Here is a 72,089-nt window from a genome sequence, read left to right on the forward strand (position 1 = left end):
AACTCCTGACTTCCTCATACAATACCACACCTCCTCTCTCGGCACTCTGTCATAAGCTTTCTCTAAATCTATAAAGACACAATGCAACTCTTTCTGGCCTTCTCTATACTTCTCAATAAACATTCTCAAAGCAGACATCGCATCTGTGTAGTTCTTTCATGGCATGAAACCATACTGCTGCTCGCTGATCATCACCTCTCCTCTTAACCTAGCTTCTATTACTCTTTCCCAAATCTTCATGCTGTGGCTGATCAACTTTATACCTCTGTAGTTGTTACAGTTCTGCACATCGCCCTTGTTCTTGAAAATTGGTACCAGTATGCTTCTTCTCCACTCCTCAAGCATCCTCTCACTTTCCAGGATTGTGTTAAACAATCTAGTTAAAAACTCCACTGCCATCTCTCCTAAACATCTCCATGCCTCCACAGGTATGTCATCAGGACCAACTGCCTTTCTACTCTTCACCTCTTCATAGCTGCCCTCACTTCCTCCTTGTTAATCCACTGAACTTCCTGATTCACTATCCCTACATCATCCAACCTTCTCTCTCTCTCATTTTCTTCATTCATCAGCCCCTCAAAGTATTCCTTCCACCTTCTTAGCACACTCTCCTCGCTTGTCAGCACATTTCCGTCTCTATCCTTGATCGCCCTAACTTGCTGCACATCCTTTGCAGCTTGGTCCCTCTGTCTAGCCAATCGGTACAAGTCTTTTTCTCCTTCCTTAGTGTCTAACCTGTCATACAACTCACCATACGCCTTTTCCTTTACCTTTGGCACCTCTCTCTTTGCTTTACGCTGCATCTCCTTGTACTCCTGTCTACTTTCTTCATCTCTCTTACTATCCCACTTCTTCTTTGCCAACCTTTTCCTCTGTATAATTTGCTGTACTTCCTCATTCCACCACCAAGTCTCCTTGTCTTCCTTCCTCTGTCCTGATCACACACCAAGTACCTTCCTAGCTGTCTCCCTCACTATTTCTGCAGTGGTTGTCCAGCCATCTGGCAACTCCTCACTACCACCCAGTGCCTGTCTTAACTCCTGCCTGAACTCCACACAACAGTCTTCCTTCTTCAACTTCCACCATTTGATCTTCAGCTGTGTCTTCACTCGCTTCCTCTTCTTGGTCTCCAAAGTCATCCTACAGACCACCATCCGATGCTGCCTAGCTACGTTCTCCCCTGTCACCACCTTGCAGTCTCCAATCCCTTTTAGATGGCGCCTTCTTCATAAGATATAGTCCACCTGTGTGCACTTTCCTCCACTTTCCTCGCAATAGCTTTCTTCGAAGACACTATCAAATTTCTGAAATTGGATATAAAAATTCCGAAAACTTATATCAGATTTCCAAAAACCGATATCAAAAAATATGTGTATACATAATTTTAAAATCTTGACATCAAATTTACGACAGTTGATATCGAAATATGGTATCAGTTTAAAAATCTTGATATCAAATTTCATAAAAATTTATATCAATTTTCAAAAACCTGATATTAAATTTCAACAAAGTTTGATATATAGAAAAGTTATTAAATCATAAAACAGCTTGCAATAGGAAGAAAGCATTTAACTTGGAGCTGAACACATCCCTTCCAGCCAAAGGTCAAACCAATTCCTGCCTGCCACACACCGTGTTTCCTGGATGTAAAAAGTGTTTATTTTCTCATCATTTTCCATTGCTTATTGATAGCTTCACATGGGGTCCAAACATTTTGAAAGGGCCCAACAGTGAAAACAACTGACTCAACATGTCAGTTTAAAATCCAATTTGCAGCAAGTTACATCAGCAAAGTTTTTCACCCTCCTTAACCAGGTATTTCAGCATGAGTCCTCCTTCACGGCCAGAGGACTGAGTGCGTGAGAACGCTCAGACAGGAAGTGGGATGCTGTGTTTATATGTGTTTTACAGCAGAATGGTGCCGAGACTAATTTAAGGAAATGTTGTGTTCTGGTATTAAAACTCCAGAAACGGTATTAAGCTACAAGAGTTTTGGAAATCAGGAGGAGCAAAGGAGGAGTGCTTTTATGAGAAGTCAGTCCACCAAAACCACTGACAGCTCCTAAAGCAAAATGAAAAGACCTTGTAAAAACCTGCATCTTTGTGACTCAACTCTGTATTGGCTCCATGATAAGTAAATTCTCACACTATGGCTACCTGATCATGAATGACAGGTGTTGTTTTCTCCACTTTCTTTGTGCCAAAGAGTGAAACTCGTCCCTGGAACAAAACAACAACAAAAAAAAGAAAAGAAAGAAAAAGAAACAAAGCAACAATGAACAGAACAGAAAGAACAGGTGTATGGATGTAGAGAGCATACACGCATACAGGGCTCCATTTTTCTCAGAAACAGATGTCGCTTAACTCTTGGCAGGACAAATCTGATCTTGTCCTAGCAGTTTGTGCAGTCAGTAGACATTTAAACTTGGTATTTTAACCTTCTCCTAAGACAGCCAAAAGATGATTATGAAGAGTTAAACATAAGATATTCTGCTGCTGAGGAAATGTGCCGTGTATCTGCACTCGGGGGACAGAGGAGGAAGTGGAGGCCTGTGTGTGTGTGGCAGGGGCGGGGTGGGGGTGGCAAAGGGGTTCTTGTAGCGCATTGCGCTGGCTCATGCCGGTTTGGTCTGCTTTTAGCTGGCCTCACGCCACAGCCGCACAGCAAGGTTGCAGGGTTAGTGACGGCGAGGCGGGGGGTTACTCAGCACCTGGGGTGCTTTTTGCGTGTGCCGGATGCAACACAGAGGCTCATAGTACAGGCGTCTACAGACGTGCCTGGCAGATTGATACTGCACGTGCTTGTATTACAGTGTATGCAAAGTCCAGCCGGTACGCACCCCATTCCAACCTTGAAAGAATCATGGGTCAGAAAGTAAAAAAGACACTTAGACACTCAGACCCATTACATATAGATATTGGCTCTTGCATGTACACGCACACGCACACACACACACACACGCACACACACACACACACACACACACACACACACACACACACACACACACACACACACACACACACACACACACACACATACACATACACACACACACACACACACACAGAGTTTCTTCCTTACATGCACACAATCACATACATGCACCAAACAAGCACACACAAAGACATGAGAACACACACACACATACACACACACAATATAGTTGTAATTACAGAATATTAAACATTAGTGGAGGTCCCCTCTTGTCACAGAGGTGAAAAATAAACTTACACAACAGAAAAGAGAACTGAAAGTTAAAAAAAAAAGGACTGGGACTTTTCACAGTCAATTTCATTGGTTGAGTAAGTTTACACAAAACGAGAAATTGAGAAACAAGAAATGTCTTTTGCTTTCAGATTAAAAGTAAAACAATGAAAGTTCTAGAACAAATTGAAAAGTAAAAGTAAAAGTATTAAACTCAATGACAGCAAAACATCATGGGACTCGACAAAAAACAAAAAAAAAAAAAACAAAAAAAAATCACACCAATGCATTCACCATTTTCCTTCAACCAAGACACGATCAGAAAAAAACACTGTCTGAATGGGATCTTCAAGCCGCACTCTAAAGGCAAAATGCCAGCCTGTATTCCTCGTATGAATTCATCATCAGAGGATAATAACACTTGTAAAATCTTTAAACAGGCAGAGGCCACAGGCAGGAAACAGCAATTGTTTGCAGAAGCAGCCTAATGAGGCTCTGCAACAGGACAAAACAGGACAAATACATTGCCTTGTATTCACAGTAGATACAGTGAAAGCATGTGTGTGTGTGTGTGTGTGTGTGTGTGTGTGTGTGTGTGTGTGTGTGTGTGTGTGTGTGTGTGTGTGTGTGTGTGTGTGTGCGTGTGTGTGTGTGTGTTTGAGTATTGGACTTCGCAGAGCATGAGCTTGGTTTTCTGCTAAGCTCTATGAAAACAGTGTAAAGGACCCTCAGTGAGAATTCACCCTCCGGTCACTGGACACACAGCCATGTTGTTTTTGTGCGTGTGTGCGTGCATGTGTGCACGTGTGCTTGCCTGATGCTGTGAATAGGGCTGCTGGGAGAAGAGGAGCAGGGGGCTGCTGAGGGGATCACTTGCACAGCTGTTCAACCCAAATACCAGCAGCAACAATAACAGTCTTGAGACTTCCAGAATTTTCAGGGGAAACAGAAGAGAACTGAGCTTTGTCAGTTTGCACCTTTGTGCAAAGTAACTAGCTAACAACCTAACTAGCAAACTAGTCTGCACCATTGTGCAAACAGACACAAATACAAGCACAAAACTTCTGACCGCCAACCCTTGATCTGGTCATCACTGTCTGCCTCATCAGAGGGAAATTAGATCATTGTATCCCCCCCCCTTTAATATGGCACTTTTATTGAGCACCATCAAGGAATTCTCTCTCTTGCTTTCCTCCTCCACCGTGAGGTCAGAGGTCAGGGTCAGCTACAGAACAGGACCCCTGGAGCTGGTAGAAAACGAATGTCCTGCATAAATGTAGGGCAGGTGCTGTTTTAAGTCTGTTAGAGTGATGGCAGTTTAACCTCCTCACCACCCAGCAGCTAAGAAAGGATTTGATCTCTGACGCAGCACTTTTTACACTTTAAATGCATCCCAGACCTTCCTCACTGGTACCTGGCAGAGGACATAAACCTAACAACAGAAAACATCATTCAGTTGGTTTGTTTTTCCTACTAACTGTTACCAAACAAGTTCAGAAAGAAAATCAGCCTGGGTGATTGTTTACCTGAAAAATATTTTCTCACACCTTTTACAGTATTTATTTGATGAGCTTTAGTTGCTAGTGAAAAGGTCAGTCTGTAATAGTTTGTTATCCTGGCAGAGTAAAACATAGCATCATATTGCAACAGTCACAACCAGTTGGATCCAAGCAGACCTATGGTGGTAACCATTGTAGAAGTCCCCCTCAGCACATTCATCCTATGTCTATCTTGCATTATTACTGCAAGCCATGCTATATTGAATAATTGGCAGCAGAACTGCATTACTTCATTACAAAACAAATCTCTAATGTCTTTCATTAAGCCAGAAGTTGTCCCTATGGCTGGACAGCAGACACCCCCGTAGCCAGCTATGAGGTCGCCGAGGTCTGGACCTCAGTAATTTTTTTCCCTCTCAGGCCGACGTTTTGCATTATATGTGTTTGTGTGTGTGTGTGTGTGTGTGTGTGTGTGTGTGTGTGTGTGTGTGTGTGTGTGTGTGTGTGTGAATGAACATGGTTTTATTTGTGAATGAAAGTGTTTTGACATCGTTATAAAGCCTCCTGCCAACACATCACTCAGGCTAATGTTAGCATAGCCTGGGCAGAACAACTAATCTGAATGAATCCTCTATAGGCCCTATGGTCATATCGAGCCGCCAAATAAGACTCATTTCAGCCAGTTACAACTTATTCCTCAATGATAAGCGATCGTGATAGTCGGAGGGATAAGAACTAGAGCCTACCAGCAGTGAGTGGCATTTTAGTGTCTACTAACTAGAGTCCTCTTTTTGATAACCCAAATGTGGTCACCCTACATTACATATTTACCATGTTCACATTGCACTGGTCCATTCACTACCTGTGGGACAGCAGCTATCCAACTCATTACGTGCTCTTTCACTCATCTGAATGTGCTCATATTTCTCAACCATTCAGTCATAATGCACTACATCTATGTCTACAATTAGGCTAACTATCTAATTAATCAGAACACCTGCCTCAAGCTATGTGTCTGATGAAAATAAAGATAATGATGTAGATGAATAATCACAGACACTCAGATTATGTTGTGGTTACTTATTTTATTTACTTATTTATTTTACAAAATATTTTTTTCAATATTTTCCAGAATATTTTCAACTATTTTTCCTAAGAGTCAGTTTGCGGTCTGTAGGTTACATTGGGATATTCACATGCATTAAAATTTCACCAGAATGCAGGAAATTACATGTCTGAAACTCAAATTTTCCTGGGGAAAAAAAAAGTGAAAAAAAAAAAAAAAAAAAAAGAAGTGCAAATGTACAGCTATAAAATAAACCCACTCTACTGATGCTTCTGGACCTCAGTTAAAAGTTTGCCCTGGCGGCGGCCCTGACGGCAACTGTAGCTATGTGGATATGAAGTAAATGTAGGGGCTTTACAGTGGCTACCTTCCACCTTCTTATTGAAGGGAAAGGCCATATTCTCCATTTACCCTTCTTCTTAAATGAGATGGACAAGTTTGGCAAGGTTTTTGGGGAATTAATTCAATGTAGTCCAGTGGTTATGCAATTGAAAACCCATGTGGTCCTACCAAGCCCCCCAAACGCACACAGGTGGAACTGATTTTCACTGGTGGATGTTATTTTAATGGGCACATGGAGTTGTTTTGCCTTGATATGCTTGTCTTGGATTAGCAGGTAAGGTAAAACACAAGCTGATTTACTTCACGTGGACTTCTGACTTTTTTCAAACCTTCATTTCTCTATTGAAGTGGAGCAGGTGGGCATTGAGGTGCCTTGCTCAGGACACCTTGATATGCTAGGGCACAAGAGACCATCCAGTCCAATCTCAGCCGTTTTGGAGAAACAAATCAGAAAGCATCCGGTCACTTGTCTAAATCTCTCTCCTCTGACCAACAGGAGACCTAAATTGAATTGAATCCATCCCTCCTCCTTCAGATGTCACAAGGGACTAGACTGGATTCCCAGTCTCTTTCCATACACTTCAGAGACTGAGCCATATCCCCCACACTCTACCGAGCCGTCATTGCTCCACCCTCCCTGCCGAGCTGAGGAGGGCTGTAGACTACCACATGCCTCCTCTGATACATGTGGAGTCACCAGCGGCTTCTTTTCACCTGACAGTGAGGCATTTCACCAGGGGGACGTAGCGTGTGGGATGATCACGCTATTCCCCCCAGTTCCCCCTCCCCCCCAAAGAGGCACCCAGACCAACCAGAGGAGGTGCTAGTGCAGCGACCAGGACACATACCCACATCCAGCTTCCCACCCACAGACACAGCCAATTGTGTCTGTAGGGACACCCGACCACGCTGGAGGTAACATGGGGACTCAATGTGGTGAGCCCCGTTTTGGTAGGCTATGGAATAGACTGGCAGCTACCCGGACGCCCCTAATCCATGTTCCTTTGTAAATTTAGTAAAGATGCGGTAAAGATAAACTCTACAAATATATTTAGGGCACCCAGCCATGATGTATTAACTAATAACACATGTTTTGATGAGTTAATATCAAATTGGGTCTATTCAGTTAACAATACATCTGGACCCCTTTTTTGACCACACCATGTAAAATATATATTTTAGTGAGCCTGCAGCAGTTAGTACATCACACTATGGTCACATGCTGATTGTCCCGTGTGCTCAGAAGCTTTAGGTTACATTATAGTGTGAGGTCAATGATCAAGACCCAGGCCCCTAGCACTGCCTGTACACACACACACACACACACACACACACACACACACACACATACACACACACACACATACACACACACACACACACACACACGCACGCACACATGCACACATGCACAGGATCCAAGGAATGTGTTTACCACAGGGTGTATGAGCCCCACAAGTCAGACTCAAAAGTAGGATACTCTGAGACAGCCAACGTGGAAAGATGATCTCAAAATTTCAAGAAAACATCTCACTGTCATACTGTTGTGCTATATTAAGGGTGATCACCTCTATTGGAGCCTAACTCACATGTTACGGAGAGAGGGGGTATGTTATTGGGTTTAAAGCAGCAATCTTTGAGCTTGTCATTCTTATTTCCTGGAAAATGCATTGGTGTTTGTCCACTTTATGTTTCCCATAGATCTATTTGAAACAAAACAGTTACAGTGCTATTGTGTCAGCACTTCCCTCACTGCCAAACTAATAAACATTGTTGAACCTTGGTTTTTGCTGTTGTGTTGTATTGTTGTAGTATTTGTTGGATAACCTGCAAAAACTTCCCCTCTTCTTCAAAACAGAATGTGGTTGTACCACTTGCCTCTGACATGATGTTGTTGTACCACCTGCCTCTGAAACTATGGCTGAAGAACCGCTCTCGCTTGATACCAGCCTCTTTCTTTACAATTAGCTCATTTTGATTTTTATGCTTGCTAGTAATCTTGCTGAAACTAAGGTTTTTTGTTGTCGTTGTTTTTTTGTTTTTTTTTTACTAATATGAGGGTCATAGTACAAGACAAACACAGCCTCCATCATTAAATTTTGCTTGTTTGGTCCCATTGTACATTTCAGTGCATATCACCAACCAGGTGGAACCACTTGCTTAATCTCTTGCTTGAGGGCACCCACATGATCAACACGAACGCGCCTAAGCTCATCCACACTATGCTCTACTTGAGTGCCTTGCCTAAGCAACAGTAGATGTTGATATGTAGAGGAGCATTCCTTGTTCAGTTTCACCATACACATAGTATTTGCAGGTGGTCAGGCTCAGACTTTAGTCCATTGTGCTTCAGTGGCAAACCGTTAAAAAGTACCACTGTAACAAGTTTACATTTCAGTTGTTTAGCTGTCCCTTTTATCTTGAGTGACTTACAATGAGTCCAATAGTAGAACAGGGTTCAATTCACAGATCACCAAAATTATTATACGGATGGTGGGGAGGTCAAGGATCAGAGCCATAGCCCCCAGACAGCAGATGGATCAAATTCTCCTAAAGATGATCATGTATGCTAGGGAGGTGTTGACTCACTCTGTTGCATGAGAACCAAGAATAGCTGACATGAGCTGTTACTAGCACTGTGGCGGTGATGACAAGTTTTGTTTGTGGTCCCAAATTACAGGGGATGGAATTAGATGACTTTTGATCACTGGTGAAGACAGTGGGCACAGATGGTCAGTCCAGGAAAGAGAGCTAAGGACTCAGTAACTCCAAGAATAGAGTGTGGACTCATTGGCTTTCATAAGCTGGCTCGAACTCCCATTCTGCCCTTATCACCGTCTGGAGGGACAGACAAATTATGTAAGTACTGTCTCCGTCCTAAGGACTCATTTTGTTGGCTTCCTAAGCATCTGGCTAGTATGGAATTAGCTGCTAAAACACTTACTGTTATTTGTGTCACTGATCGCAGATGGCATCACACATTGGGTGATTTGTGATTAAAGGACTTTTAATGCTACCTTTGTTTATAGACAGGCAATTTTCTTTTTTTTCTAAATTTATTTCTGATTTTTCCCTTTTTCTCCCAATTGAGTGGCCAATCGCTCCCTATTCTAGTTCAAATACCCACCCTCATACTGCATGCATTCGCCAACAGCATCTCTCCGGCCGGTAGTTCTAAAGGAGATGCCTCGCCGCTTCCGTGACAAGGTGAATCCAGGCCGAACCACTGCTTTTTCCAACACACACACACACACACACACACACACACCAACTCCACCCCCCTCCCAAAGACAGCATTGCCAAAGATTGCTCCTTCATCAAGTCCGGCCATAGTCGGATCTGACAAGACCAAGGCGCGAACCCCAGTCCCCAGTGGGCAACTGCATCGACACAAAGCCGATGCTTAGACCGCTACACCACCGTGGACCCTATAGACAGGCACTTTTCAGGATGAACAACATAGTAAATGCCCAATAATGCTCAAATATAGCTTAAACAAGATTAATCTGCTTGCCCATGCCAGATCATCATCACCACTACCATTTTAATGCTGCATAGATCAGGAATCAGGAATCAGGAACACTTTATTTGTCATTTCATTTCATGTACTTGCAAACATGAAATGTATGCAAATATCATTTCCCCCAGCCCACAGCAGTGCAATACAAAGACAAAAACACATATCCAAAAACTACAATAATACACATCCAAACTAACACATATATCCAAACTAACACATATACCCAAACTAACACATATATCCGAACTAAACAAAAAATCCCTGTCCAAGGGAACGAACGCCAGCCAGGATAATTGTCAGAACTGCCAGTCTGCATGGGCTAGCATTTAGCTTAGCCTGCCCTGCTTCCATGTCCTGTCAGACCACCCTTGGTGTTATCTCTTTGGGCGCAGCTCCGGGCAGGACCGTGGTCCCTGGGCCCACAGGATGCAGCAGACCAGGCTCCCTCAGCCGATCCAGCGCCCGCCCTCCCAGCCATCAAATGAAGACAAAACTTAAACGCAGACATGGCCGAAGACTGCATGGACGATACTGGGTGAGGCCGCTGCAAACATGAAATTCCGCTGCCATCTTCCCACACCGCTTCCGGTGTGGAAAGATCTACAATGTAAAGCAGCCATAAACAGCTCCATAATGAGCTCCACTCCCAAATGCCACCAGCTCATAGTGACCCATGTAAACTACACCTCCTGACCCCAACTTGACCTGAACAGTGCGAACAACCAGTCCCACAAACGGTATGTGTGGATGACTTCTCATGTTAAACATGTCCACCTGATAATCAATACATCCATATGACATACTGTCAACCCGTCTGACAACCTTATGTAACAGTGAGGAAACACCTGCCCACCAGGTCTCTCATGGTCGACCACTGTCTCATCTCACCATCAACTTCTCTCCAAAGGGCTTTTTGCACAGCCTTTTCAAGACGGGAGTGTTGCGCCATTAACCCGCCTCACCATTCTATGTAAAAGGTATAAGGTAGTCACAGAGCCAACTCAACGTCTGTGTAAAAGGGACATCTGGCAAGACGGGACAGCCGACGGCTGTTGTGTTATGTTACACATCGTGATGCCTCTGCTTCCGGAACGCCAGCATGCTATGTAAAATCACACACTGGGGTGCCTTTATGCCGCCGTTGTTTGGTTCAGTGTAAAAAACAAAGCCAGCATAAAGACGAGTCTTCATTACAGCAATATTGCATGATCTCTGTGTAAAAACGCCTTAAGTCTGCCATGCGGCCAAACAGATGGCAGATCCTCTTACATTTCTTGGGAATGTGTACCTGAATTTTTCCTGGTGACAGTGGGCATGTGACAGGGTGTTTAAAAAAAGTTCAGCCGGTCCCAGGCTGAGTCAAAAAAGAGCAGGGGGAGGAGGAGGAGGACAAGGAGGAGTGCTAGAATAGCCCTGATTCAGTGCATGCTGGTTTAGACCGGATCCTGCCTCCCCTTCCTTTCGCTTGTCTCATCTCAGCTGCTTTCCTCTCCACTTCCCTTCCTCTGACTTTATGTCTTCTGCTCTCTTCCTTTCCTTTACTGTCCTCTTATCTCCTCTCCTCTCCCTTCAAAGACATGTAAATAGTGCTGGATTGATGCCAGCATTACTCGCAATTCTGTTCTAACACAGAGAGAGAGAAAGAGAGAGAGAGAGAGAGAGAGAGAGAGAGAGAGAGAGAGAGAGAGAGAGAGAGAGAGAGAGAGAGAGAGAGAGAGAGAGAGAGAGAGAGAGAGAGAGAGAGAGATGAGAAGAGAAATAGAGAGTGCAGGCCAAATAGAAAAGATGAGAGAAAGGGTGCATAACCAAGAAAGAGACAAAAAGAGCTGCAGATAAAAACAAGAAGTGTGATATAGAGATAGAGAGAGAGGGAGAGCGATAGACAACAATATAGGGAGGAAGGTAAAGGGGGCGGGTAACCAAGGCAGGGATATGATGACTGAGCCAGAGAGACATGCTCCAGTCCCAAGAGGCAAAGAGACAAAAGTGAAGCAAAAATTATGACATAAAAACTGCAAGAGAGAGAGGGAGATGAGTAGAGAGATGGGGATTAACAGAGAGAGACACAGACAGACAGACAGATGCTCCCTCTCAGGTTTGTTGCTCCTAGTGTGACTCAGAAGTACTGCAGAGAGCAGACCAGAGGGGGCCAGAGATGGAAACAGTTGAGAGCGGATCTTCCTCTGGCTGTCTGCTGAAAGGATTTATTTTTGTCAGCAATGACATAAAGAAAATTATATCTCAGCCGTATTCAGATGAAGGCTTGATGGAACAGTTCTTTTACATGGGACTTTTGTTTGATAGGCCAAAGGGCAACAGTGCATAAGTTAGAGCTGTTATCTATTCAGTCTCTTAAACAGGTTTTTGAACACGCTGGGTCTTGCTCTAATGCAAGACTTTGTGTGTGTGTGTGTGTGTGTGTGTGTGTGTGTGTGTGTGTGTGTGTGTGTGTGTGTGTGTGTGTGTGTGTGTGTTTTAAATGGATGGATCCTCATTATCTCACTGTTTCATGTTTAGCTCAGTCATATATGTACATAATAACTCAAAATCAGATTAAAACTAAGGGCTGTTTAAAAAGTTGTCTGCAAGGTCTCGTGCTAAACTCCATGCACAAACAACCAGCTCTGGTGACGGGGGGATATTTGATAACTTAACTTCCCAATTAAGGCTTGTTTACAGTCAGTGTTAGCTAGTGGGCAGATACTCAGCGCATGTTGGCTAGCTTCCCTGGCATCTGACAGCCTCCCTGACCTCGATCTATCTCTAAACCCTGCGAGAACTTTCTGTTTAATTCCAGTCAAGTCAGGCCCTTTCTACTTCTCTCCTTTTCTGAAACAACCTCTTCCCAAACAACCACTCTAGGACCACAGAAAAGTTTCAGGAACACTGGCTCTGACCCTTGACCTCTGGTTGCTTATAATAACAGCAGAGGCTTGCCCGTCTTTGTTGCAACTTTCTTGTAACACAGTTGCAACTAGTCAGGAGCTGTTCAGCTTCATTTATTTTGTGTAATAACCAATAAGAATACTAATAATGGTGTTTATGAATGTGACACATTCCATTCATTAAAAAAAATCCACTTTGTACCCGGTTAAATGAATGAATGACTGAATGACTGAATGAATGAATGATTTATTACGAATATGTAAATAAGCAGGATATAACACAGATAAGCAATTACCTCACCTACTCTTAAGTTAATTCATCAGCTATACATTACAAACTCAATCCCACTGTACTATGTAGTTCAAATTCACTGCAAGTTGTGCTGCACAATACAAACTCAACAACTGTGAACAATAAGAGAGAAAAGTAAAAATGAGAAAAATAAAAATAAAGTAAAAAAATGAAAATAAAAATGAATTAGAATGCTATGGCTCAAGTAAATCTATGGACAGTGGACAAAATGGCTTTGCACATGGAATTGAATGAATTGAACTGAATTAAGATTTCGACACAGTTCACCAGCCAATTTTTTTATTTGATACACACTGCAATGTCAAATGTCTTATATCAAACATTAATTGACAACATGAGATAATGTTAGCTAGCTAGGGTTAAATGACAGCTGTTCTAGTATAGTTCCTGTTAGCTGTGCAGTCTTATTAACACTCTGCTCTGCTACCTAACAGTTCTACCAGCCGTTTCAAATAGGATTAAACGTATAACTTAATCTGATTAGTCACTGAGTTCAATTTAATTTGCAGCAGGATGCTCCGTTTAACAGTGAAGTTGCATAACATGACTTCACACTGTAATCTAAATTAGGTGAAAATTGCATTGTGTAACATGAGACTAAGGCCAGTCATTCAATTTTGGTTCAAAAACATAAATGAGCTAGTGACAAAAAAAACAAAAACAGAATAATAGTATAATAATGACGACAGTAACTATGAATGTACTGTCAACTGCTGTCTCTCAACACCTAAAAAGGCTACCTTATTCACACTTGCAATTTAGCATATGACCAGCTAAAACAGAATGCATCTATGTAAAAATGCAGTTATATGTGTAGACTATATAGCCTACTTATTTATATTGAGGTATGATGATAGTCTATACACGATGATGCATATTGTCTGTTATCTATACGCAAAGTGACAAGTGCAGTATACTATCAAGACATAGAATGATATATGAATATATTCCTGCAATAGATTCATGCAATATACATATAAGACAAATTCCTTTGCTGTGCAGGTATTTTGCTTAGCAGAGAAAGTGCTTCTGCTTCCCATTAAAAGGTGTTATTCCTAGATTTTGTTTTACCCCTGTCATCTGTGGACGCTGCTGAAGCCACGTCAGGAAAAATAGTAGACACCAATATAAGTTGAGTGTGTGACACTGAAACAGATCATGTAGCATATGTCACTGAGAAAGTGGAGAGGGGGTGGTAGAGAGAGAGAGAGAGAGAGAGAGAGAGAGAGAGAGAGACAGCGAGAGAGTTTGTGTGTGTGTGAGAGAGAGGGGGGAGAGAGAGAGAGTAAAGGAGAGAGTATGAGTGAGAGTGGTGAGAGAGGGATGGATGGGTGGATGGAGGGGAGGTTGGGGGTTACACTGTGACCTTATTTTCAAGGCAGTTTGATCTATGGCCTCCATGTTGTGCTTCTGAGAAAGTGTGTGTGCAATTTGGTTTCAATCACAGAGGAGAGCTGAGCCCAGCCTGTCCTTTACCCTAAACTCTTCAGGATATGATTTTTTTGGATAGCCACTGGCATTTCTCTAAGTATTACAGGTTCGCTATTCTTGCAATGATTCTGTGAGGAGAATAAGGCCATCAAAGCAATTTTCAAACCTTTATTTGTCCATGGGTGGTTTGTTGAGCTTCTACGCTCTTAATTTTGCTACACCCAGATTCACATTCATACAGTTTCCCGAATTTCCACGTGGGAGCAGTTGGTGCCTTGCTCAAAGGCGAGCTTTTTCCTTGCCTTTCCCTAGTAGTTCTGGGCATCTGAACTGGAGATCCTCCAGTCACAAGTTGTCTTCATTGACCTTCAGCCTCCTGTCGCCCATTACAGTTGCCCCATTACTCCAGTTACAGTGGTATTGTACATGTGGTCAAGAAAACTGTATCCTGTCCACGCCTGGCGAGACGACACATCAACACTTGAACTGAATCACGAGTTGATCTTAATGCCAAACACCACACAAGAACAGCTGGAGTAGGGATTTAAAGAGGGAACATATATCGCAGAATCTTCTTTGAAAAACACTCTCACACTTTGAGAATGATTTCAAATGGCTTTCATTTCTCACTAGAGCCTCACTGTTGGCTCATCAAGTTATTATTCTGCTCTTGCAATACATCACCATGTCGCTTTTGCCCATCTTTCTGTGAACTGTTGAATCTCCTGATCTGCCTGTGTGTCTTTCAGTCTGTCTTCCATGTGCTCTCGACGTTTTGAGCTTTCTTAAATTCTCTTTTTTTTTACCTCAAGCTGTTTTTTTTCCATCTCTCCTCTGATCAGCCCTGTTGAGATCATAGCTTGTCCCTCTGCTTTCCACCTTCTCAGCAGTTCAAGTTAACAGCACCACTGGCAAGCCTACATCCTCATAGTCGAAATGCCAGTACCACTGGCCCCAGCTAGAGAGAGAGAGAGGGAGAAAGAGAGAGCAAGAGAGTTAGAGCATGTGTGTGGCCAAGTGCATTGAAGCGTGCAGTGTGAGTGGTTGACGGTGTCGCACAGCCACGTGGCCTGCATAGCTCCCTGTTTAGATGGCTCTCCCACCCATCCCTGTGTCTCCCGCCTGTTCCTACTCTCTCTCTCCTCCCCCACTATTCTCTTTACTTTCCCGTCTGTGCCCCCCCCCCAGAACAGTAAGGTGCTGAATCAGAGAGGTCACAGTTTCTGTCTGATTTCTCAAGCCCAGACCAGAGAAGTCTCACCACACACACACACACACACACACACAGACACACACACACACACACACACACACACACACACACACACACACACACACACACACACACACACACACACACACACACATCTCACAGAGGTGCTTTAAGCTGCTTGTCCTTGTTGTTTTTAATAGTTTTTACAAGTAGTTTTTTGTAGCTGCGTGAGTGTGTACATGTTTGCTGTTTGCCACATTTGTCCATATAAGTGTGTGTATTTAATTTCAAATCAATTTCTACTTCCTCTTCTTCTTTCAGCTTGTTCCCTTTTTCTCAGGGGTCGCCGCAGCGGATTTTACAGTTTTCATAGGTACCCTGTGAGGGCACAGCACCAATGGTGGCCTTTGTTAATGTGGGCATCGACCGATCCGGTATGGTCTTGTCAATCAGCATACTGATTTGGCAAAACATTACGTCGGATGCCCCTCCTGACACAACCACTAAACCTATGGATGGGGGCACAGGTAACGCGCTGGATGCCATCCCAGTATTCATGGACTTGCACCCATGCCTGTCAACCAACTTAAAATTAATTTCACATTTCCTAAAAGAAAGAAAGAAAAAATTGTAACATTTTGAATTTCAGTGTCTTAGATATGTGCCTTTGTGTGTGAAGAAGTGTGTGGGAGCAGGTTTCCTGACAAAAACTGTTCTGGGATCAGTGCAAATTATTTTACAGAAATGCTCCTGAATCATTATATGTGGACAATAGATTTCCGTTTTGGAGCACTTCAATGTCTGTAATCCACATGCTGTGATGGAGGATCAGTTTCTCACAAAGATGCACACATGCATTATGAATATGACAAGGTTCAGAAACTATAAAAGGGAACTACTAGCAACTACCCCTTTCACACTGAACTAAGATTCTGGGTTTTTACTGGGGTCATCACCTTTGTTGTCAAAGGGTCCATGGCTCAAAATCCTATGAAAGTCAGGTAAGATACAAACATTCTCCTAAACAAATGTGACTCACAAAAACATTCAAAGATTCTGCACTTGTTGTGCAAACATCTGTGTGAACAGTTTATGAAGAAAAGCGTTCCTATCATGCTTCAGGGGGCCCCTTTTGGATTTATTAGCTAAATCAAACATTTAGCAGGCCCGGCATTCAGATACTTTCCAAATCAGCAAGAGTTCAACAGTCAAAATGTAGTTTTGGTTAAATGATCGTTTTTGAATGTTATTCCAGGATCAGCTCCCAAATAGTCCAGAGTGCCATAGTGTCAGTATGCATCTCTGTTTGCTAGTTGTAATATACACAAATAAATAGGTGGAGGTTGAATAGATAGTCTTTCTAAACCCAGCAGTCAAGTCCTTATAAAGCTCCTTGTCATGCAGTCTATCGTGCACCATCACTTTGTTTTGGTGCATGTGATGCCAATTTTTCCAGAGAATCACTTTGAGGTCAGAGTAAACCATCTACAAATGGTATCTGCTGTCAAACCATTAACAGTTACCCATCCATCCATTATCCAAACCGCTCATCCTGCTCTCAGGGTTGCGGCATCCCCAGCAGTCACTGGGCAGCAGGCAGGGAGACACCCTGGACAGGCTGCCAGGCCATCACAGGGCTAACACAGACACACACATTCACACCTAGGGACAATTTAGTCACCTGACCTACCTTTGGACTGTGGGAGGAAACCAGAGCACCCGGAGGAAATCCACGCAGACACGGGGAGAACATGCAAACTCACTGCGCATGTCATATTTTAAGGTTTTATTTTTGCACTACGATAAATCAGAGCCCCTCCAGCTCAAATATGAACTGACATGTCAGACTAATGAAGTGCCACATGAGTCACTTCCTGTTTGGATGCATCAGGTACAGTAGGTTTCCCTTCACAGGCCACAGGAGACGCACACACCAACACGCACCTCATCATACTAGAGACTCAGCATTTCCATAGTCATGCCTGCATGGTTTGCCTCTTCAGGACTAACTTTTGGCTCAGTTAATTCTGCTGAAACAGTAAAACACTTGGTGTGGAAGCAAGGTCATGAAGTTAGAGGTTGGCTCTTATGCGGTATTATTATGCCTAAAGAGAATAGTCTGGTGATGTGAGTCCAAGGCCAAAGTGAGATAACGTCTAGTTTGATAACAGTACTGTAGGTGTGTTGGGTGCTATCACTAAAAAGCTATCATTGAATAAAAATTTTAACATGTGTCTAGGGATGGGTTTTGCTGAACATACATGCTCTTTTTGGTGGCTCTTTTGGCTCTTAACCTTCATGTTGTTACACTCCATCCCACCAAAGAAAGCTTCCCAGAACAACCACAGTCGTCTGCTGCTGGTCATTTTGCAGCTTCTCTGGAGCTGTTAATTTGTTCGTTCAATGCACAGAGCCGGAAACAAATGAGAACCGTGACAGACATGAACACTTTAAGGTCAGAATAAACAAATGACATCTATAGCACACACATCATATCCTGCCACCACCTAAGATACCCTGAAGAAACTAAGGTGCTTCAAGATGTTCAGACTTTAAGGAAAATACATGCACACAAAGCAAGTCTCATAAGACCCTGTTCCACATGCAAGGAATAGCAGTCAACAACATCGACTACTGAAACAAAATTTGGTTGAAAACAAACTAATTAAAAGCTACTGATAGATGACAATGTGCGTTGGGATGCATTCTCCTTGGCTGAAGGAAGTATTGATAACATGTTGTAGATAAGCCCCACTTCCAAGGATAGAAGGTCCTGTGTCCTGGTTCATATCTGTGGAGAGAGGAGACAGCCTCGGGCTGCACTCAGCACGCTCTCAGTCAGCAGCTCAGCTGTATCAACCCAAAACTACAGCCCCCTCCAGCGACACACACAGCCAAAAGCAGTCCTAACGAGGTACAGGATCCTTTTACAAGAACAGAGAGACATAAAAAAGGCTGCATGTTTGCACAATATGAGCACTTATCTTAATATGTATGTTTGTGTTTAATGTCTGACCCTGCCCAACATGCTCATGGCCTGTGTTTAACATGTGCCCAAACCGCTTCAGCTGGCTGTTCTCGATTTAGAAGAGCCACTTGAAGGTTGCTTGGCTTCTCAATCTGTCATTACATGTAAAACTTGTCATTTTTCATTGTTAGATCAAATAAGATATGGGATACCCAAATGCTACACCTTCCTGCCCACCTGAAATTATAATCTGTCCTACAGAGGTTTCCACTCAATTTTTCTGTCATTTATGTCTCTCTTTATAATAAAGACACGTGCCATTTGAAGCATTGTCTGTTCCTTTCATACCAACATTGGAATGGTATTACAGAAAGACAACTTCTAGATAAGAGAGATTTAGTCCCATGGTGGCTCATACCACCAACCTTCTGGCTGAGCACACTAACCACTTGCACTACAGAGACACCTTGTGCTGGGTTTGTAGGTTTCAGGTTTCCCATGCTTTGTCAAGAGGCAGCGCTGGTCATGGTCACATATTTGTGACTTCAGGTGCAAGTGGTGTCTTCGATTTGAAACTGGCCTGTCTCTCATAGGTCGTACTGGCCGTTGTGTCTTATTTGGTGTCTCAGTACCATGATGTACCAGTCCCCTTGGTGGTCAAGAACTCCATCCTTAGCCTCACCAGACTAAACAACTGCTGCTTTACAGAATGGTTGGATCTAAATAGTGACTGATTTATTGTTTCAACGCTTCAAGTCAAGATTCTAGTCATGACAATAAAATGGCTGCAATGATAAAAAAAAGGCTGCAACAACAAATAAGTAAATTTATAGAAAATTAAAACTTGAACAAAAATGAACTATAAATAACACACACAAATAACACACAAGGAAAATCTCCACCAAAAACTGAATTTCAGTTGTTCAACTCAGTTTTGCAGAGTATTTTTCATTTCTATTATATGACAACAGACTAATCATATGAAAAAAATCCGTACTATTCTGTTTATAAAGATGTTCCTCTCTAAGAGGTTTCATGACTGCCCACTTCATCATACTGTCATCATCTTAAAAGGCTGGTTCACATTTCTGAACCCATACCTCTTAAAAATGTTGGGCATCATTTACAAACATACAGTCGAAAACATAACATCACATCAGTATTGAGAAACTTAATTCATTACTCAAGCTTCTAACTGGGCTTCAATACAGTCTCATCTTCAATACAGTCTGTTTCTCTTATTTATGTCTTTTTATACCCTCATGTAAAGCAACCCAGCCACTGTGGACATGCAAGCCAGTGCATTCTTAGTGCCGGCCCCAAGCCCGGATAAATAGGGAGGATTGTGTTAGGAAAGGCATCCAGCGCAAATCCTTTGCCAAATCAAATATGCAGATCATAAATCAGATTTCCATACCAAATCAGTCGAGGCCTGGAAAGTTGGAAATTTGAATGTTGGCACTATGACTGGTAAAGGACGAGAGCTGGCTGATATGATGGAGAAAAGGAAGGTAGATATACTGTGTGTGCGAGAGATCAGGTGGAAGGGCAGTAAGGCCAGGAGCATCAGAGGTGGATTCAAACTCTTCTATCATGGTGTGGATGGGAGAAGAAATGGGGTAGGGATAATCCTGAGGGAAGAAAATGTCAAGAGTGTCTTGGGGTGAACAGTGTCGGACAGAGTGATGAGTATGAGGCTGGAAATCGAAGGGGTGATGATTCATGTTGTCAGTGCATATGCCCCGCAAGTTGGGTGTGAGATGGAAGAGAAAGAATTCTGAAGTGAGTTGAATGAAGTGGTGGAGAGTGTATCCAAGGAGGAGAGAGTGGTGATTGGAGCTTTCTTCAATGGGCATGTTGATGAAGGGAACAGAGGTGATGAGGAGGTGATGGATAGGCATGGTGTCAAGGAGAGGAATGTGGAAGGAGAGATGATGGTGGATTTTGTAAAAAGGATGAAAATGGCTGTGGTGAATACATATTTCAAGAAGAGGGAGGAACACAGGGTGACGTACAAGAGTGGAGGAAGGGCACACAGGTGGACTATATCTGATGTAGAAGGCATGCTCTAAAAGGGATTGGAGACTGCAAGGTGGTGACAGGGGAGAACATAGCTAGGCAGCATTGGATAGTGGTCTGTAGGATGACTTTGGAGATCAAGAAGAGGAAGAAAGTGAAGGCAGAGTCAAGGATCAAATGGTGGACGTTGAAGAAGAGTTAAGACAGGCACTGGGTGGTAGTGAGGGGTGGCAAGATGGCTCGGCGACTGCGGCAGAAATGGGGAGGGAGACAGTTAGGAAGGTACTTGTTGTGTGTCATCTGGACAGAGTAAGGAAAACAATGATACTTGTTGGGGGAATGAGTAAGTACAGGAAAGTATACAGAGGGAGAGGTTGGCAAAGAAGTGGGATAGTCAGAGAGATGAAGAAAGTAGACAGGAGTAAAAGGTGATGTGGCATAGAGCGAAGAGAGAGGTGGCGAAGGCAAAAAGGAAAAGGTGTACATTTAGTTGTGTGAGAGGTTGGACGCTAAGGAAGGAGAAAAGGACTTGTACCAATTGGCTAGACAAAGGGAGCGAGCTGGGAAAGATGTGCAGAAGGTTAAGGTGATGAAGAATAGAGAGGGAAATGTGCTGAGAAGTGAGGAGAGTGTGTTGATAAGGTGGAAGGAGTACTTTGAGGGGCTGATTAATAAAAAAAATGAGAGAGAGAGAGAGAGAGAGATGATGTTGGATGATGTGGGAATAGTGAATCAGGAAGTGTGGTGGATTAGCAAGGAGGGTGTGAAGGCAGCTATGAAGAGGATGAAGACAGGAAAGGCGGTAGGTACAGATGACATAACTGTGGGGGCATGGAGGTGTTTAGGAGAGATAGCAGTGGAGTCCCTCCCCCTTTTATCCCCAATGTATCCAGCCAATTATCCCACTCTTCCGAGCCGTCCCAGTCGCTGCTCCATCCCCTCTGCCGAGCCAGGGAGGGCTGCAGACTATTACATTCTTCCTCCAATACACATGGAGTCGCCAGCCACTTCTTTTCAACTGATAGTGAGGAGTTTCGCCAGGGGGACGTAGCGCGTGGGAGGATCATGCTATTCCCCCCAGTTTCCCCTCCTCCCAAACAGGCACCCTGACTGACCAGAGGAAGCGCTAGTGACGCAACCAGGACACATACCCACATTCGGCTTCCCACCCACAGACACAGCCAATTGTGTCTGTAGGGATGCCTGACCAAGCCGGAGGTAACACGGGGATTCAATCCGGCGATCCCTGTGTTGGTAGGCAACAGAATAGACTGCTACGCTACCCGGACACCCATAGCAGCGGAGTTTTTAACTAGATTGTTTAACATCTCATCTCTCATCTCATCATCAGCTGCTTCTCTGGCCTCGGGTCACAGTGGCACGTAGGGCACTCCAAACATCCCTCTCCCCAGCAATGCCCTCCAGCTCCTCTTGGGGGATCCCAAGGCATTCCCAGGCCAGATTGGGCATGTAGTTCCTCCAGCGAGTTCTGGGTCTACCCCGGGGTCTCCTCCCAGTTGGACATGCCCAGAAAACCTCCAAAGGAAGGCGCCCAGGAGGCATCCTAATCAGATGCCGAACCACCTCAACTGGCTCGTTTCGACGCGAATGAGCAGCGGCTCTACTCCGAACTCCCTCCGGATGTCTGAGCTCCTCATCCTATCTCTAAGGCTGAGCCCAGACACCCTACAGAGGAAACTCATTTCAGCCACTTTTATCCGCAATCTCACCCTTTCAGTCTCTACCCAAAGCACATGACCATCGGTGAGGGTTGGAACGAAGACTGACTGGTAAATTGAGAGCTTTGCCTTCCGGCTCAGCTCCCTCTTCACCACAATGGTGCAGTACAACGTCCGCATTACCACTGATGCTGCACCCATCCGCCTGTCAATCTCCCGCCCCATCCTACCCTCACTCGTGAACAAGATCCTGAGATACTTGAACTCCTTCCCTTGAGGCAACAACTCATCCCCCAACCTGGAGAAAGCAATCCACCATTTTCCGGTAGAGAACCATGGCCTCAGACTTGGAGGTGCTGACTCTCATCCTGGCCATTTCACACTCAGCACCGCCCCAGTGCGTCCTGGAGGTCACATTCTGATGAAGCCAACAAAACCACATCATCTGCATCTCTGCGAAGAGCAGAGATGCAATTCTGATGTTCCCAAAACGGACACACTCTTCACCTTGGCTGTGCCTTGAAATCCTGTCCATGAATATCCCAAACAGAATGTGTTTGACTTTGTGCCGAGAATGTGGACACAGCTCTCACTTTGGTTATACAAGGACTGGATGGCTTGTAGCAACTGCCCCGGTACCCTATACTCCCACAGTACACCCCAGAGATTACCTCGAGGTACACAGTCGTAAGCCTTCTCCAAGTCCACAAAACACATGTAGACTGGCTGGTCAAACTCCCATGTCCCCCTCAGCACTTCCGCAAGGGTAAAGAGTTGGTCCGTTGTTCCACGGCCAGGACGGAATCCGCATTGTTCCTCCTGGATCCGAGGTTCGACAATCGGTCGCAGCCTCCTTTCCAGAACCCTAGAGTAGACTTTCCCAGGGAGGCTGAGAAGTGTGATGCCCCGATAATTGGAGCACACCCTCCGGTCTTCTTTTTTAAATACGGGAACCACCACCCCAGTCTGCCACTCCACAGGTATTTTCTCACACGTCCACACGACACTGAAGAGGTGTGTCAGCAAAGACAGCCCATCAATGTCCAGAGCCTTTGGTATCTCAGGGCAAATCTCATCCAGCCTTGCCACCTAGGAGCTTCTTAACTACCCCAGAGACCTCTGACAGGGATATGGGTGGGGCTTCCCCCGAGTCTTCAGACTCTACCTCCTCCACTGAGGACAAGTTAGCCAGGTTCAGGAGCTCCCCAAAGTGTTCTTTCCACCGCCTGACAACATCCGCGGTCGGGGTCAGCAGTTCCCCTTCCCGGCTGAACACAGCCTTAGTCAGGCCCTGCTTCCCCTTCCTGAGTCGCCAGGTGGTTTGCCAGAACTTCCTTGATCCCAACCTAAAGTCCAGACTGAACTCCTCCCACACCCATGTTTTTGCTTCCGCACCTGCCGAAGCTGCAGCCCTTCTAGCCTTGCGGTACGTGTCTGCTGCTTCAGCAGACCTCTGGATCAGCCAAGCCCGAAAGGTCTTCTTCCTCAGCCTGACAGCTTCTCTTACCACCTTATCACCAGGCGGGAGAAGTGCACCAGGTTAGGAGGGAGGCAGATAGATCTTGAGCAGTGGAGTGTTTCAGGTGTGGAGGGGCACATTATGCAAACTGCAAGTTCAAGGTTGCAGTGTGTCACAACTGCAATCTAAAAGGACATTTAGCTAAAAGGTGTTGGGGTGCTAAGGGTAAAACAAAGACTGGGCAGGGTAATGCAACCCTTAGAAAGCCACAGTTAGCGGCACACTACCTGGATACAGAACAGGAGGAGGAATGCTCTGTCAACATGTTCAGTGAGAGGGAGCCACGTGCTAAGCCTATCTACACCACAGTGGTGGTCAATGGAAAAGAGATGAGGATGGAGGTTGACACAGGGGCCTCTGCCTCTATCATCAGTGAGGAGACCTACAGAGAGACTTGGGGTGATACCAAGGCGCCCACCATCACCCCAGCGAATATTAATTTACGGACGTACACAGGATAGACCATACCATTGGTCGGGGCACTAGAGGTGGACATTCAGCGTAACAGCCAGGAAGCAAAAGCATTACTTCTGGTAGTAAAGCCCCCTAGGAAAACGAATCATTATTCTAGGTCCTTCATTCCTTTTGCTATCAGGCTGTTAAATGCTGAGAGTACTCATTTTAAATAAATGCTTTATATTGTTTTAAACCACAATAGTTGGTTTATACCTTGTTTGTTTTTCGCATGGCTTGTGGGCCTGTATGTTCACTGACTGTAGTGGGGGAATGTAACGTGCAGTGCTTCTTAGAATGCTTCATTTATTTATTCTTTTAACTTAAATTAATTTTTACCCTTTGCCTGGCCCTCATGTGAGTCTGCATGCAAGGCCACACGAGGGTGACAGTGTGCATCTCTTGCCCATGTACTGATCTGTCTATTGTCCCTGACATACTGATGATTGCCACTTCTCTGTGAGTTTGTGTATGGTCTGGATAGATTATAAAACTGAATTGCCCTTCTGGGACAAATAAAGTTGTCTGAATTTGAATCTACTGGGATGGGACTGGCTCCAGAAAATTAATCTGAACTGGGGTGGGATTAAACACACACGGGAGACTGAGGATGTCATTCAAAAGTATGTTGAGGTTTTCAAAGATGAGCTGGGGGCACTGCGGGGATCTACAGTTAAACTGCACGTAGATCCTCAGGCTACCCCTCGCTTTTTCAAGCCCAGAGGAGTAGCCTATGCTATGAAAGGCAAAGTGGAGGAGGAGCTGGACAGACTGCAGAGGCCGGGAGTCATGCATCCTGTCCAGTTCTCAGCCTGGGTGGCCCCCATTGTTCCAGTTCTTAAGAGCAACGGCACAGTACGTATCTGTGGAGACTACAAACTCACCATCAACCAGGCCTCCAAGCTAGATGAATACCCTCTGCCGAGAGTGGAGGACCTGTTTGCAACCCTGGCTCGCGGTAAGACATTTTCAAAACTAGACATGAGCCATGCCTACCAACAGCTGGTGTTGGACAAGGACTCTAAACAGTTCACCACAATCAACACCCACAAGCGGTTGTTTAGGTACAACCACCTAGTGTTTGGAGTGGCCTCCAGCCAGACATTTTCCAAAGGACAATTGACAGTCTGTTGCAGGGTATTCCCCATGTTGCAGTTTATCTGGATGATATCCTGGTCGCTGGAGAGACCGAGGAGGAGCACCTTAGCAACCTGGAGCAGGTGCTAAAGAGACTCTCAAAGGCAGGGCTCCACTTGAAGCGTTGCAAGTGTATTTTCCAAGCACCAAGCATGACGTACCTGGGGCACACCATCACGGCCCAGTATTTGCGTCCAGTGGAGGACAAAGTCAGGGCCATCAAGGAAGCTCCAAGCCCCAAAAACGTGCCTGAGCTCAGGTCATTTCTGGGCATGGTGAACTACTATAGTAAGTTACTCCCAGACCTCTCAACATGGCTGGCGTCCATGTTCTCTGCAAGGGCTCTCGTTGGGAGTGGGGGCCTGCACATGAGACAGCTTTCGTCAATATGAATACACTACTGCAGTCAGCAAGCTTACTGGTTCATTTCGACCTAGACAAAGAGATCATCCTGCCCTGTGATGCCTTGCCATGTGGCGTTGGGGCAATACTTTCGCATGTGATGAAGGACAGGTCAGAAAAACCCATTGGATTCGCATCACGGACATTGACACGAGCTGAGAAGGGCTACTCCCAGCTAGACAAGGAGGGTCTAGCTGTTGTGTTCGCTGTTAAACGTTTTCATCAATGCCTCTACGGTCAGGCATTTACCATATGTACTGATTGCAAACCGCTGACGAGCCTTTTCAGTGAACTTAAGTGTATTCCTTCCATGGCATCAGCGAGAGTACAATGCTGGGCCCTCATGTTGTCGGCCTACCAGTACACTATAGTCTACAGAGCAGGGGAGGACAATGCAAATGCGGACGCGCTGCATTGGCTCCGTTTGCCTGGCACACCCATCCAGACCGTGGTGCCTCCAGAGACAGTTTTCTTGCTGGAGAGACTGTCAACTTCCCCTGTGAATGCCAAACAGATCAAACAGTGGACAGAGAGGGACCTGGTCCTGTCTTCAGGTGAAAAGATTCCTCATGCAGGGTTAGCTCCCTGTGGTAGAGGATGAGGGACTGAGGCCTTATGCCAAATGAAAAAATGAACTGAGTGTCTAAGACAGTTGCATTCTCTGGAGCTCCATAGTGCTGGTCCTGCCTCAGGGGCATTCACAGGTAATGGAGGAGATCCACGAGGCCCACCCAGGGGACTCCCATATGAAAAGCTTAGCCAGGGCATATGCATGGTGGCCTAACATGGACCAGGATCTAGAAAACAAGGTGAAATCCTTTTCCCAGTGTCAGATAAACCAAAAAATGGCACCACCTGCCCCACTCCATCCATGGGAGTGGCCTGACTGCCTGTGGTCCAGACTACATGTGGACTTTGCAGGGCCTTTTATGGGGCAAATTTTTCTAGTCATTGTAGACCCACATTCTAAGTGGCTAGAGGTACACCTGATGAGCAACATCACAGCCCCTATGACGATTGACAAGCTATGTCAAGTGTTTGCCACTTTGGACTTCCTGACACGCTGGTGAGTGAAAATGGTGCAACATTTACCAGTGAGTTGTTCAGGGAGTTCATGGAAAGGAACGGCATCCGCCATGTCCACACAGCACCGTTCCATCCTGCCTCAAATGACCTGGCTGAGAAAGCCATGCAGACATTTAAGGAAGGGCTTAAATGTATGACAGGAAGGGAGCCCATTGCAACAAAGTTCTCACGTTGGCTGTTTCAGTACCGCAACATGCCACAAACAATGACAGGGATCACACCTGTGGAAATGCTGATGGGCAGGAAGCCAAAATCGCACCTGGACTTGATGTATCCAGATGTTAAAGCAAGGGTGGAGAGGAAACAGGAGAAACAAAAGGAGAGGCACGGTGAGCATGCCAGAGAGAGACATTTTGAGGAAAAGGACTGTGTGTATGTGAGAAACTTTGGCAGTGGTCAACACTGGCTACCAGGGGTCATTCAGAGTGGTCCTATCTCTTTCGTGGTGAAACTAACAGATGGCAGTGTTCCGCAGGCACCAGGACCACACCCGTTGGTGCCACAACACTCCTCTGCATCCAGACACCTCAGCGGGGGGGGGGGGGGCATACAGGGAGACAGAACAAGGCCAAGCACAGGAGCGACATCCAGGGGCCGTGGTGACTACAGAAGGAAGTAATGAACTCAAAATCTCATATATGCAACCCACTCCTGTGCTGACAAACCCAGGCCCAGTGGGAGACACCACACCAACGTCTGCTGAGGCACCCTCATGCCTACTGGGAGACACCCCACCGATGTCTGCTGAGACAAAGGGGGTAGTACTACGCTGCTCTCAGTGTAGTCACAAACCGCCTGACAGACTAACCCTTTAAGACAGAGACTGAAGTCAGAGTGTTCACGTGTTGCTTAAGTGGCTTACCTACTTCTGATGTTTATAGAGTCATGTGTCAGGTTATTGTTTATGTTCACGGGCCTACGCTAACAAGTTTGAAGGTGTAAAAGGCTTCTGTTGTTAAATGTTTTTCTGTCCACAGGGGAAATTTAGGTTAAGGGGGGAGAAGTGTTGTAGGTGTTGTAATGAGTTAAACAGGATTAGTTTTATTATTATCCTTTTATGGGGTTCCCGGACCCTTTTAGGACGTTACACAGGAAGTAAATGTGTTGTGTCTGTCAGTCTATTGGTGTGTGCCATGTTAGTGCTCACGGACTGCTAGTGCATCGTAATTCGGCTTTGTATTGGTCCCATTCAGTTAAGCAAAGCTTTCTTATTATAAAGTACGCATGTTGTTCAAGTTACTACAATAGCCTCATGTAAAGTACTTGCCTCTGTGTACGAAATCCATCCATCCATTCATTATCCAAACCACTTATCCCGCTCTCAGGGTTGTGGGGATGATGGAGCCTATCCCAGCAGTCATCAGGCGGCAGGCGGGAAGACACCCTGGACAGGCCGCCAGGCCATCACAGGGCCGACATACACACACACACACACACACACACACACACACACACACACACCCCAATCTGGACTAGAAATGAGTAAAAGACTCGAGAAATTATCAGCACTAATTTGAGCAACTATATTACAAAAATAATGATAGTTACTGCTTTCACAGAGAGACATTCTGACCCCCAACCAACCGCTCCCCGTTTCCCCTAAAAACGTTATTCTACGCTGAAATTATACAAACAAAATACACATTAATGCATAATACATATTGCATATCATAGCATGTTACATGTGGACTTCTACATTATTCTTAGCTGGACCGCAACAGCGGTGCTGCAAGCCCATGGATGTATTGCCAACCCTACACGTGTCCGTGAGTGCCTGAGTGAGTGATGGAGTTTCACCATTGGTCGGCCGACCAACGACATCGCCGGTAAACACGGAAGTGGGAGTTTCCCTATTTGTTCGCACGCTAACGAACGTAATATTGCCGTTCGTAGATACTACTGAAACGCAACGTAGTTTTTTTCCAAAATCATTATGCGGATTGACAAGACTATACCGGATCAGTCGAGGCTCCATACCGGATCGGGTCGAGGCCCGGGTTAACAGTGATCAGCATGTGTGTTGTACCCCAACAGGGTACCGATGGAAATGATAAAATCCGCTTTGGCAATCTCTGAGAAACAGGGAACTAGCCGAAAGAAGAAGATATACTACTGAAACGCCTCATTGTAAAAATGGCCAATTCATAAACACCAGCGCTAATAGCCTCACGCAGTTAGAGTGAAAAAATTTGCGTCTTCAGAGAGTTGGTGGTAACTGAAGCGCAGGGGTGTCACTCCCAGACTTTCAAGTGATCATGGCAGCGGTGATTGTAACCAGGTTAATATTTCATATAAAAACAAATTCACGCTATTTAACTGTATAAATAATTACGGCTTGAAAACGGATGTCCAGTACAGCCGCTTTACACGGAACTAATGTCATAGCAGCTGCTTTCTAAATGTACTCGTGGTCCAGGCCATACTTCAACCTAATCTTGTTTGTTTTTTCAAATCTTGCAGCGCAATTAACAGATATGATGCAGTGCCCCCTCCACACCACCAGGGGTGAGTCGCGTGCTCACGAGGCATTTTCGTATTCTAGAAGGAGAGTTGTGTCCTTCACAACAGGAATCATGGCCACAGCCACCAAAATCATTCAAAGAATACGGAATTATCTGTCAGGGGTAAGCCATTCGCCCGTGACCAGCTATAAACGAGAGGCACAGAGTGTAAAGAAGGTTATCTGTGTTTATCTGGGGAGGATTCTGATGATAAAACCTCGAACGCGGCTCATATCCGCAAGTTAACCTAGCCAAAACCCACCTCTAGCTTGCGTAGCTGAGCAAACTATGCTATCTTAACTAATCTCTTTAAGGCACACACATAGAAAACTAACTAAATAGATGTCTGTCTTCTTAGTTGCCACGCCTTTTTTTAAAGGTTTTTTGTTGTTTTTTTTTAGCACAACCTGCAAGCGAAGCTTCAACTGCGTTATGGTGAGATAGCAAAGAGGTAAGATTGATCGTCAGATTCACTACAGAGTTACTATACAAACCGACCTAACCCGCACTTTCCCATTTAGATTCGAGGTAATCACGGTTCGACAGTTATCCAATCAGATAATTAATTAATAAAGGATGATTATTTTACCTCTGTAGGGGTTCTCAACAGGTCCTCGGGAACCACCAGGACTGCTGTTTTTCTATTCTGCCTGTGCATTCAAAAGTTGTTCCAGGTCAATAACTTCCCTGAATTGGAGCCTAGAAGAACAAGTGAATGTAATGAACTAACTGGTTGAACAAAAAAAACAGCAGCACTGGTGGTACCAGGGGACCTAATAGAGAACCACTAGTACAGAGAACGATGCAAATCTAGTAGAAGTCTTGTGATAGTGATTCTAATACATTCATTTCAATTTATCTTAAATTTACATATTTTTGGAGCTCAGCTCCAGGATACTGGAAAGTTATAGGCCCACAATATCCTAATAACAGAGGGAGTGCTTTGCTGCTGGTGAAGATCTTGTTAAAATCTCCCAGGTGTATTGTCCATCAGTGGTTTAACACATGCACCGTTATTGCATAGCTGGTCTGAAACAGTTTCAACAGGGAATTTTTCTCCAGCATTACCATTTTTTTCTCAGGAGTTACAATGGATATGGAAAAGTGGTCACTGTGGCTTAAGTGAAAAGCACAACTTTGGTATAGCAAGATGATAAATGTTTTACACGCAGGCCTCTTTTGCTTATGTCTGTTTTCATCCAGGACCCAGCAACCACCCAAACTGCCAGGGGGCCCCAGCCACAAATACGCAAACAACTACTACCACACCAGAGACGGCCGCAGAGAGTCTGTTCCAGCCACAATCATCATGTCTTCACAGAAGGCCCTCACTGCTGGCAGGTAAAAAAAAAAACACTCAACAGCCACTTGTCCACAGTTGCACTGCATTATTAATAAGTGATTTTATTGTACAAACCCAGGCGTCAGTGAGGTTGACTTTGATCTCCTTTGTTGCTCAAAGCTCAGCTCTCCAGGTCTTTTTCCATGTTTATAGAATTTACATTTTACTTAATTTGAGCTTCATGTCTGCTATGTTGTTGGAGAGCTGTGAAATGTAATAATGACAAGCAATGTTTAACCTTGCTGTTGATAAGCAGCAGTTTTCTCCTTTTTCAGCAGTCCTCCATTTTGTTTACCTCCCACAAAGAGAAAAGGGAGCTATTGTTGGAGAGCTGCAAGACAGCTGATTTTCGAAGTGCCTTATCCTCAAGCTAAGAAAATTATGCAGATTTAGACGTCAAGCTTTAATATCAATATAAAAAAATGTTTTCGGGTGTGCAGGTGGTGTAGCGGTCTACTCCGTTGCCTACCAACACGGGGATCGCTGGTTCAAATCCCCATGTCACCTCCGGTTTAGTCAGGTGTCCCTACAGATACAATTGGCCGTGTCTGCGGGTGGGAAGCCGGATGTGGTTATGTGTCCTAGTCGCATCACTAGCACCTCCTCTGGTCGGTCAGGGCGCCTGTTCGGGGGGAGGGGGAACTGGGGGGAATAGCATGATCCTCCCACATGCTACGTCTCCCTGGCAAACCTCCTCACTGTCAGGTGAAAAGAAGTGGCTAGTGACTCCACATGTATCGGGGGAGACATGTGGTAGTCTGCAACTCTCCCCGGATTGGCAGAGGGGGTGGAGCAGGGACTGGGACAGCTCAGAAGAGTGGGGTAATTGGCCAAGTACAATTGGGGAGAAAAAGGGAGGAAAAAAAAGAAATTCGCCCCAAATATCGACAATATTTTTCGGTGTTGTGTCTGTGTCAGGTGTTCATTTCCTGCAGTTATTTGAACTACAGCCCTCAATAGGTATAGTTTAACAAATTAACCTGTCACTGCTAGTTCAATACTGCTAGTTGGGGGCCAGTAGTTAAAATGAAGTTTTTTTTTCTATTTTGATTCAAACCAAACAAACAACGTCTTCCGCTGTTGAGAACAAGGGTCACTGTAATGACAGTTGTTGAAGGATTATAGTTTGTTATCATCAACCTTTCTGATAGAGATTTAATGTGGCATTGAACTGACAATGCTCTGGTCACAAACCCACCTCTGTGACCTCCAGGCTGCTGTCTGCCCTGTTTGAGTGTCCTGCCCTTGAAAACTGAAAATGGTAAAATAATATTACAAATATGCCATCTGCTAGTCAAACTAGAATTACTGTGTTCACCAAGTGCAACAACTAAAAACATGAATCTGCCCACTCTGCGACTGTTGCAGACTTACAGACAACTAATGTAGTAACACAGTTAATGGTGCCATATGGAGCAAGGAAAATGGGACCTTACACACAAAATGACATATCCAGGAGATAGTCAGTAATATGTGTACAGTCAGTGTAGTTGTAAAGAGGGATGGCAAATGTCCAGGACTTAATTTGAAACAATGGATCATCAGGGATGAAACAGGATGATAAGCTATGAAATATATTAGGAACAAAATGTAACATGGTCATGGTACCGCAGCAAATTGCACCACAAAGAGTTTGTTTATTCCTTTGTCGGGGGTCCTTGGAAAGCCATTCTCTCGAAGGCTTCCAGTATGACAAAATTGTATGCAAGTATTGTTTAAAAAAAGTCAGTTTTGGACAGGTGTAGGATTACTCCTTTTTAGACACCTGTACTTGAAACTATGGATGTCCTGAGAGGCAAGTGAGAAAAAAAATTCTGGTGACCCATTTTCTAAGTCTGATCTAAATTGTTTTCTCTCCCGTGTTTATTACTTAAGAACAGGTGGGGGGGGGGATTTTTTTTCCAGGATAATCTTTCTAAGTTAGGTTTCTTTACCCACCCTGCATTTGCATATTAGACTGGGATTAGCTTTCGGATTTGTGATGTACTAAATCTAGTCTACCCGGGGTACATTTGAATCTTCAGATTTTAGGGAAGTGTACAGACAGCTCCTCCAGTAGAGGAATGTGAAAACACTGCTCTAGTGACAAACTCTGCACAGATACGAGTTAGTATAGTCAAGACCAGAAATTTTAGGGGACACATAAGAAAAACACATTTCTGAGTCGAGGGGTACTTTAAATTTTTATTTTTTATGTTTTCATCTGTGAAACAGGTGGGGGGGAAAACGTTTTGTCTGGGCTGGTGAAAAAAAAAAAGTTTTGCCGGGATAATTTTTCATAAATTTCATTTAAATTTAAATTTTCATTTAATTTTTTTTCATCTGTGTAAACAGGTGAAAATAAATTTTGGCAGGTGATTTTTTTTTGGTTTAGGATCATTTTCCAGTGTTTGTTGTTGTAATACTCCTTTCGGCCACAAGAGGCTGAAGTGCACCGCTACCCCATGTTCTAAATGGTCCAGTGAGCATCAACTGGGATTTCTAGTTGAAAACTGGGTGATATTCGGCCTGAACGCCGAAGACGTCTTTTCGCCCGCTTTTCAAGCAGCTAAAATACGGTTACAACATCGTGTCCCAAAACACAAATTTGTTCAGTTGTAGGTTGAAAGAGAGATCAATCAGTCAGTCAATCAAGTTGCATGATATTGATTAGTATGAAGATAAAGTCATATTGCTTTGGTAGGCGAAATGTGGTCTACACAAAGATTTAATTTCAATGCATTTACTGTTTCACATAAAATATGAATATGAAACTCCATAGGCTGTGCAAGGGTCAGGGTTTTACATGGCCTGCAAATTCTATCTGTTCATTCTTCACACGTCTACTTCCACCTCAGTGTTGACCATTCACCATGAGTAGCTTTGAGGAAAAATCTGCATTGCATTCACCTTTATCCACATTTTTTTTATTCTTTACAACCAAGTTACAAACACATGATTACAATCCTACCCCTCCCAAATTTAGCCGTTCGTTAAAAGGTATGAATTGCTTGGCTGAAATGGCCTGCCCAATGTAAATATACAAACTAGCTCATTTGAAGCATGTGGAAACCTTAACGCTCAATGGGCATTTGTGGTTTAATTAAATGTATAACATCTGTTTGGCTGTACAAGTGAAATTGTCCTTTTTTCCCAAGAGCATTTACTATATACCAATTTCTTTTTCCAAGAGCATTTATATATCAATTTCATATTCCTGTTTGATCTTTCTCAGCCAAGCTGCTGATGTTCCAGCAAAGCCCCCAGTGACCCCTGGAACTGTGTATAAGGAACTGCCCCTCTCTACAGATCAGCCATACCTCTGAACAACCATCAAACAACATCAACACCAACAACTTGATTTACCCCTCCAGTACTACTGTAGACACCTGACTACAGTGCAAGCTAAAGGAGAGCAGTATGTGTTGGTTAAATCTTATATCATATACTATGTGAATAAAATGTTATGTATAAAAACTTCTGCTTTTGTGGTGTTACTATTCACTGGCTATGTTTTCAGGCAAACATTCATTTAATGAATAGAGAATCGGTGGTATCACCCACTTTGATTACTCTGAATGCACTCGTTGTCAGTATCTGAATGTGGCAATGACCAGGTCCAAGCATAATATGATAATTTTAACAAGGATGAGAAACCTAAGACGCGATTAGTTTAATGTTAATATGTTTTTGCAGAGATGGATGAAGGCAAAGGAGATGGCGATTGCATGAAAGGCTGGTGCATTTTAGAGATCTTTGCTGGTCTAACATCCAAGAACTTTTACAGGTGTTATAAAATGTTCTTGAACACAAGACGCAGTGGGGGAAAAATGTGCAGTTAAACTAATTTCTACAAAATCATTGCCTACAATTGTGTGCCCATTCAATTGCACATACACATTTTGTTGAACAAATCTGAAACTTTCATCTGAGGTAACCTGGATGAGAGTTTGAATGATGTTGTAGTTGGGTGTGAAGTTCAATTCAATTCAATTCAATTTATTGTCATTAAAAATTACAGGCACATGTTAAAAATGAAATGAGGGCTGTGGCTTCACCAAACAGTGCAAGACAGACACAGACAAACACAGTATAAGATATACACACATGAAGACCAAAAGCTAAAAATAAGTTAAAAAAGAGCAAGAGTACAAAATATTTAAAAATATGTACAGACATTCAGTGGGTAACCAGGTTCAGGTGGGCAACAGCTTGTGGAAAGAAGCTGTTTTTGAGCCTTGTAGTGCGGGCTCTGAGGCTCCTGTAGCGCCTCCCAGAGCGCAGGGGGGAGAACAGTCCATGGTTGGGGTGGGTGGGATCTCTGCTGATGCTCAGACCCCTTCGAAGGCAGCGTTTGTGATAAATGTCTTTTATGGCTGGGAGCTGGGTACCGGTGATATGCTGGGCCGCCTTGACACCCACTGCAGAGCTTTCTGGTCTACTGAGCTGCAGTTGCCGTACCACACAGATGCAGCTGGTCAGGATGCTCTCTATGGTGCAGTGGTAGAAGTTGGTGGGAATTTTGGGGGATAGACGGGTGCTCCTCAGCCTCCTCAGGAAATGCAGGCGTTGTTTTGCGCTTCATTACAGAATCAGTGATTTTTATTGGCAAATCTACTACTACTACTACTAACTTCGACTGCTCCCGTTAGGGGTCGCCACAGCTTTCATCCGTTTCCCTCGCTCCCTGTCCTCTGCATCCTTCTCTGTCACACCAGCCCACCTGCATGTCCTCCCTCACCACATCCATAAACCTAATCTTTGGCCTTCCTCTTTTCCTCTTGCCTGGCAGCTCGATCTTCAGCATCCTTCTCCCAATATACCCAGCATCTCTCCTCCACACATGTCCAAACCATCTCAATCTTGCCTCTTTTGCTTTGTCTCCAAACTGTCCAACCTGAGCCTTCCCTCTAATATAATCGTTCCTAATCCTGTCCTTCTTCATCACTCCCAACGAAACTCTTGGCATCTTCAACTCTGCCACCTCCAGCTCCATCTCCTGTCTTTTCGTCAGTACCACCGTCTCCAAACCATAACATAGCTGGTCTCACTTCCACCTTGTAAACTTTCCCTTTAACTCTTGCTGTTATACTTCTGTCGCAAATCACTCCTGACACTCTTCTCCACCCTGCTTGCATTCTCTTCTTCACCCTCGTTGCTTTGAACAGTTGACCCTAAGTATTTGAAATCATCCACCTCCATCACCTCTATTCCTTGCATCCGCACCAGCACCATTCCGCTGACCTCCCGCTCATTCACGTATATGTATTGTCTTGCTCCTACTGACTTGCTCCTCTCACTTTCCAAGATTTTGTGAAACAATCTAGTTAAAAACTCCCCTGAACACCTCCATGCCTCCACAGGTATGTCATCTGGACCAGCCGCCTTTCCACTTTTACTGCCAGTTAATAAAAAGCATATGGTTGTAACCATATGTCTTGACATGTGCTCTTATTGGCAAGTCTATGTCAGTTTTCAGGCAGTCGCCTTATTGCTGTAAAGTTGATATCATCCACAAAACCCATCGTACCACACTGCAGTTTTACGAAAACGTGAGATCCCGAGCCGTTAAAACGCGGCAGTTTCAAGGACAAGATGACGTCAGAGGTAAGTTACCGTTACACCTGTGCTCTATTACCCCCCTCGTCCACAATATATTTGTCTAGATAAATTGGGAAGAGACAATGTAGCAGACCTACTTTTGTTTTCCACATATTCAATAAATTTCTGCATTAAACGAAAAGGTAAATTATAAATTGAGTATTCAAGCCGACCTCTACGTCATATTTATGCGCCGTCGACTACGCATCCACCGAGGACACCGAGCATGGGCCACTTTGGTGGACTTTTTCTTCTAATTTATTTGCTAATCTGTGGTAATATTTCAGGTAAGGCGTGCAAGATATTCGTACATTTGAGCGTTTTTCCTGCATTTAGGCGTTATTTAAGTGTGCATGAGTGCGTCCAAGTGCAGGCATCTGTTCGCGTTGCGTGAGCTGTGGTAATGAAAGCCGCCGGGGCTGTCATAGGCTTTCATTGAGATTCTCGGTAGCGGTTTGAATGTATTTGACACGGGTAGATTGTACCAAGAGTGAAGTTCTGACACAACCTCGACACAATGAGATTATGTTTAAGCATAAATGTCTTGTCCACGGATTAATGTCCACAATGATTCTGGAGACCGATGCGCATGTGAGGCGGAATTTACCGCATAGCTGGTGATCATTACAGACTTTAACCATTTACATAATTAATTAGCAAGGCAAGAGTACTACAACTGGTCATCCCCAGATAGATCAATTGCTTAAATAAATACTTTATTCATCCCCCTGGGGTAAATTCAGGTGTCCACGCTCTCACGCATAACTCGCACACCTAATATAGGCTCTTACCGCCCTCTTTGGTATCATATCCAAATAGCAGGCAAGTCCAACATTTCGAAAGAGAAACACTACAGGGCCTTAACAGTCATTATACCGCATTGTTTCTTTGTTTTGTGAGCCAAATGTTTGACTTCCAAGGCAGTGTGAAAATCCTATGTCTAATTTGATGGGGTGCATCAGGTCATGCACTACAAGCCTGCCAGGACGAGGCGCTCTTCCTGTGCAGCAGTGGGCGATGTGTCCCGGAGGTCAAGGTGTGTGATGGACATACAGACTGTGATGATGGCACGGATGAACTTCACTGCGGTGAGCTGAACACCATTGAGACAGTTCTCACCATGCCAGGCTTAGGTGCAAAGCGCCTCATGAACCTGGCTTCTGGCTTCCTCACTCACAGACTCTCATTTAGTGTCACATTTAGCTGTGCCATCTGTATAGACTTGTAAGGGGTTTTGACCCCTGCAAAAAAAAAAAAATTGGTCAGTGCATGTTTTTTTTATTTAAAATAATCGTCATTGGTAAGAATTTGCAGAATATTTTTTTCTGCACCCCCACAATTATTCTCTTTTAGCCTCTACCCTCGTATTGCCACTTTGTATTGCCAATGTGGTTTCATTACATTCACAGAAACACCATTGACCGATGTAAGACATGCTCTATCACCTTTTAATGTGCAAAAACAAACCAGTCTGTTAAGTTTCTGATGTCACTGTGCTTTTGTGGGTTGTTTGATTAGCTTACAAACATGATTCAGATTCATGAACAAACATGATCAGATGAACCAAGCTCTATTGAACCGTTACAAGTGGCGTGACAGTGGCTCAGGAGGTAGAGCAGTCATCTGGTAACTGGAGGGTTGCCAGTTCAATTCTTGGCTCCTACTTGCAAAAATGTTGGTGTCCTTGAGCTAGACACCTAACCCCTAACTGCTCCTGATGAGCTGGTTGACGCCTTGCATGGCTGGCTGACACAGCCGTGCATGCGTGCGTGCGTGCGCGCGCGCGCGTCAGAGAGAAAGGAGGGTGAATGTGAGGCATTAATTGCAAAACGCTTTGAGTGGTTGTTGTAGCTAGAAAATCGCTATATAAAATGTAGCCCATTTACAGAAGAATCTACAATAACATCATTAATTCTATAGCACAGTGAAAATATACAAATGTCTGTAATTATGTGTTCGGACAGCATGTGTGTAGTACGGCTGTAGATGAGGGATAATGAGTTTCCAGCTCTGCTCTGAAGTATTGGATTGTTTAATTGTTGTTTTCTTTAATCCAGTGGAGAGAGTATGCCAAGAGTTCTTGTGTCAAGATGGTGGCTGTGTAGCCAGGAATGTGCTCTGTGATGGTACACCAGACTGTATAGACGGCTCTGACGAGACACAGGATACCTGCGGTAAGAGCCAATGTGGGGTCCCAACCTCACCCAACCACAGCTTAGGCCAGTGGTATTCAACCGTGTGCCATGGAGGGTCATCTGTATACAGGTTTTCTTTCCAACCCAACACAAGCTGACTTCACTGGTTGAGCCCTCTGTCTGGTGGAAGGTGTACTAATCAGTGAACTCATATGGTGTAGTGTTGGGTTGGAATTAAAACCTGCATACACATGGCCTTCCATGGCACATGGTTGAATGCAACTGGTTTAGGAATTTATCTTTTCCAGACAGACGGGTGAGGGTAGAAAAGGATTGTCTGCCTTACTTAAAGTGTCTTTGGTATTGCATCAAACCTGTGACCTTTTAGGCCACAATCATTACCATGTGGTTTATTGAACTGTCTAGTTCTTCTACACATTACATAGCAATAACAAAAACAATAAGTTAATGATTTTAGGATTCTACAAACAATAAAAATATAATAAACAATATTTCAAATTAAAATGCAATAAAACAAACCTTGATTGTAGTTTTTTTCCCAATAATTCTCCTATGTAACATTTAGATGATTGTCTATAGAATAATTGTAGAGTAGTGTTAAACTTTTTTTTTATAAGTCTATTGTCTAAATTCACCCTTAACCTAACTCTTAGATTAGACTACCAGCAGTATATTCTCCTGCTCATGAGTGACCAAATGATTTAATTTGTTCATGAGATTATTTTCTTGGCACATTTCTGCTGTTCTGTTGGAGAATGCCTTTGAGGACTCTTCTTCCCCACTAATCTTATTAAAAGTTGGACATCAGAAGCTAAAGTTGTTTCTGCAGGATTTGCTATAAAGAAGTTCAAGCATCATAAATGTTCACAATGCAAACTATCAGATAAAATAAGCTTATTTGGTTTAAATATATTGTAAAATGCAGCTATGGTCATTGCTGGGAATGTAAACTGATTTGGCAGAAAAATGGGTCAAGTAGAGCGCTTCAGTCCAGTGGAAAGTTGGTTTGAAATCTGTGCAGATGTGTGTACCTTTTCTGTATGTGAGTGATAGATCAGGTAAGCCGGGCTGTTCTTCCCTTCTCACCTCTGGGGTCCAGTTTCTTATGGTCATGTTTGTATGCATAACAATCTGATCCAAACACCCACATTTTTTAAAGATTCGTCTTTCTTCCTGTTAACCTGAAATATGGGGCTTTTTTAGTCCTGTTATTGTTCATTCATTCATTCATTCATCATCAGCCGCTTTTCCGGGGTCGGGTCGCGGTGGCAGCAAGCTAAGTAGGGCACTCCAGACGTCCCTCTCCCCAGCAACGCCCTCCAGCTCCTCCTGGGGGATCCCAAGGCGTTCCCAGGCCAGATTGGACATGCAGTCCCTCCAGTGAGTTCTGGGTCTACCTCGGGATCTCCTCCCAGTTGGCCATGCCCGGTAAACCTCCAAAGGAAAGCGCCCAGGAGGCATCCTGATTAGGATGTCTGGTTTCGGGCTGGGCCCGACCGGGAGCCACCACCCTGTGGACCCACCACACGCGGGGATGAGCATCGGGGTAGGGTGCAATGCAGGCCGGCCGACAGGCAAAGGCAGGGACCGGGGCGTGCTGACTTCCGGCATCGCAGATTGGTCCTTGGGACGTGTCCTGTTATTGTGAAATCTATTATGAATATGAGTAACATTTTGAACTGCATAAGGCCACAATACCTTTTGGTAATCCCTTCTCTAATAATGGACACCTTCCCATTTCAGAGGGTCCTCCACTGTCTCTCGGCTGTACCGTTTTGATGGGGCAAGTAAGGGGGATGATGTTTCATGTCCTTTTATACCTTTATCCCTTAAAAGTGACTGAAAAGTATCGCTCGTGTATCCTGTGCCATTGTCTGATCTGATACACTTGACTGCACTGTAGGGTGCACTGTTTGCCAGGAACTTCTTTGTTGCCAATGTTGTGTCACACTTGTTTTTAAGGAAGTAAATAAACTTGCATATTTAAATCCATCTTGAGCAGTTGGCTCAATAGGACCTGCTAAGTCAGTTTGTACCAACTCCAGAGGTGCACTAGGTTATGCATCAGGTTTCCTATTTCTGTTGTTGGTGCATTTTCCCTCAGTGCAGACACTTCAATCTACCTTGGTGTTTGTTACCTGTGATCTTCACACCCTCTAACACATTGGGTAATTTTAACACATCATCAATATTACAGTGTCCCAGAATCTCATGCCATGTCTTGACATCACAAGTTAAATTTGCTCTGTCACTGGACATCATATCATTAATCGAATCTTCAACACATTGGTCGTTGTCATTTACCATTTTCAGGTAGTACAGCCTCTCAGGCTCCTATATAAGCGGAAAACAGTTCCACCCTTGTGTATTATGTTCATTCTATCCCTCCTGGAAGATCACTTTGGCTCTATCAGTTGTGACTGCTTTTACAGTGACTATGCTTTGTGGCTACGGCGGTATGAATAAGGCCTCCCTCAATATGATCTTGGCTTTTCTTCCTTCTATTTCCTGTAGGAACACCTCCACATCACCACGTTGTTCATCCTGGCTCCATCAGCTAGCGCCATATAATGTGACTTTGGGTTAAAAGTCTCATCAAATCTCGTGAATTTATTTTTCTCTGTTATTATGTGGGATCCATCAGAGCTGCTCTGATGGATCGTTTCTTTAAGTGTATGGGTTGGGACACAAAATGGCTTGTCAGTGTGTTTCCAGTGGGTCCCCACAGCAGAGGTAGTAGAATGGGTTCGTGAAGCAGAGTCTCTGTTGACTGTGTTTGGGGAATCCTTGTGGAGAAGGAACGCTAGCATGTCTCATTGAGCCCAGCCTTCCAGGGTTAGAGACTTCATATTTACTAAGTTTGGGTCCATGCAAAAACCGTTTGAAGAACCCCCTCGATCCAAGCTGGACATTAAGGTGTTAGATGTAGTTTTTGAATATGTAGGTGGACTTCAGTAGTAGTAGTAACTTGTGTTTGCTTAGGAATCTGTGTGTGTGTGTTTGTGTATATTGATGTGTGAGTATGTATACTGTGTTTGTATGCATATATGTACTTAGCATGAGGGCAGCATGGTGGTGCAGTGGTGAGCACGGTTGCCTTACAGCAACAAGGTCCTGGGTTTAAGCCCCGGGTAGTCCAACCTTGGGGGTCATCCTCTGTGTGGAGTTTGCATGGACTCTGCGTGGGTTTCCTCCGGGTGCTCCGGTTTCCTCCCACAGTCCAAAGACATGTAGGTCAGGTGAATCGGCCATATTAAATTGTCCCTGTGTGTGTGTGTGGGTGGGTGGGTGGCTGGGGGCCCTGTGATGGAATGGCGGCCTGTCCAGGGTGTCTCCCCGCCTGCCGCCCAATGACTGCTGGGATAGGCTCCAGCATCCCCACGACCCTGAGAGCAGGATAAGTGGTTTGGATAATGGATGGATGGGATCTGTGCAGTTTTTGTGATGGTTGTATTGTTGGGTGGGGGGGAGGTGTTTGGACAATCGGCATTTGCCGTATCACTGCTGAAATTGTGTATTCATCTGTCCTCAGGTGTGCGACGATGTAAGGAGGATGAGTTTACGTGCCACAACCGGCGGTGTGTGGCCCTTCATTTTCATTGCGACGGAGTTGATGACTGTGGTGACGGGAGTGATGAAGTGTCCTGTCAGAACTGTACCAGCGATTCCTTCTCCTGTGGCCGGCTTGGCCCCTGCCTGCCCCGGAACTGGCTATGCAACGGAAAGGCTGATTGCCCTGATGGGCAGGATGAAGGCAGCGTCATGTGTCCATTGCTCCCCCTCCCAAACCCTCACACATGTTCAGCCTCTGAATTCCAGTGTAGTGATGGGGAGTGTGTGCCTGGCACCTGGAAGTGTGACCGTTCCCCCGACTGCTCTGATGGCAGCGACGAGGAGAACTGTGGTGAGTTTCTCACTGTTAAAAATCCAGTGATGTGCTTGAGCTGCATGGAAATGTGCATGTGTTTGAAGTTGTTACCATTTATATTTCTGTATTTTATAGGAATTTTGTATTATGTCTACGCGATGCAAACCTGCACATTCATATTGTTGTGTAGTCGGTTCATTCATTGTTCATGCATTGCAATACCACCACGCCACCAGAGGGCGCAGTAGCCTAATGATTATTGCTGAGTGTAGTACGGTGCTGAGGGTGATGAAGAAGTGAGATAAAAAAGAAAGGAGTTGAAAACGTACGGTGCTCGTCTCTTGCCTCGTTATTATTTTACAGCTATACTAATGTGATAAAGTCTAGTATAGGACAAATTGGCGACGAGAAATGGCGACTGCAGCTGTGCCCTTACCTGCTTTATTTCTGCCGTGTGCCGGACAACCTACAATTCCGTTCGACATGTGGGCTAGGATGTTCGAGAACTATCTGCTAGCCATTGATGCGGATGGTGATGACTGGCCAGACACGAGGTTACGTGCACTTCTTTTACATTGTCTGGGTACAGAGGGCCAGCGTGTGTTTTATACACTTGCAAATGCAGGTAGGACTTACAAAGAAGCGATGATGGCACTGCGTGCACACTTCAACCCAGCCATAAATGTTGTGGTGGAACGTCATAAGTTCAGACAGAGAATACAGAGACCGCAGGAGTCCATTATAGAGTGCGTTGCCGCGCTGCGCGAGCTTGCCACAACATGTGGGTTTGACAACAGTAGAGACGAAATGATACGTGACCAGATCATCGAGCATATCCATTGTGCGAAGATACGTGAGAGACTGCTAGGACAAGCAGATGCAAATTCGACACTTGAAAAAACATTCCAGATTGCATGCCAGGCGGAAGCTGCCATCGGGTATGCGCGCACGCTAGGTTCAGAGTCCCAGGTTCCCGTGCAAGCTGTAACGGCGAAGCCTAAACGTCCATTCAAAAATAAAGGGAAATACAACCGCTCTGCAGAGCCTGCAAACGCCACTCCAAGACAGGACAGATGCTGTTTTAGGTGTGGGTCGTCTACTCCTCTTGCAAATGCTCCAGACTGCCCTGCCCTGAAGATGACTTGTCGGAAATGCAATAAAGTAGGTCATTTTGCCAAAGTTTGTAAATCTTCTGAAAGGTCAGGTGAAAAGTCTACCAAAAAAGTAGGTGAAGTTGTTGTGCAAGTGCTGGGAATTAATGCAACCCAACCAGCTCAGAAAATATCATGTGAAGTGACTATTAATGCTAGGTCAACTTCTTGCCCAGTAGAGCTAGTGGTGGATACGGGCGCCGCTGTGTCCATCATTCCTGAACCCGTCTACAGAGAGCATTTCAGCGATGTGCCCCTGACAGAACCAGAGGTTAAGTTAGTGTCATATACAAAGTCAGACAACCCAGTAATAGGCTGTCTATCAGCTACAGTGCAGCACGAAGATACTACAGTTCCGGCTACACTATACATTGTGAAAAAGACAGGTACCGCTGTCTTGGGGATGGACTTATTCAGGGCACTGAGACTTTCTATAGTAATTAATACTGTGCTCTCAACTGCGGCTCCAGTGACTGAGGTTAAAACTGGACCAGTGAAACTGGGCTTAGCCAAGGGTTTTGTCCACCGTGTTAAAGTGAAGGAGGGCAATGAAGCAGTACAGCCCGTCCAACAGAAGCTGAGGAGACTTCCCCTCTCCATGAGACAAGCTGTCTCCACAGAACTTGAGAGACTGTTAGAAATGGACGTGATAGAGAGGATTGATGCATCTCTATGGGTTTCACCCATCGTGGTCACGCGACGGAAGAACGGTGCGGTGAGACTGTGCGTGGACTTACGTGAGCCTAACAAGGCTATAGTGATGGACAGTTACCCACTTTCACACATGGATGACTTGTTCTCCGAGATGAGCGGTGCTACTGTATATTCTTCCATAGATCTCGCAAACGCATATCATCAAGTCCTTTTAGCGCCAGAAAGCCGGGACTTAACCGTATTCATAACGCACGACGGACTTTTCAGGTTCAAACAGGTCCCATATGGGCTGTGCTCCGCCCCAAGTGTGTTCTCCAAGATGATGTCACTCATCCTTAAAGCCCTCAAGGGGGTCCAGTACTACTTGGACGATGTCATAGTGTATGGCAAGGTCAAGGAGGACCACGACTGCAACCTGCAGGAGGTGCTCGCCGCTATCGGGGGCGCCGGTCTCCAACTAAACGAGGAAAAATGCTAGTTTAACCGGTCCAGCCTGCGGTTCCTTGGGCACATGATCTCTGCCCAGGGCCTGCAGCCACTCACCGAGCACGTCAGAGCCATTACAGAGGCTCCAGTGCCAAGTGATGCTACAACACTTCACTCATTTTTAGGGCTCACGGCGTGGTACCAGAAGTTCGTAAACAACTACGCGTCGCTCGTGGAGCCTATGCGAGCATGTCTGCGTGAGGACACATTTCAGTGGACTTCAGCAGCTCAGCAGAGCTTCGAGGTGGTGAAGGACCGTATTGTAAACAGCCCAGCGCTGTCCGTCTTCGACCCCAGCCTCCCCACCTACGTGTCTACGGACACATCCGATTATGGCTTGGGGGCCGTACTGACACAACTACACCCGGATGGGACAGAACGTACAGTTGCATGTGCCTCACGCACACTTAACCCCGCTGAACGCAAGTACTCCATTGTTGAAAAGGAGGCGTTGGCCTGCGTGTGGGCCGCTGAAAAATGGAGGACCTTCTTATGGGGTACTAGGTTTACACTACGCACGGACCACCAGGCTTTGACCACACTACTTGCAACAAAAGGCCTGGGCCGCGCAGGGATGCGTATTGCGTGTTGGTCTGCAAGACTACTGTGCTTTACATACGACGTGGAGTACCGTCCTGGCTCACAAAACCAGGCGGCCGACTGCTTTTCCCGGTTGCCCCTCCCTGCAGACGAGGATACAGAGCCAGTGACCGAGCCGGAGCTTGTTGCTCTGTTGGACACAGAACTGAAAGCTCTTTCAGTAAAAGACTTTATGGAGGCATGTGAGGCGTGCCCTGAGCTCACAGCTCTTAGAGCACAGATAAACAGGGGCTGGCCTAAGACAGCTAAGTCCCTACCAGACGAGCTCAAACCATACTTTGCCACGAGAAATGAACTGTCAATACAGGATGTGATTATTTACAGGGGGCCTCACCGACGACTTGTGCCAGTTGCCCTACGGAAGCAGCTGGTGGACTTGGCACACGAGACACACCAAGGGGTGGTCCGCACCAAACAGAGACTGCGGGATTTATACTGGTGGCCCGGTATGGACACGTGTGTGCAGGAGACTATCCGCTCATGTGGATCGTGCCAGATGAATGATAAAAGTGCCAAGACGCATTCTGCTCCTCTCCAGCCCATCCCACTCCCGGATGCCCCATGGCAGAAAGTGGGGATAGACATAGTGGGACCGTTCGAGTCAGCTACTTGGGACTGTCGCTTTGCTGTGACGCTGACTGACTACTACACAAAGTGGCCAGAGGTCGCTTTCACTTCAACTATCACTACCGCTGCAATCACTACCTTCCTGTCTGCTGTGTTCTCCCGGTTTGGAAATCCTATCAAACTGGTGAGTGACAATGGAACACAATTCACCTCTACCGAGTTTGCAGACTACCTTGCAGCGAGAGACATTAAACACAGTAGAGTGTCTCTTTACTATCCACAAGCGAATGGAGCCGTGGAGCGCTGGAACCGCGTTCTCAAAGAAACACTACTCTGCCGAGCAGGAGAGAAGGCCATTGAAGCCATACGTACAGGATTTCTTGTCCACCTACCGTGCTACCCCACATGGCACCACCGGGGTGTCACCGTATGAACTCATGTACAACCGACTGATGCGCACCAAAGTGAACATTGGCCCTGCACGAAAACCTGACCCACTGTCGGAGGAACAACTACGCAGTCGGGTTGCTGCCAAACAGGAGGCATCGAAAACCTACACTGACAAGAAAAGGGGAGCACGTGTGCCTAAGATCAAAGAGGGAAGCTTAGTCAGAGTGAGGAAACCTTTCCATGTGAAAAAGGGACTGTCTAAGTTTCAGAGACCTACCCGAGTGATACGCAAAGCTGGTTCGAGTGCTTGTGTGCTAGAGGATGAGCGTACATGGAACGCTGCCCACCTCTCTCTGGTGCCTGAAAGCGGAACAAACAGGTAATCCGATCCAGAGCCAGTTGCCAACCCTGCTCCAGTGCCGGAGTCGGCCCGACAACCTGAGCCGCCCCAACAACCAGTTGGCACTGGGATCATGGACAGACCTGTGAGAGTAAGAAAGGAGCCTGCTTGGCTGAAGGACTATGAACACTAGTTAGTCCAATGGACGGTGAGAAATGAGGAGAGAATAAGTGGATGTGAAAATGTGAAAAAAATACTGTTGATACTAAAATGTGAAAAAAACTGCTGTGACTAAGAAAAAAAATGTTTGTTTTGCACTGATTTTGATTGATACCAGGTTACTGTGATTTTAGTGCCTTGTGATTGAAAGTGCCTATGTTACACTGATTAACATTTTTGGGATTACACGTTCAATATTTCCTGCTATATTTTATTTACAGTAATATTACAGTGGAACTGTGGTTGATGGTTATTGTGGTTGATGGTTATTATAACATTTCTATTGTGGGAAGTTGTGTTGATGCTGATAGCACTTGAGTTATTGTACTACTGATGTCTGTGACATGGGACATAGTATTTTCATGTACGGGTAAGCTTCTTAAGAGGGGGAATATGTTGTGTAGTCGGTTCATTCATTGTTCATGCATTGCAATACCACCACGCCACCAGAGGGCGCAGTAGCCTAATGATTGTTGCTGAGTGTAGTACGGTGCTGAGGGTGATGAAGAAGTGAGATAAAAAAGAAAGGAGTTGAAAACGTACGGTGCTCGTCTCTTGCCTCGTTATTATTTTACAGCTATACTAATGTGATAAAGTCTAGTATAGTACACATATCTTAGAGGGGCAGTTACTTGGCATTAAACTGACTCTGAATCTGTTTAATCGGAATAATACTGAAGTTCACTGTCGTCTTTTCTGAATTTTAAGGGACATGGTCTTATTTTATTTTTCCCCTTTCTGTAAGGACAAGGTTTAAGAGAGCAGTTTTTAAACAAGGTTTCAGTACTGTGTGGCTTACAAATAAAGAGCAGGTAAACCCTATACCACTTATGTGAGTTTGCTTCCATCTGAAGGTGGGGGGGAAAAAACCTACAAGTGCTGAGCTGATCTTGGAAGCAAGTAATGTAAAGGTGCAATCCTTAATTCAAATGTGAATGACCAAGATATAAAATGCAGGATTTGGAATGTTCAAATTGGTTGACAGGTCTCTTAATACAAGTAGAAGACTACACAACACAACAGCAGTGATGTTTAACACTGGAATAAAACAGGCCCACTTTTTCAACTAAAGTTGGTTAGAAAAAGGCACAAAATATTTGTCTACCATCTATAACTCAAACACTCTGATTATCTATCTATCTATCTATCTATCTATCTATCTATCTATCTATCTATCTATCTATCTATCTATCTATCTATCTATCTATCTATAAATATTTTTATCTGGTCAAATAAATCACAGATTGGGCCTTGAGCATAGCAGAATAAACACAGCTACAGCTTAAACAGTTAATAATGGCTCCGTTTGATTTAGATGTGGCAATAAGCCAGCATTGACAAAACTATTGACTTGTCGATAGTTATTTGGCTGGTTCTGGTTCTTTTCTACATCATGAATGTAATTATTTGCTGCTATGTTCCCATCACTTGGTCCCAAGATCAACCGAGCACTTACAGATGGTTGTTTACCGTGATGCGCTCCACTGTTGTGGCCTGTGTGTAACAGCAGAGGGCGACAGAGGAAACGCCAGAGGGTGTACCAGTCATTGGTCTCAAATCTTGACAATGAAGCGCACCGGTCAGTCGAGTTCTTTTAACCGCCTTTATTTTTTTAAACTAATTTTTATTAAATTTTTGAATAAACATTTAAATCCTAAAGAGCTACGAGATTACGATTTTTGGCAAGTAGCATTGAGTCTGAAGTCCACACCACAGGTATCACTGCAGTGATAGCCTTCATTCTTGGGTTCTTTTTTCTTTTTTCTTTTTTTTAACAAAAGCATCCTACTTGAAGATTTGTACTTGGAATCTTTATCAGCAGTGAAAAAATGATTTCAGTACATCCCCATTTACCAGACTCGCCTCTTGTTAAGGTTGTTGTGTGAACGTAGACCAGTGGTACTCACTAATTTTCTTAGGAGAGCCACTTATGAATAAGACCATTCCTCAAAGAGCCACAGAGATTGCAGATATAACTCGGGTGTTTCTTTTTATCATCACTCTCAAGATATTTACCATTTTTGTGTATGTTTAAAAAAATATATAGTACCAGGCTTTCTCTTTTTATTCTCAATTAATAATTACACTGCATTATTAAAATATATAATACTTGTTTGTAAGGCTGGGAGTGGAACCCATCTTATGTATGCATGTATGTATGCAATTATACGTAAGCATTATCAACATGAAAAAAATGTTTCGCAAATACGAAGCTAAACACATAGGCTATACGTCTACCCATGATCCCACGCTGTTACGTAGCCTATGTTCTTTGACGTATCTTCAGTATGCTGTCATCTGCTGGATAATTCATTTCAATGTGCTAAAACAGGACACAAACGGAACCTATAGAAGTAAGTTATAGCTATGTTCTTATTGTTATCAGTGGATCTATATAAGGCGCAAAACAAAGTCTCACGAGCCGCATAAAGAGTAACACTGACGTAGACCGACACACGTGCACACAATAATCTTAACATCGTCTGTGTGTTCCTAATTTTTATCTGTATTAAATTTGAATTTAAATCATGCTTTTATGAAAATTTGATAGGACTCCACTTTCTTACACAAATGTGGTACAACGTGTCAGAAAGTTGATGGTTGGTAACGATTGTGGTAGTTTCTCTGTTTGGTGTGTTACAAAAATATCTGATATGAGTGCCTGAGTTTTCTGAATTTTGTGTCCTATCTAAACACAAGGAAAATTTTTTTCTTTTTTTTTTTTTTACCAGAAATGGCTTCAACAGGAGGGGGCGAGAGTTTTTATGATATGCTGCTTTGGCACGAGTGTTTATTGAAATACAAGCGTGCTTTATCTACTGCAAAAACATCGTATCTCTCTCACTTAATAAATATTAATAAACATAAACCCAGGTTTCTCTTTGACACTGTATCTAAACTTACTAAAAAGCAGTCGTCTATTAGCTGCTCACCATTCAGAGCCCATGAATTTCTAGATTTTTTTCTGCAATAAGGTTGAGGAGATCTTAAACAAAATTAGTTCTTCAACTCCATCTACTCCTGCAGATCCTGTCATACTAAATTCATATCTACACAATGAGTCACTGTCAGTTCCAGTTATTACAGCTTTTGAGACTATCTCACTTGATACTTTGACTAAGTTCATGTCAGCTTCTAAACCAACTGCTTGCCTACTTGATCCCTTACCAGCAAAACTTTTTAAAGACCACTGGCCTTTTCTTGGACCTACAATGCTAGACATCGTTAATTTATCTCTTACTACTGGCATTGTTCCCAGCAGTTTTAAGACAGCTGTGGTTAAACCTCTACTTAAAAAACTGCACCTTGATCCAGGGTCTCTTAATAACTATCGGCCAGTCTCTAATCGTCCATTCTTCTCTAAAGTACTAGAGAGAGTTGTGTATCAACAACTTTTGACCCATATAAAAGAAAACGATCTATATGAACCTTTTCAGTCGGCTTTCAGGCCCTGTCACTCCACTGAAACTGCTCTGACCAGAGTGGTAAATGATCTTCTACTGGCGATCGATTCTGATTCCACTTCTGTGCTTCTACTACTGGACCTCAGTGCAGCCTTTGACACCATTGATCACTGTATACTTTTGGGTAGATTAAACTGTAATTTTGGTGTCTCTGGCTTAGCTCTCTCTTGGCTTAAGTCCTACTTATCTGGAAGAACACATTGTGTCTGCTATAATAATATTATATCAAAATTTTCTGACAAACATGGTTTGCCACAGGGCTGAGTACTTGGCCCTCTACTTTTCTCTCTTTACATTACACCTCTTGGCCAAATTATACGCAGTTACGGAATAAATTTCCATTGCTATGCTGATGATACTCAGCTGTATGTGCCTTTAAGGGCTGATGATCATACTCAAATCACTAACTTAGAGGCCTGCTTGGCTACTGTGAAAAACTGGATGTCACTTAACTTTCTGCTTTTAAATTCAGATAAAACCGAGATGCTAGTCATTGGCTCTGCTAGACACAGACACCAATTTGATCAAGTAACGATAACAATCGACAACTCTGTGGTTTCACAAAGTGTGGCAGCCAAAAATCTTGGTGTTACGTTTGATCCCAGCCTTTCCTTTGATAAGCACATTAAAGAAATCACCAAGACTGCCTTTTTTCATTTACGTAACATATCTAAAATTCGGTCTTTTCTCTCCATGGCTGATGCAGAGATTCTAATACATGCATTTGTTTCATCCAGACTTGATTACTGTAATGTTCTGTTCTCAGTTCTGCCACATTCTAGTACTAAAAGTCTTCAGATGGTTCAGAATGCTGCTGCTAGAATCCTAACTAAAACCAGGAAATTTGACCATATTACACCAATTCTTGCCTCCCTTCATTGGCTTCCTATCCATGTTAGATCAGAATACAAGGTGCTTCTGCTGACTTATAAAATCCTAAATGGGCTTGCTCCATCCTACCTGTCTGATCTCCTTAAACCTTACATGCCATCTCGAGCACTTCGTTCTCAAAATACAGGGCTCCTGTGTGTACCCAAAGTGAAAAAGAAGTCAGCTGGTGGCAGGGCCTTTTCCTATCGGCCTCCATTTTTGTGGAATAAACTGCCTGCTGCCATCAGACAATTGGAGTCTGTTGAGTCCTTTAAATCCAAACTTAAAACTCATCTTTTTGCCTTAGTTTACAATTAGTTGCCTTTAAGTTGAGTGCTTCACAACCTGTACCGGATGGCGGGTTGGTTTTCTGTCTCAATGAATTTACCAACCACTCTTCTGCCGACGAGATTATCGAGTATAGATTATGACGAATAGATGACTTAATTGATTATGGCTTATGACTATTGCAAACTGTTCTCTTCTCTAACATGTCTATTCTCTCTCTCTGAATGATGTCTTCTCCTTTCTCTTTTTCTGTGTTTGAATGGTGTCATGTGAGTCTCTCTTGCGTGCATGTGCAGTCGGTTCTCCTCCCAGGTCTCCGTGGTGATGGTGGCCGCCATCTGGATGCTGCCTGCCCTTCCATTCCTCACCTAAGTTTTTCTTATTACATGATGATGCTGGTCGCGTGGCTTGGGTCCTGGACTGCTCCGTTGGCACGTGGACACTGCTTGGCATCCTGTGCATCATGTTCTTCATAAATTTTATGTCCATTATAATTCTGTTATCCTCTTTCAATGTTGTATTATGTAAATTGTGTGAACACAACATCCATTGCACGCTGTCCGTCTTGGGAGAGAGATCCCTCCTCTGTTGCTCTCCCTGAGGTTTCTTCCTATTTTTCTCCCTGTTAAAGGGGTTTTTTAGGGATTTTTTCCTTATCCGATGAGAGGGTCTAAGGACAGGATGTTGTGTTGCTGTTAAGCCCACTGAGGCAAATTTGTAATTTGTGATATCGGGCTATACAAATAAAATTGATTTGATTTGCTTTGTTTTCACATTGCTTTAATCCTGCTACTGAACTAGTAGCGGTCTATTTGTTGTACATTTACAATAAGTGCACTAAAAGACATGTATTATTGGCTATGATATGATTAATATTCAGAATTCAAAGATACATGTTGGTTGACACACAAACCTATTTGCTAATTGCTGACTTTTTGTAAGCCATGTTGGATGGAAGTATCCGCTAAATGAGAGAACGCAATGGAAATTTTATGTTGTTTAGTACATGCATGCCAAAGAATCCTGATCCTGAATATTTGGGAAACCTGGCCAGCTCGTTTAGTGGGTGTGTTATGCTGTCTTAAATTCAAATTTTATCTGACTTCATACATTTGGACATAGGTGTTTCAGTTGGTGATCCTCAATGAAACCACTTCGCCTGTGATAATTTAGATAGATTCAGTGGATGTCCCTTTTTAGTAAAACCACTGACTGTGTCATTTTTGCTTTTGCAGGTGAGAATGAGTGTCTTGTGAACAATGGAGGCTGTTCCCACCTGTGTGTGGATCAGACCCTGGGTTTCCTCTGCGATTGCCCCAGTGGCATGAGGCTGGTCGGGCACAGCCAGTGTGAGGGTGAGTGTCTAGGTGAGCTTAGTGTTGAGCCAGGGTGTCCTGTTACATGGTAAAAGTAGAGCTGGCTTTTGGAAAAAGTATAGCTGCTTAGTACTGGAATAACAGTGGTTTTACAGTATCGATTTGAAGTTTCCAGTGGTGCTGGTATGCTTGATGTTGTGGTCATGAAAAATACGACTGATGATGAACTCTACCCTCTCTGTCCTCTAGTAATTGACAGCTGTCTTGACAGCGACGTGTGCAGTCAGTTGTGTGTTCACGTTAATGGCCACTTCTCCTGTGTCTGCCATGATGGGTACCAGATGAGCCCAAAGACTGGGGAATGCAAGGCCAAAGGTAAGCTGCTGGCTACAACTTTATGATAAGTTGTTAGCCAAAATGTGGCTGAAATGCAAGTCTGATATTGGTATTAGCAGGTTTACAGAAAGGAGTAGTTCTAGTATACCAAAAGTCTCCTTTAAAGCCACTTGGAGAACCTGCCATCTACCAGAGTTGGCCAGATCTGAACCTCGGTGACAAATCTGCTCTCGCCCCCCCTTTATCACCCCATTTCATACTGGCTTGTAGTATTTTGCTCAACTTCTGTGGTGTGTTTTCCTACTTTTGAGATATGCCTCTTTAACCAATTGTCGTAGAAACCCTAACCAGGCCAGCAGCAGCCTTGTGCTCAGGAAGCAAAACTTTACACTTTAAGCCTATATTTTCTGTGTATGCGATTATACTGCCAGCAGTTTTCATCATCATCATAAAAACAAAACAAAAAACCCTCCTTCACTTCCATGTTGAGTAAAATGCAATCAAAGCCACATGCATAGTGGAGCAGATAACTGTACAGTTCCCCTCCCATCACCACCAACATTGTTGTTGGCTTAAAGTATATCAGTGTTATTGTAGCTTGATTTGTGACAATACTGATTGCAGCTGTAGATATTAGAAAACTATTTATACTTGTACCAATACCACAGAAAATAGACGGCGCAATCTGTTTACCCATCTCTCTTAGTGACTGCTCTGGTCTGAATGCCATTAACATCCCCAAAACAGCCTACACTTCTGTTCCAGGACAGTCTTGGTGTTTAATGCAGGAAAAAGGTGGGCTCACACTTTGAAACCAAACAAAGATAGTAGAGGAAAGTGTTATGGCTCGCTCACCCCGTGCCGGCAGCCAATCGGCTCGTCAGGGCTGGGCTTAAGTTTGGTGGCCTCCCACGTGCCTGTTGTCAGTTCGTGTTGTAACCTCCCCGCACCCGTAGTAGCGGCCACTCTCCTCCCACGGTCCTTTTCTCTACAAACTCATCCCAGTCCTTGGTTCATGTTTTTCACTTGCAAAGTTTCCCCATGGAAGTTTCCTGCCGTGTTCCCGTTTGGATTACCAGCGAGCCTTTTCCCCCTTGGACTTTCCGTTTTTTCCTTGTCGCTCATTGCCTTCCTATGTTTGACTATTTGTACGCGTAAGGAATAAAGTACGCCAGTTTTCGGCTAACCCCATCTCTGTCTGGTGTCGTGCGCTTGGGGTCTTCCACAAACCCTAACAGTACGAACTGACCATGACGACCCCAGCCGACACAGAGAGCGTACCGGCCAGCCCGCTTCGAGCGGCTCTCATCGAATAGATCCAACTGACTAACTCCCACACCCAGCAGCTAGAGGCAAACTCCGCCGCGGTGAGAGATCATCAGACTCGGGTCCCGCCCCTCCAGGCCTGTGTGGGTAACCTAACGAGGCAGCAGGCGGCATTGGCGAGCCAACAAGCAGAGATCCTGCGGCAGTTGCAAACCATCATGGCGGCTCTCACCAGCCAGCCGCCGAGCCGGCCTGCCCCTGGAGTCGTGGGTAACCCGCCCCTTGGGCCCGCTGCCCCGGTTAACCCTGTGGGGCTCAACCCAGTTCCCTGGGAGCCCTGCCTCTCTAGCCCACGACCGTTTGATGGCGACTTTGAGACCTGTGCCACGTTCATCATGCAGTGTGAGCTGGTCTTCCTGCACCAACCCAGCATGTTCACGTCTGATGCTGCCCGGGTCGCTTATGTGACCAACCTGCTCACAGGCCAAGCAGCTCAGTGGGCCACTGCTTCCTGGTCCATGAAGGCCAGTTTCTGCCTCACCTATGAGTCCTTTAAGGCGGAACTACGGAAGGTTTTCCACCATCCAGTCGGTGGCCAGGACCCTGGTGCTCGGCTGAGCAGTATCCAGCAGGGCAGGGGCAGTGTCATAGACTATTCGGTGGAGTTTAGGCTGGCCGCAGCTGAGAGCGGCTGGAATGACCGGTCACTTCGGGTCACCTTCCGGAGAGGCCTCAGCGAGGCTGTCAAGGACCAGCTAGCCACCCGGGAGGAGCCCACCTCCCTCGAGGACCTGATCAAGCTCGCCATCCGCATTGACGGACGCCTCCAGGAGAGGAGGCGCGAGCGAGCCCTGTGTGGATCCCCGTCCATTCCCCAGTCGTCCAGCACTCCTAACAGGATCCCCACTCCTGTTCGCCCCACTTTCCCTGTGGCCGTTTCTCCCCCCGCGCCCCAGACCACGATGGGGGAGGAACCTATGCAGCTGGGGTGCACGCGCCTTAGTCCGGCCGAACGGGAGGCCCGGTTCAAGGCGGGTCAATGCCTCTACTGTGGCCAGAAGGGACATCTGATCAGCGGCTGCCCCACTTGGCCAAAAGACTAGGCTCACCTGGGGTCCCGGGAGATCCTAGTGAGCCGACTTTCCTGTTCCCGCCGTCCTGCCCCACAGAACCATCTAGTTAGCGTTACCCTGGCCTGGGATGACCAGCGGCTCACGGTGGGTGCACTCCTCGACTCGGGGGCTGATGAGTGTTTCCTGGACTCGGAGTTTGCTGCCCAGGCTAACATCCCGCTAGAGACGCTGGAGAAGCCCACGGAGGCCTTCGCGCTGGACGAGCGCTGCCTGGCCAGCGTCACCCAACGCACCCACCCTGTGTCTCTGACCATAGCAGGTAACCATGTGGAGAGACTTCGGTTCTACATCATCCAGTCACCGTTAGTCCCTGTGATCCTAGGGCGCCCCTGGTTCGTGCAGCATGAGCCACACATCGCCTGGGCCTCCGGTACCATCATGGAGTGGAGCTCCTCCTGTCATGTCCAATGTCTCCAGGCTGCTCCCGCCCCATCCCCCCGATGTGCCCCTAGTACCCTGCCTCCCGACCTCTCCTCTGTTCCCCCTGAGTATCATGAGTTAGGTGAGGTTTTCAGCAAGACCCGGGCCCAATCTCTTCCTCCTCATCGGCCTTATGACTGTGCTATCGACCTCCACTCTGGGGCACCCCTTCCCAGCAGTCGTCTGTACAGTCTGACCATCCCCGAGAAAGCTGCGATGGACGAGTACATCTCCGAGTCCTTGGCAGCGGGGCTCATTCGGCCCTCGTCCTCCCAGGTGGCAGCTGGATTCTTTTTCGTGAAGAAGGACAGGGGCCTCCGACCCTGCATTGACTATCGCCAACTCAATGAGATAACCAACAAAAACAAGTACCCCCTTCCTCTCATGAGTTCCACCCTTGAGCCCCTCACCCAGGCTACAGTCTTCACTAAGCTGGACCTCCGGTGTGCCTATCATCTGGTCCGGATCCGGAAGGGGGACGAGTGGAAGACAGCCTTTAAGACGCCCCAGGGTCATTATGAGTACCTGGTCATGCCGTTCGGCCTCACCAACGCCCTGGCGGTATTCCAGGCTCTCATGAATGACATTCTCCGCGACATGCTCAACGAGTTTGTGGTGGTGTACCTCGATGACATCCTCATCTTCTCCAGGACCCTCGAGGAACATGTCCAGCATGTCCGCCGGGTACTCGAACGTCTCCTCCGTAACCGGCTCTTCGTCAAGGCAGAGAAGTGCCGGTTCCATTCCCCTTCCGTTGACTACCTGGGCTTCGTCGTTGAGAGGGGACAGACCCGGGCCGACCCCCGCAAGATCCAGGCTGTGGTGGACTGGCCCGATCCCACATCACGGAAGGAATTACAGAGCTTCCTCGGGTTTGCGAACTTCTATCGGAGGTTCATCCGGAACTACAGCTGCGTGGCAGAACCTCTCACCAGGCTGACCTCCCCCTCCCAGCTGTTCATCTGGTCCCCGGCTGCCCGCTCTGCGTTCCAGTTCCTCAAGGAGAGGTTCACCAGCGCCCCGATCCTGCTCCACCCCGACCCCAAGAGGCAGTTCATCATAGAGGTGGACGCTTCGGACACCGGGTTGGGGGCTGTCCTCTCCCAGCGGTCAGCATCTGACCAGAAGGTCCATCCATGCGCCTTCTTCTCTCGCCGGTTCCTCCCCGCCGAGGAGAACTACGATGTCGGGAACCGGGAGCTGCTGGCAGTGGTGGCTGCTCTGGAGGATTGGCGCCATTGGCTGGAGGGGGCGGAACAGCCGTTCACCATCTGGACGGATCATAAGAACTTGACGTTCATCCGGGCAACCAAGCGCCTCAATGGTCGGCAGGCACGGTGGGCCAGCTTCCTCAGTCGGTTTGACTTCATGCTGACTTATCGCCCTGGGTCCCGCAACACGAAGGCAGACTCCCTGTCCCGACAACACCCGAGGAGGGAGCCAGCTACAGAAGAGCTGACTCCCATCCTTCCTGAGTCCAGGGTGGTTGGCGTGGTTACCTGGGGCATATAGACCGTGGTCAGGCAGGCGTTGCGCTCCCATCCCGCCCTGAGCCACGTCCCTCCACGCCGCCTATTCGTCCCGGACGCAGTCCGGCCCCGGGTTCTCCAGTGGGGCCATGCCAGTCAGTTTGCTTGCCACCCGGGTGTCCACCGCACCTTCACCTTTCTGGCTCGGCGTTTCTGGTGGCCCACCATGAAGAACGACGTCAGGGACTTCGTAGGGGCCTGCTCCGTCTGTGCTCACAACAAGGCCTCTCACCAGGCACCCGCGGGTCTGCTGCAGCCCCTCCCAACTCCAAGCCGGCCCTGGTCCCATGTGGCATTAGATTTTGTCTCCGGACTGCCTCCCTCCCAGGGTAACACTGTGATCCTGACAGTGGTGGACCGCTTCAGTAAGGGAGTGCACCTGGTGGCCCTCCCCAGACTCCCATCGGCTTCTGAGACGGCGGACCTCCTGACGAGCCACGTCTTCCGTCTCCACGGCCTTCTCCTGGACGTCGTCTCGGACCGAGGGCCCCAGTTCGTCTCCTAGGTATGGCAGGCCTTTTGTAAGGGGTTGGATGCCTCTGTTAGTCTCTCCTCTGGCTATCACCCACAGACTAACGGACAGACAGAGGATGAACCAGAGCGTGGAGTCTCCCCTCCGGTGCGTGGCCGCCAAGAAGCCCAGCTCCTGGAGCCGGTTCCTCCCCTGGGTCGAGTATGCCATCAACTCCCTGGTCAGCTCTGCCACCGGCCTCTCACCTTTTGAGGTGTCCCTGGGCTACCAGCCCCCTCTCTTTGCTGCGCAGGGGTTGGAAGTGGCGGTTCCCTCCGTGCAGGCCCATCTGAACCGGTGTCGTCGCGTCTGGGAGGTGACCAGAGCTGCTCTGTTCCAGGCAGCTGAGCGCGCCGGTCGGGGAGCCAACCGACGCCGGTCCCCAGCACCTATGTACCAACCAGGCCAAAGGGTGTGGCTGTCCTCGAAGGATCTCCCGCTTCAGTCCACCGCGAAGAAGCTGAACCCCCAGTTTGTCGGGCCCTTTGAGATCAGGAAGGTTCTCAGCCCCGCGGCGGTGAGTCTTAAGCTTCCGGCTTCCTTGAAGACCCATCCCGTGTTTCATGTGTCTCGGGTTAAGCCTGTCTCCCACAGTCCTCTGATGCCTCCGGCCCCGGCTCCGCCTCCCCCTGAGATCGTGGATGGGCACCCCCAGTGGAAAGTCCGCCGGCTGCTGGACGTCCGGCGCCGAGGACGGGGGTTCCAGTATTTGGTGGACTGGGAGGGCTACGGTCCGGAGGAAGGTAGCTGGGTCTCCCGCCAGCTCATCCTGGACCCTGGGCTGCTCACTGAGTTCCATCATTCCCATCCCGAGAAGCGGGGCAAGTCGCCTGGTTGCTCCCGTGGAGGGGGGTACTGTTATGGCTCGCTCAACCCGCGCCGTGGCCCGCCCACCCCGCGCCGGCAGCCAATCGGCTCGTCAGGGCCGGGCTTAGTCATCAGGGCTGGGCTTAAGTTTGGTGGCCTCCCACGTGCCCGTTGTCAGTTCGTGTTGTAACCTCCCCGCACCCGCAGTAGCGGCCACTCTCTTCCCACGGTCCTTTTCTCTACAAACTCATCCCAGTCCTTGGTTCATGTTTTTACCTTGCAAAGTTTCCCTGTGGAAGTTTCCTGCCGTGTCCCGATTTGGATTACCTGCGAGCTTTTTTCCCCCTTGAGCTTTCCGTTTTTTCTTTGTCGCTCATTGCCTTCCTATGTTTGACTATTTGTACGCGTAAGGAATAAAGTACGCCAGTTTTTGGCTAACCCCATCTCTGTCTGGTGTCGTGCGCTTGGGGTCTTCCACAAACCCTAACAGAAAGGTTGTGAGGTGGCCACTTCTCACCGCATGTTTTAGTTGGTTCAGACCCACAACTAGAAATTATTAGAGCCCAAGACTAGAGATTATCAACTCAAACACTGAAGACTTGCAGAAGCTTGCCATTTGTAAACTTAGCCAGCGCTCTTAAACAGTTAAATGACTGTGCTTTATGAGAGTGGTCATGAAACGTATTAAGTTGGACTGCTATGTGAAATCACAAACCATTAATTTTCATCAGTGCAGACTATTCATATATATCTCAGGGGAAAGATGTTAACAATACATACACCTTACTGAAGTTGTTTGGCTCTATTAAAACCCAAAGGGGGAGCTATTGATCAAAATCTCTGAAGGTGCTTATTATAAAGTCTGAGTATACTATGAGTGCGGCATCAGAGCATTGCGTCATAGCCTTTTTTTATGGATAAAGCAGCCAAGGCCAACTGAAATTTTCACAAGGCGGTGGTGCTTCTCAACACCCATCAATCAAGCCCCTCCAGTTCAGACAGGTCCCTTTGTATTCAGTTAACCATTAATTATAGAAACCTAAGAGCCCTGTGAAAGGACTGGTAAACAAACTCTTAAGCTGTCATGCTCACTTGCTTTGTGTTGCAGTCCATTGATTCCGGGACATTGCGTGTACATTATCTTGGTCACAACTGATAGGTTTAGGTCAAGTCATTTATCGGCTGGAATCGGGTTTTTTTTTTTTTCCATGTTCTTGTTGAAACAAAGAGGTGTGAGTGTTGAACCAGTCACAGAAAGAAAGCCCGTATGTGTAGATGCAATTCCAGCCTGGTGGAAGTTGTTCTTTTGCTGTTATTTTCAGGGTCCTTTGGTGCCAGTCTTTTCAAAGGAACAGGTTCCTCATGGAGGAATTTTGGTGACATGACTGTAAAATCTCCACCTGTGCTGTATAACAAAGCAGTTTTGCTTCCATTTTTACGTAGTGTAAATATGTGATGTTAACCATCATACAGTGCTGAAATGATTGTGTGTAGAGCCTAGATGTTTTAGGAAGAACAGTGATCCATAGGATCATTGCGTAATGAAAGAAACGGGACCTAATGGTGTTCTTGGGTTGTTTTTTTTTGCATGTCTTTCTAGGAGAAGAGGCCCGGTTGGTTTTTAGCAGTTCTGAAGGTGTGCGGTGGATCAGTACCACTGGAGCTGAGTACACAGAACTGGCCGCTCATTTGCGAGGACCAGGGCCCATGGCCGCCATAGCTGCCAGTCACACGCTGTACTTGGCCCGGCAGAGACATGGATTTATATATAGGTAAGTAAATGCTACCTGGAACCATTCTATCCAGCATGCAAATGAGGCACCGTCTCATATTTTGTTGTTTGTTCACAGAGCTACACATATTGTCAAGTTGTGGCTCTGGTACCTGAGTTTGGTTGGTTTTCTCTCGAGGTAAAGGGACATGGAAGGAAAGAAAAACTGTACAGGTCAGACAACATGACCTTTTAAAAGATTAGAAAACCAAGATGAAGAGTGATAATCAACTTTACATTGAAAAAAAAAACTTCATTCGGAAAACCGTTGCCATGGACTAGTACAGCACAAGGTCACATGACTTTTCAGCAGATGTTGCTCTTAATGTGCTCATGTTTTTCTTTAAATCCAATAGAGACATGCCGTCTACTTAACAAAAACATTCCTTAGGATTAATTAATATTAACATTTATGTCACACATTTAAGCAAGTTTAACAAAAACGTTTAGAGCGGGAAGGCTTTTGTTGCTGGTGATATTTCCACGACAGAACACATTTGTTCCATCTGCTATTTGTTTGTCTTGTTCGAGATGTCGGAAACCTTGGATTTAGTATCAAAGAATAGACAGCATGGCTGATGGCTAAAAACATCTTGTCACCAAAAGGTGTGGGTGTGCCACACTGAAACCCCAACATGAGATCTCAAAATTCTTACTGCACATTCAGTGATAAAGCGCAGATACAAAATGTATAGACTTAATTTCAAATAAATCTGCAACATCATCGCACTGTGTTAAAACCTAGTTAGAAGAATCACAGGGTTCATACGGTCATGAAAAAACTGGAAAAGTCAAATATTTGAAAATACAATTTTCCGGCCTTGGAAATGTTATGGAAAATTATAATTTTGTGAAAGTAATGGAAACACAGCATCAAATCTGCTGAAGATGGATTGAGCAATATAAAAATATAAAAAATATAAAAAACAGCAGGTGAAACCATCACAGTGGGGCCTTAGAATTTGTATGTGTGCAATGGTTTGTCTTAGTTTAAATTAAAGCTTGCAAAAGTTGATGAGTAGCTTAAATACAGTATTTAAAACATAGACTGACTTTCACATCGTATATATACACTACCGTTCAAAAGTTTGGGATCACCCAAACAATTTTGTGTTTTCCATGAAAAGTCACACTTATTCACCACCATATGTTGTGAAATGAATAGAAAATAGAGTCAAGACATTGACAAGGTTAGAAATAATGATTTGTATTTGAAATAAGATTTTTTTTACATCAAACTTTGCTTTCGTCAAAGAATCCTCCATTTGCAGCAATTACAGCATTGCAGACCTTTGGCATTCTAGCTGTTAATTTGTTGAGGTAATCTGGAGAAATTGCACCCCACGCTTCCAGAAGCAGCTCCCACAAGTTGAATTGGTTGGATGGGCACTTCTTGCGTACCATACGGTCAAGCTGCTCCCACAACAGCTCAATGGGGTTCAGATCTGGTGACTGCGCTGGCCACTCCATTACCGATAGAATACCAGCTGCCTGCTTCTGCTCTAAATAGTTCTTGCACAATTTAGAGGTGTGTTTAGGGTCATTGTCCTGTTGTAGGATGAAATTGGCTCCAATCAAGCGCTGTCCACTGGGTATGGCATGGCGTTGCAAAATGGAGTGATAGCCTTCCTTATTCAGAATCCCTTTTACCCTGTACAAATCTCCCACCTTACCAGCACCAAAGCAACCCCAGACCATCACATTACCTCCACCATGCTTAACAGATGGCGTCAGGCATTCTTCCAGCATCTTTTCATTTGTTCTGCGTCTCACAAACGTTCTTCTTTGTGATCCAAACACCTCAAACTTGGATTCATCCGTCCACAACACTTTTTTCCAGTCTTCCTCTGTCCAATGTCTGTGTTCTTTTGCCCATCTTAATCTTTTTCTTTTATTGGTCAGTCTCAGATATGGCTTTTTCTTTGCCATTCTGCCCTGAAGCCCAGAATCCCGCAGCCGCCTCTTCACTGTAGATGTTGACACTGGTGTTTTGCGGGTACTATTTAATGAAGATGCCAGTTGGGGACCTGTGAGGCGTCTGTTTCTCAAACTAGAGACTCTAATGTACTTATCTTCTTGCTCAGTTGTGCAAAGCGGCCTCCCACTTCTTTTTCTACTCTGGTTAGAGCCTGTTTGTGCTGTCCTCTGAAGGGAGTAGTACACACCGGTGTAGGAAATCTTCAATTTCTTAGCAATTTCTCGCATGGAATAGCCTTCATTTCTAAGAACAAGAATAGACTGTCGAGTTTCAGATGAAAGTTCTCTTTTTCTGGCCATTTTGAGCGTTTAATTGACCCCACAAATGTGATGCTCCAGAAACTCAATCTGCTCAAAGGAAGGTCAGTTTTGTAGCTTCTGTAACGAGCTAAACTGTTTTCAGATGTGTGAACATGATTGCACAAGGGTTTTCTAATCATCAATTAGCCTTCTGAGCCAATGAGCAAACACATTGTACCATTAGAACACTGGAGTGATAGTTGCTTGAAATGGGCCTCTATACACCTATGTAGATATTGCACCAAAAACCAGACATTTGCAGCTAGAATAGTCATTTACCACATTAGCAATGTATAGAGTGTATTTCTTTAAAGTTAAGACTAGTTTAAAGTTATCTTCATTGAAAAGTACAGTGCTTTTCCTTCAAAAATATGGACATTTCAATGTGATCCCAAACTTTTGAACGGTAGTGTATATATATATATATATATATATATATATATATATATATATATATATATATATAAATTTATAACTTTGTTAAAAGAAACACTCAATGGTAGGGAAAGTGCTCAACATCTGAGCAAAATAATCCAGTGAGTCACGTAAATTCTTTGAGACAATACAAGCCTGTTTCATGCCATAAGCAATCATTAGCTGTTTATATATATATATATATATATATATATATACACAATGTGTTAAAACGCACTTTGTCAGTGGCAACTCTAAAAATAGTTTTTTTTTTGTGTTTTTTTATGGCATTGAAATTGAGCTAAAACTTGTGGAGAGATCGTGGAAAAGTCAATCCACTGGTGAAAAAGTGTATTAACTCTTGATTCAGCTAAGTTTCTCAGTAAATTCTCAATGAAATTTTTGTCAACACAATTTCTAAATTCTGGCCGCCATTGTTTTAATTGGGTCTGGGTTCCAAAAGAGGCACTCCGATCCCATGAAGTTGGTATGGATGATATTCAGCCCCACTAGATGTCGCACTAGAGCACCAGCATCTTAAACCAAACCAAATCTTTCTTTTCTTTTCTTTTTTTTCAAAATTTAATAATAATAATTAATCAAACTTATATAGGCCTTTTCTAACACTCAAAGTCACTTTACAATAAACGGTGGCGAAAGAAGATAACAGATAAACATAGCACAAACATACAGGGGGGATGAGAAGGGGGGGCTATGAGAGGGAGAAGCAGCAGCCACACATAACGCCAGCAGTACTCTCCCAATTAAACACATACAAAAGGGAAAGAAAAACAATTGTTCCTGGCCAATTACCTCACTCTTCCGAGCCATCCTGGTTGCTGCTCTACCCCCTGTGCTGATCCGGGGAGGGCTGCAGACTACCACATGCTTCCCCCGACACATGTGGAGTTACCAGCTGCTGCTTTTCACCTGACAGTGAGGAGTTTCGCCAGGGGCGCGTAGCATGTGGGAAGATCACGGTATTCTCCCCAGTTCCCCCTCCCCCCAAACAGGTGCCCCGACCAATCAGAGGAGGCGCTAGTGCAGCAACCAGGACACATATCCACATCCGGCTTCCCACTTGCAGACACGGCCAATTGTGTCTGTAGGGATGCCCGACTAAGCCGGAGGTAACAACACGGGGATTCGAACCAGTGATCCCCGTGTTGGTATGCAATGGAATAGACCACTATGCTACCCGGATGGACCAAACCAATTTTTTTAGCCAAAGAATGTGGTTTCTTCAGTGGAGAAAGACTGGCTTCAGCTGAAAGCTTCGAAGTACACTCTGCCATTTCTTTTCCAATGCTGTCTGGGAGGTCACTCTCTTAGTCTCTGTATGAATGCGGGAAGGGCAAACGTTTCTCACATGTACTAATGTGCCCGCTCGGCCGGACCGGCTTCCACAACAATGAACAGAAGCTCCGATTACAACACACAGAGGGAGTGTGACTTCAATTCTCTGCTCAGGATGCCATTACTACACCATCTCTTTACATTGCAAATAGTTGTTTGCTGCTTATTAATGTTCTTAATATTATCTATCTATCTACAGTGCATCCGGAAAGTATTCACACCCATTCACTTTCCCCACATTTTATGTTACAGCCTTGTTCCAAAATGGATTAAATTTCTTTTTTTCTCATCAATCTACACACAATACCCCGTAATGACAAAGCAAAAAAAGGTTTTGTAGAAATATTTGCAAATTTATTAAAAATAAAAAACTGAAATATTGCATGTACATAAGTATTCACACCCTTTACTCAGTACTTGGTTGAGGCACCCTTTGCAGCGATTACAGCCTCAAGTCTTCTTGGGTATGAAGCTTCAAGCTTGGCACACCTATATTTGGGGTATTTCTCCCATTCTTCTCTGCAGATCCTCTCGAGCTCTGTAAGGTTAGATGGGGAGCGTCGCTGCACAGCTATTTTCAGGTCTTTCCAGAGAAGTTCAATGGGTTTCAAGTCTGGGCTCTGGCTGGGCCACTCAAGGACATTCATAGATTTGTCCTGAAGCCACTCCTTCGTTGTCTTGGCTGTGTGCTTAGGGTCTTTGTCGTGTTGAAAGGTAAACCTTCGACACAGTCTGAGGTCCTGAGCGCTCTGGAGCAGGTTTACATCAAGGATCTCTCTGTACTTTGCTCCATTCATCTTTCCCTCGATCCTGACTAGTCTCCCAGTTCCTGCCGCTGAAAAACATCCCCACAGCATGATGCTGCCACCATCATGCTTCACTGTAGGGATGGTATTAGCAAGGTGATGAGAGGTGCCTGGTTTCCTCCAGATGTGACGTTTGGCATTCAGACCAAAGAGTTCAATCTTGGTTTCATCAGACCAGAGAATCTTGTTTCTCATGGTCTGAGAGTCCTTTAGGTGCTTTCTGGCAAACTCCAACGGGCTGTCATGTGCCTTTTACTGAGCAGAGGCTTCCATCTGGCCACTCTACCATAAAGGCCTGATTGGTGGAGTGCTGCAGAGATGGTAGTCCTTCTGGAAGGTTCTCCCATCTCCACAGAGGAACACTGGAGCTCTGTCAGAGTGACCATTGGGTTCTTGGTCAGAGCTCGAGAGGATCTGCAGAGAAGAATGGGAGAAATACCCCAAATATAGGTGTGCCAAGCTTGAAGCTTCATACCCAAGAAGACTTGAGGCTGTAATCGCTGCAAAGGGTGCCTCAACCAAGTACTGAGTAAAGGGTGTGAATACTTATGTACATGCAATATTTCAGTTTTTTATTTTTAATAAATTTGCAAAAATTTCTACAAAACCTTTTTCACTTTGCCATTATGGGGTATTGTGTGTAGATTGATGAGAGAAAAAAAGGAATTTAATCCATTTTGGAATAAGGCTGTAACATAACAAAATGTGGGGAAAGTGAAGGGGTGTGAATACTTTCCGGGTGCACTGTATCTATCTATCTATCTATCTATCTATCTATCTATCTATCTATCTATACTATATATATATATATATATATATATATATATATATATATATACTTGGCACAAAAAGTAAGGAAATTTGTGTTTGGTAGATTATTTCTTTGTTGTAACAATGCTTCTTGGCAATAAATCTTATGCCGTTGGAAAGCCTGTTTATTTCCCTTTTAAATGGCGCCACATTTGTAAGGAACATGCATTTGTGGGATGAGCAGCAGATGTGGGTTGCGCCCATGAAAAATTTGCCAAATCTTCTCTGCCAATGCCAAACAGCTTATTTTGCAGTTGCTATTGACTCTTGTTTTGAGCTTCTGGTACCCCAGGTGCTGACAATCAGGTGCCTGATATAAGATTTATTGCCACGAAGCATTGTTACAACAAAGAAGTAATCTACCAAACACAAATTTCCTTACTTTTTGTGTGAAGTTTATATACATAAAACACTCAGGTTCCTTACAAAGCACTTTTGAAAAGGACAATACAATGCACAGATCAGAGATATAGAGGTCAGGAAGTTTTTGGTACCCATGACCTCTCACCGTTCAGGTTTTGACAATATTAAGCTTTATAAGCTATGTTTAAGTAGTCTATGATGTGTTGCACTTTGGATGAAACCGTCTTCCAAATCAGATGTTATGTTCTAACCATTCACCAGTGGTTCTTTCCCCAGGGTCTCCATGGATGGAAAACCCCAGAAGCCTGTGCTGGTGCTTAAAGGTCAGGGTTCAGTGTCGGGTCTGGCAGTGGACTGGATTCACCTCCTCTTGTACTGGACTGATAGGGAGGCTGGCTCTATCAACGTTGCCCTGCTGGATGGCTCGGCACAGCGACTGCTTATCGCAGGGCTGGACAAGCCTACCGCAGTTGCTGTGGAACCTTTTCTAGGGTGAGCAGGAACAGGCTGTTGACGCTTGATAGAGCCACTGTTCAGGGTCTCCTTCAAAGCTAGTACAACAAGACACATTGCTGAGATAAATTGGCACATTAGCTGTTGTGGGGAATCAAACCTGTGACCTCTAGGTCACATGATGGCCTCTGTGAACCTGGACTACCTTGCTGCTATGTTTGTCAGGGTGAGCGGTTTTCTCCGCAGAATATGGCGTTATGCCATCATTTTTGACTCCACTGTCAAAAATGAGGAGTCAAAAATGATGTACTGTTGTTTTTTAATTACAAAATAGGTTTATTGCTGATGCTTGTTAAAATGAATAACCATGTTTAAAAGCCCACTTTACATACTGATCACTAATCAACATCAACACTGTAAAAGAGCTGCTGTCACTTTACAGCCAGTAATATTAATGGCTTTCTGGTATTAACATTACAATATACCCTCAGATTCCCACATGTGTAGAGGTGTTGCCTGTGTGTGTGTATGTGTGTATGTGTGTGTGTGTGGGGGGGGGGTCATTGTGTCATCTCATACGACACGTCTTACTTATATGGTCTTCTCATTTTCTTTTTTGGAATGCTGATTTGCTGTCAAGAATTTTTATTGAGTTGACACATGGACAAAACCAGAAAAAGTTTAAAACTTTAATTCATTGCTCTGGTAGGTAGGTGGAGAAAAGCAAACCCAGTGCATAACAAGGAAGGCCAACAACCACTTCAAGTAGCCCAGATGCAGTAATACTAGACGTAGGGGTCATTATCTGCAATGGTGAGGAAATAACATTGCCAACCCAGCTGAGCTCATCAGGATATGAACTGTTTAGATGTTGTCATATTACTAGGGTGACCAGACATTCCAGCTTGACCGAGATTGTCCCAACAAATATCTGTAAAATTTTTTAGTGGGAGGGGATAAAAATCCTTCAATATATCCTGTCCGGCGAGACAGACAAGCTTTTGAGCACGTGCGTATGCATGTGCACGTGCACGAACGTGCGGTATACTTTTTAGGGTCCCGGTTTGGGATTTTAAAAATCTGTTCATCCTACATATTACTCCATTGTACTATCTGAGCACCTCAGAAATGGTAGCTATGTACAGATTCAGGAAATGGCATTTAATCTTCTTAACTTGTCATTTTTCATCCAGGAACAAAATTAACCCATTAAACTTGACTGAAATGGTACCTTTACAAATATTTTTATAACTTTTATTGGCAGAATAGAATTTTAATTGTGATACCATTTTCAGCCGCATTGCCCTGCACCATCTCTACATGTAGGAAGTATGAAAAGTTTCCAAAAATTTTAAAGTATACATCCCATGTAGATAATGGATACATGGACAAATTTAAGAAAATAAAGAAACATGTAATTGCTATTGGGCACTTGAATAATGCTTTTCTTGAAATGGCCAGCTCCAGTTCGCCTTGCAGTCACTCCCCAATTAACTTGATACCAGTGTCTCGTAAAAGTCAACACACCAATTTGCATTCCCTGTGTGTAAACTCACTCCACTATCATCTGATTCTAATTTAAAAAAGCAGAGCAGTGTGAGCTCAATCTGACTTCAGCTATTTTCTTAGGTTGCTGTTTTGGTCAGAGAGCGGCAACTCCCCAAAGATTGAGAGGGCGAGCTTGGACGGCCAAGATCGGATGTCACTTGTTATTTCCTCAATACACAACCCTGTGGCTGTCTGTCTGGGTATGTCTACACTTCTCTTGAGTCTGTGGTTAAGTTTTAGACTTCTGTATAAATTTGGTTGGTTTTGGAGTTCTCTGTTGGTTATATCATATTGTTAAACGCTGTGTTCCTCTCAACCATAAAGCCTATCTGTTTTACTAAGCAAAACTATACTGGAAATTGAGTCTTGATCTTTGTCATATGTTCTCTTTTATAATTTAAAAGCCAAAAATTAAATTATGTTGAGATGTATTGACACCTAACCTGGTTAACACTAGCATATTTGCAACAGAACTTCACACTAACTACTGGTTAGCATGCTCAATCAATCCAGTCCTATATAGCACACATTAAAATGCATTGCAGTGTGCTTTGCATTAGATATTAAATAGACTGTCGATATTACCTACAGCATGCATCATTGTCTGGCAGCAGTTTATATAACAGATGTGTTAAAAAAATGTATTTGTAGATGTGACTCGTCAGTTGCTGTACTGGGCTGACCGAGGGATGCGGACCATCTCCAGGGTTGACTTCCAGGGCCGTTACCGGAAGACGGTGGTGGAGTCTAATGGTTACCTGGACCGGCCTGTCGGACTGGCTGTGTTTGAGGTACAAACGGAGAGGTTCTAACATTTCTGGGCTGAGAAGAGGGGCCAGCTTGTTTTCCTTCCTCTTGTCTGCAATGTATCCATCCATTATCCAGTCCGCTTATCCTGTTCTCGGGGTCGCGGGGATGCTGGAGCTTATCCCAGGAGTCATTGGGCAGCAGGCGGGGAGACACCCTGGACAGGCCATAACAGGGCCAACACACACATTCACACTTAGGGACAATTTAAGTATGGCCGATTCACCTGACCTACAAGTCTTTGGACTGTGGGAGGAAACCGGAGCACCCGGAGGAAGCCCACGCAGACACGTGGAGAACATGCAAACTCCACACAGAGGATGACCTGGGTTCGACCCCCAAGGTTTGACTACCCTGGGGCTCGAACCCAGGACCTTCTTGCTGTGAGGCAACCACGCTAACCACCGTGCCGCCTAAATACATCTCAAATTGCCTTACGTGCTTTTCCAAGGCTACAAAAGCAGCTATTTATGTTGCACTTAGCCTAGCTTCTAGGCCACAATGAAGCCTACAGTAGTTAAAGGCCAAAAAGCCTTCAGCTATTTTCTCTCCACATCACACAAACATTTTATCCTGATTGTTTTTTGTTTTTGTTTTTTTTTGCTTCACCCTAACTTTCAAGGTAAAAAAATCACACTCAAATTATTTTTTAACAAAACTTTAATGCTAACCCCAGGTGGCTAACTCACCCATCATTTTGAGTTAGCAATGTATCCAATGGGGAAAAAAATGCTAATAAATAATAGCGCTGAATTAAAAGGATGAAAATGCAGACGGTATTCTCCCAGTTTTGATGAGGGAAAGATGTGTATAGCTGACTTTACGAGGCCTATAGTTGGAAAATATATTAGTTAACATCATAATTTAGAAACCGTATCACACTGGACCTACCCTCCCTAGATATTGCTCAAAAATATTTTATTTATGTAAGTGGAGGTAAAAATAGTTGGGATGAGAGATTGGGAAGTTGATTTCAACTTGCGCTCACCTGTTTCAGCCAAGACCCCTTCCAGCCATGCTTGATAACTTCCAAATCGTTAGCTATGGTTGGTTGTTGTTCCAGCTTTTAATTGATGAGTCTACGATGATTTATTCTCCCCCATCGTCCAAACCGGACAATGGAGCCCAATGAAACGCTCTCAAACCAAGCCTTGGTGAACAAGTTCTCTGCTTTGGTGTTTGGTATGACTTGTACATTATGAGGGCCCTGGTCCTCATGATGGTAGTAAAAGAATGTCAGAGAGAATAACTTTACAAATGCCTGCCTTGAATGAAATGGATAACTGGTCAATTGGAAGTTTAAGTAGCCTTGTTAAATCTCAGGGGCGGGTGTTCTGGACAGAAGAGGTCACCCGGTCTGTCTGCAGTGCCAACAAACACAATGGTAGTCACTTCCAAGTCCTCAGAACCGGCATCGTCCCTCCGGGGGAACTGGTCCTCGCTCACCCCATCCTTCAGCCACATGGTATGATTTGGCACTGTCAGTCAGCAGATTTTTTTTTTCTTTCTAAAGGGCACTTCCCCATATTACACACAATTCAATGTCATGTTTATTTATTTGCATGTTCCCTTGAGATGCACACATGTAGCTGCACATCAGTGTTTGCCTTGTATTTTTATAAAACTGATTTTTTTTTTGTCTTGATATAAAAATCGTTATCAACTCAACAGCTTGCTTTTTTTTTTAAGGGCAAGTTTTATGTTATCGTTTACCACTTAGACAACCTTGACTCCCCATTAGAGGGAGAGGAAATTAAAAGTAAACATAATTAATTAAAAAAAAATAACGTTGCATGTCATGATCTCACCCAGGTTGTCCTTTGTGGTTGAATAATATGTAGAGGCAAAATGGACAATGTTTTCTTGACAATAAGGCCATTGGTTGTGGTTGACCTTTTCTTCTTCTCTCTGTCTAACCCCTCAGGGCCCGCTGTGTGTGGCAGTACTGGGAAGGTGTGCCAGCACTGGTGCATCCCTGACCTTTTCTCTGACACTGAAAAACCGCAGTTCATCTGTGCTTCTGACAAGACAGGACCAAGTGAGGATAATGGTAAATAATTCATTTAGTTAGGTTCGTTTGTTTGTGTGTGTGTGTGTGTGTGTGTGTGTGTCTCTGTGTCTCTGTGTCTCTTTGTCTCTGTGTGTGAACACAAAAAACCCCCCCAAAAAACATGAAGAAGCATCCATCAGACCCCAATTTGAATGGTAAGATTTTATGGACAATGATCCAGAAGCTTACATGCAATGCATTCTGGTATGTGTAGGCACTGTGGAAAATACTATGTGGGCAGGAGAACATCAATATCATACACAGTGAGGACTTAATTGCTTCAATCCACTACATTACTCATCAGTACTGATTGCACATACACAAAACCATTGGTGAAATTTCCCTTTAAATGCAATGTAAAAATAAATGGCAAGATGTCCTGCTTGCAACTCTAGGTGAAATATGCCCGTATAAGCCCCATTTCTAGTGAATGCGTATACGTAGAATGAGGTCTTGTTTCCACCGAGGGCCTCTTTTAAAGAAACATGGCTTGCTCCAGCACTGCATTGCACTGTGTGGAAAGCAGGTGCCGAGCAATGGGAGGAGATGCTCAGTTATATGCAAGAAGTCAGTGATGAGAAATATTCCCCCTGCTTTCTCTATTCATATTGTGCTGCTGCATATGTAAAATGTCAAACAGGGTTGCTCTTTTGTTTTTATGGGGTTTTTTCTCAATGCCCCCCCAATTGTACCTGGCAATTCCCCCACTCTTCTGAGCTGTCCCAGTCGCTGCTCCACCCCCTCTGACAATCTTGCTTGTTATCATCAGACACCAAAGATGGACATACAGGTATACGCCATCACACAGCGATTTCAGCAATGTTGCCTAACGAGGAAAAAAAAACCCTGATCAACAACAGTTTCCTTTAAGTGACAATCTCATTTTTCCCCTTTGTCTTT

General features: G+C 44.8%; 2 protein-coding genes across 3 annotated transcripts in view; both read left to right on the forward strand.

The window, feature by feature from the left end:
• The first annotated feature begins 8,832 nt into the window (after positions 1–8,832).
• Positions 8,833–34,033, forward strand: ndufa7 (NADH:ubiquinone oxidoreductase subunit A7). Of its 2 annotated transcripts, none has more exons than XM_056276657.1 (4): positions 8,833–8,974; positions 29,201–29,364; positions 29,643–29,692; positions 30,445–30,586. In XM_056276657.1, exons 1-4 carry the CDS (start codon positions 8,845–8,847, stop codon positions 30,584–30,586), a joined length of 486 nt encoding a protein of 161 aa, XP_056132632.1. In that variant the 5' UTR covers positions 8,833–8,844. The 2 variants fall into 2 exon arrangements, with proteins under 2 accessions (XP_056132632.1, XP_056132631.1); XM_056276656.1 differs by lacking the exon at positions 8,833–8,974 and adding an exon at positions 33,798–34,033 and having other exon boundaries at positions 29,233–29,364; positions 30,445–30,582.
• Positions 34,034–36,389: 2,356 nt separating this feature from the next.
• Positions 36,390–72,089, forward strand: part of LOC130109869 (low-density lipoprotein receptor-related protein 8-like) — a 42,713-nt gene continuing 7,013 nt past the window's right edge. The window contains exons 1-12 of the mRNA XM_056276840.1: positions 36,390–36,450; positions 37,126–37,251; positions 38,221–38,337; positions 41,852–42,223; positions 52,452–52,571; positions 52,782–52,907; positions 60,135–60,306; positions 66,608–66,823; positions 68,414–68,532; positions 68,984–69,123; positions 70,463–70,604; positions 71,064–71,189. Of these exons, the coding sequence (XP_056132815.1) occupies positions 36,390–36,450; positions 37,126–37,251; positions 38,221–38,337; positions 41,852–42,223; positions 52,452–52,571; positions 52,782–52,907; positions 60,135–60,306; positions 66,608–66,823; positions 68,414–68,532; positions 68,984–69,123; positions 70,463–70,604; positions 71,064–71,189 (1,837 nt within the window). The remainder of the gene's footprint in view (positions 36,451–37,125; positions 37,252–38,220; positions 38,338–41,851; positions 42,224–52,451; positions 52,572–52,781; positions 52,908–60,134; positions 60,307–66,607; positions 66,824–68,413; positions 68,533–68,983; positions 69,124–70,462; positions 70,605–71,063; positions 71,190–72,089) is intronic.

This window comes from Lampris incognitus, chromosome 3 (genome assembly GCF_029633865.1).
Source record: "Lampris incognitus isolate fLamInc1 chromosome 3, fLamInc1.hap2, whole genome shotgun sequence".
NCBI lineage: Eukaryota > Metazoa > Chordata > Actinopteri > Lampriformes > Lampridae > Lampris > Lampris incognitus.

Bases quoted from the DNA above. Each gene is read 5' to 3' on its own strand.
- ndufa7 (XM_056276657.1), top strand. From the start codon at position 8,845: ATGGTCAGTCCAGGAAAGAGAGCTAAGGACTCAGTAACTCCAAGAATA. The intron at 29,365-29,642 runs GTAAGCCATTCG...GTTTTTTTTTAG, and splicing joins TACGGAATTATCTGTCAGGG to CACAACCTGCAAGCGAAGCT. The intron at 29,693-30,444 runs GTAAGATTGATC...GTTTTCATCCAG, and splicing joins TATGGTGAGATAGCAAAGAG to GACCCAGCAACCACCCAAAC.